At 36.2% G+C, this 72,089-nt stretch overlaps 1 long non-coding RNA gene across 2 annotated transcripts; it reads right to left on the reverse strand.

Annotated features, from left to right (window-relative positions):
• Positions 1 to 14,956: 14,956 nt before the first annotated feature.
• Positions 14,957 to 41,361, reverse strand: LOC126299160 (uncharacterized). 2 transcript variants are annotated; one of them, XR_007552735.1, is made up of 2 exons: positions 41,131 to 41,361; positions 14,957 to 16,432 (listed from the first exon to the last, which is right to left on the reverse strand). It is a non-coding gene; the product is annotated as an uncharacterized LOC126299160 (long non-coding RNA). The 2 variants fall into 2 exon arrangements; XR_007552736.1 differs by having other exon boundaries at positions 40,992 to 41,361.
• Positions 41,362 to 72,089: the final 30,728 nt, after the last annotated feature.

Genomic DNA, 72,089 nt, shown 5'->3' on the forward strand with positions numbered 1-72,089 from the left:
AAACAGAACAGACTGTTACTGATATTTGTAGAAAGTAACCCATCATACATTGTCTAATGCATGATAATGCTTACACAAGATGAATCCTACGATACCTTTAAATACCGTACCACACAAGGTTGAATCGCACCCACTCACCAACCCAACAGCACCTCTACTCACACTGGGCATACCCAGCAAAGGGCAGCATCCCACCCACTCCTCTCCCCCACCCAGGGGAAAAATAAAGTCTTCGTAAACTGAATTCACATCCTGCCCCACCAGATGGACATTAACAGTTCACAATCACTTTGAAGGAAACCAGAACACAATGGACTCCAACTAGAGGCAAATGTACCAAATTATTTGTTGTGAAAAAATCAGTTATTTTGTTCTTCGCTGTGAAATTAATGAGTAGCATCCGCCACTCCTCCCAGATTAGCTCCTGGGGCCATTTGAGCCTGTTTGCTTCCATGTTGGGAGCAATACGCCACAACAGACTGAAGAAGATAAGTTTTTAAGAGGACTTCTCAGTTATGACCATGCAAATACTGCCCACAAATAAAGTAAATTGTTTGGGCATGGTTCAAAGATATACACATCTCATTCAATGGCATCTCAGAAATGCCCAGTAGTCTGAGGTTGAGTGAAACTTTTTTTTTTGGGGGGGGGGGGGGGGGGGGGAGGGGAATGGGTAATAACGACATACCAAGCAGCTTCGTATGTAGAACGGCCTTCAAAACAGTTCCAATAGGATCCATGAGCACCTTGTTGAGGGTGCAAGTTACACATGATGGGACAGTGGGTTCTCTTAGCCAGTGAGACTTGTGTACTGAGAGTCACATTTAATCACCTATAAACAAAATGAAACTACATCCTCAGACAGCAGGAGCAGCGAACTGTTGAACAGACAATTTATCTCATGTTGTTGTAAACATCCCCAATCTTTTCCATATGTATTGAGATTCATCAAAACTTTACTATACTCCTCTCTCTGTGTCAATATCTGCGCCTTCCTACATGTGGTGAGCAGAGGTGCACATGTGGGATGGTTAGATACTGCACACCAATTTGAAGAAGTAGTTCTGAATTCTACTGCTGCCTACCTGTTGTTGTCCAGTACTTAACTGGTGAATGATCTGCCACACAGGTCTACTTACTCTTGTTACAATAAGTGATGGCTGATGCCAGCCATCACCAAAATGCTGCCCTCAGAGATTTAATTGTGGTGGTGGTGGTGGTGGTGGTGGTTTTTCCTGGATGGAGCTAGCTCACATTACCCTTTTGACAAATCAGTATGTGAAATGTTCAGTCCCAGTACATTCTTTGAGATGGCAAGTCACATGCATTGGGCATCCACTGTCTGGTGCTTGACAGTTATGCCTACAGCAACTACAAGGTCCTACAATATCGCAGTCACAAGACATGCTGATCTACTCGATACACTGTGGTGACTGTAGTACTTTCTTTCCGAAACAAAAGACATTACTGCCATTCAGCGATGGCAGCAACTGTGCACTGTTACTAGCATTAAAAAGATCAGACACATTAACGAGATTGATTTTTACATCATTTCTCTTCTGACAATACATGTTACAAATGTGTGTCCTCTACCCACTTAAGTTGCAGTTTGTGTCCAATACGCTGTTAACATGATATATACTTTGCTATTATTGTGTCACTGACTGATGGGTAGGTGGAAAGAAAATTTTATGTTCTCTGTTGTAAGCTTCCCCCAGAAGCCGTTTCCCAAAAGCCGTTTTCATGTTAACAAGCAAAAATTCTCCACTTCGTGTTATTAATCTTAACCTAACATGCATTCAACCCACTTTAACCAATAACCACAACACACAAAAACTACTGCAATATTGAGGTCATTGTGATTTTCATAGGTCTAAGGTGTGATACTGGTATGGCTACATTTCAGAATCAAAGAAAAATTAGTTCTCATATTGAAACAATGCTAGTGTAGCATAAACTGTGTTGCTGATCATTAAAACTGCAACACCATGAAGATGACATGCATTAAATCTCAAATGTATATGGAAAGTATCAGAAGCTCTGATATGAAAATGATTAGAACTTCAATGCAATCGCATAGATGTAATGCCATTTACATTTCGTATATAAGGAAAGATTATACAGCTAATTTCTTATTCCTGTAATGCACTTTGATGTTGTTTGTTTGTTAAAAGATTGGATTATGCCTTGTGTAAGAAGAAGAAATGTTTACAAGCACATTGTAACATTCAACAGCAGCAGGATCATTGCCTATTGAGACTACAGTTAATTGTTGGCAATATGTTTCTAACTTTAGTCGGAATCACACGACGGTCATGTCAATATGAAATTATTGGGTTGTGGAGGGCCATACTCTAGTACCACACAGCCATGTCAACTATGCGAGTCAGTCTTATATGCAGCATGACATGGTGAATATGATAATGAATTGAGCACAATGGACTATCAGCAGGGCAAACATTCCTGCAACTTCACTTGACACGGCAGCAGACACACGCCATGATTTGTGCACCCAAAGACAACAGTGGACCCAGGAGAAGCACTGTGCCCTCTTCAGGTGAATCACAGTTCTGCTACTACATCACAATGGGTGTATCTGTGTGTGGAAGTTGTGGGGAGAACCTACCCTGCCCGATTTCATTTTCCATCATCCTGGGGGCAGAACTGTTGTGTGATGGTCTGTGGTTCCACTGGGTACACACAATCACTTCTGGTTCACATATGTGGTAACTTGGGCAGCAGCCATAATATTACTGTCATGTTAAGGCTGGTGTATGTGCTAGATGTTCAAAGTGTGTCTGAAATTATGTTGCAACAAGATAATAGGTCGCATGCAAATGTAGCAAAATCTGATGTAGATGTAGCAGATTATCACAACAAAGTAAATCCCTTTGGCCTAGGCAAAAACTCTGAAAACTTTACAAAATTCTCAAAAGTTTCTTTTGAGGATGTAGAAAATGCTATTTTAACATTAAGAAACAAAAAATCTGCAGGTTGGGATAGAATACCCACCAAAGTTATTAAAGTGGTACACAATAGAATTGCAAACCCACTAGCTCAGATAATAAATCAATGTTTTGAAGAGGGCTGTTTCCCAGAGGTACTGAAATATGCTGAAGTCAAACCACTCTTCAAGAAGGGATCAAGAGAGATCATGGGAAATTATCGTCCTATCTCAATTCTCCCAGTCCTATCTAAAATATTTGAAAAACTTGCTGTTGCTCAAATCCAAAACTTCATTGCAAAATATTCTGTTATTCTAAACAATCAATTTGGTTTTCAGCAAGGGAAAACACCGTAGATGCAGTTAACAGTTTCATTGAGAAAATAAGTACGTCATTAGACAAGAGAAATAAGGTGGCAGGAATTTTCTGCGACCTCACAAAGGCATTCGATTCCGTAAACCACGCATTGCTTGTTTACAAACTTGAAAAGTATGGCATTGGCGGCAGTGCCCTACAATGGCTTAAATCCTACTTATCCAACAGAAAGCAAAGAGTTAGCATTTCTTCAAATGGCGCATATTATTTTTCTGACTGGAAAAAAATTACTCAGGGTGTTCCACAAGGCTCCATATTAGGCCCAGTCCTATTTCTCTTTTATGTTAATGACTTACCATTAAATATCAGCTCCCCATCAGTTCTGTTCGCAGATGATACTTCTGTCTTAGTTGAAGATCAGGATTCAGAAAAAATTCTCAAATCTGTGATCAGTACCCTCAGTACCTTAGAAACTTGGTTTCAGCTAAATGGGCTGAATCTAAACATATCTAAGACTCACGTGATGCAGTTCAAAACCAAACAGTCAAAATGTGAGCAAATTAAGATTGTACACAACAACCAAGTTATAGAAGAAGTTGACTCAGTCAAATTCTTAGGTCTAAAAGTAGATGAAAATTTGAGGTGGCAGGCACACATTGAATACCTTGCAAACAAATTGAGCAGCTTTGCATTTGCAATGCATATATTATCAACTGCAACGGACATTGACACGCGGAAAGTAGCATATACAAGCTACTTTGAATCCATTATTAGGTATGGTATTGTTTTTTGGGGTAACTCGACAAACATAGTGCGGATACTAAAAATACAGAAAAAATCATACGAAATATGTGCACTGCCAATCACAAAGAACCATGTCGACCATTATTTAGGAAACTCAAAATATTAACTCTGCCATCCTTATACATATATGAGATTATTATATTTTTGTACTCCAGACGCGACTTATTTGAGAGAAACCATTTTGTCCATTCACATGATACCAGAAACAAAGAAAATTTTATGCTCCCCACCCACCGCCTCAGACTGTTTGCCCAGGGACCTCAATACATGGGAATGAAAATTTTTAATAAATTAAAAGGGAACAAGTTGATGCAGATGAATTTAGGTTCACTTAAAAGAAAGCTATATGAGGTACTGACAATGAAGTGTTATTACTCAGTGGATGAATTCATGCAGGACAATCTGGAAATTTGAGCTGGGTACAATGTGTTACATGTTCCAAGAAATATCCTTATAGTGTTGTTATTTATTATAGTGCTATCATTAATTAATGTAAAAATCATTGTAATTGTTTTATAAATTTTTGACATGTCTCCTGTACGCAAACCAAATGGATTGCAAATGTACGTCATGAGATGAATAAAACACAATTCACAATTCACATGCTGACTATGCTGTGGTGACCTACTTCAATACAGAGGCAACAGTTGCCCCACTCAGCATGTTCTCCACATTTCTAATCCATTTACAGCACCTGATCTTTGATTGCTCAGAAAGTGGCACGCTACCACTTGCCAGTCACTATGACTGATTAACTCTGGCATAGAGTTAAAGCACATTGCAGTGATACACTTGAATCTATCATCCAAGCCCTGCCTGACTTTATGCCATGCCAGGTTGAGAGTCAACATTGCTGCCAGAGGTGGCAGCTCTGTGTACTAAATTTTGCATACTATATCTACTATCAAATCATCCACATGTTTTAATTATGTATACACACAAGAGAAAAATAGTAATTTTTTATCCTACCTGATGCTGCAATTTTAATAGACAGCTATGTATTTTTAATGAATTTTGGTACATTATTCACAATATAGAACTTCCAAAGCAGAAATCTGTCAATTTCTGAAAATTTGTCCAGCATGAATCATAAACTACATAATTAGATGGTTGTATGAGATACCATTTCCTCTATACAATAGTTTTAAAATTAGATAGATTACATTAAATCCTCTGCATTTTATCCCTAAAATAATGACTGACTACATGTACCAGTTGAGAGTATGTAGGAAAAACTGTTGGCAATATAATATATCATAACCAATCTTTTATATCTACCTTTCTAACATTACAGTAACATCTACGAGGATGAATCACTACTCACCAAATAGAAAAGGAAACAAAGCTCACATACATACAGTAAGAACAACTTCACAAGTTTCTGAACAAACAAGAGCCTCATTCATGACCCCGTACACCTTGTCATCCTTCAAAAGTGGCTGTGTACTGCTTTGTCTTGCTTTTACTGAGAGAATCAGCATCTATTCTCAGATGGGTAATTATATTCCACCATGGACTCCCCTTAAAGCAATTTTCTCACATCACTTTCATGACTGCTTAAAATATCCACAAGGAGTGCCTAACCACAAAGAGTATGTTTTCGTCACTGTGTGAAGTGTAATTTCTAGTGTGTTTTGTTCATGTGCCTGTCTGCCGGCGCTTTCCCGCTTGGTAAGTCTTGGAATCTTTGTTTTTAATAAATTTATAAAGAAATATTGTTACACCAGTAATGAAAATACAAGCTTCAGCTTTAGTGCACACAGCTTTGGTCTAAGCACTTTTTCCAATAGTGCCGTATGCATTATTTTATGATATTTAAGATATTAGCACTGGGCCAGTGGCAGTGGTACTTTTCATACTACTATCAAATATTGAATCCAGGGCTATTAAAAAGCTGAACAGTGCTCACGTCTTCACTTATTATCAGTACCCATTTTTAAGTACTTTTTACTACTGAACCATAAATGTTTCACCAGCACATATAGCTCATGTCAGACAGCACTGTTAAGACCTATGTTTCAATAGGCTTACATTCCAAAGGTTATATATGCAACCAGCAAAATCACAAACAGTAAAGTCACAAAAAATGAACTTAAAAATAATAAAAAAGCAGATGGGAAAGGGTGGATAGGAGGAAGAAACAGTGGTTCACATACAGAAATACCACTTCACAAAAGTGTATGAAGTGCACAGACATTTATGGCACTTTGCAAGGCCCAATAGAGTACTTCTTGTTATAGTACAACACTAAGACAGTTAGAATGTATTATTGATTTGACAACCCTAATATAAACCTGACATCTTTTAACATAGGGGTGGAGTACATTTTTCTGCCATTTCCAATAAGCTATAGATATACCTTTAAGTTTGCCCAATTAGCAGATGTTTGACAATCATTGACAATCATTGCATCTTTTCAAAGTACAGAAATGCACGGTAATACTTGTCACTCAGTTCTCAAGACATTCCTGTACCACAAATGTTTCACACAGGAAAAAATAGTTTATATATTTCCATTAGAAAGCAGTTTTGAATATTATGAGTAACTTTTCACAGGTATGCAATATAAACATATTTACTCCCCCAATTTCACCAGCAGCATGAGAAAGATGTATACAGCATAATGTATGCAGTAACTGAACTATATGAAGACAGTTCTGTAAAATGCATTGTGCTCCAAATAATTATGCAGGAAAAACACATACTGAACTGAAGGTTTTTAATCTTAAGAAATGCTAAAGTCATATAAGACGATACTTAAAAAGTTAGTCAATGCGAGTTAAAACATACGCATTTATCTCAGAAGCTGGATGAAGTATGTGAAACCCCTTTGAATTTCACACACAGTAAAAATTATAATGAAACTTTATGTTCTTCATGTTTCTTTATTGAGCAAAATACATTCATGTTAACTTTTATCTCATGTGAACACTTACTTCACCTTGTTACCAAGAAAGAAAAGAGAAAAAAATTACTTGTGATATACTACTCTGAAATACAGTTACATTTCACAGTTTTAAGGTATTACCTTGCATGTAGCAGTAGTAAGAAAAATCATCAATCCTTAAAAAGCTAATAAGCTTCAACTAAAATTAACAGAATATACCTCTTGTTATTGTTCAAAATTCCAAATACAGTAACTTCCATTTGTTGTAATATGGAACTTTTATGTTTACATTTCCAATACACAGTCCTGTTATATATACAACAGTCATTAAATGACTTCAACTACTTTTTTACCTATGACTGGTGCAGTGACTGCACAATGTAATACAGTTTTGCCATTCTCGAAAAACAAAATACTGGACCAGAGCAATTTACATGTAACAATGACTGATTCAACATTTTATAAATGACACCTCTGTAAAAATAGAACCCATCACAAGTCTGTCCTTGGGATACAAAACCATGGGCAATATTTCCCAACATCACAAGTGCAAGCAACTTTGTACAAGTCTAGTTTTTACCACATGTACCTTTTTTAAAAATAGAGAACTTCATTACGAGTATGAAGTTTTACCTACTGTGGAGACATATGTTTTGGCTGCATCTAATTCCTAATATTTGTTATCCTGTAATAATGACATTCAGAAAGCCTCAGTTTGAATCAGGAATTTCAATGAGTTTGGTCAATGCCACTGTAGTCTCATTTTAAAAAAGAAAATTCTCAAATTGTCTAATAATAAATACTTTTGACAATTAACTCTTCAGCTATCATTTACCACCTCATGATATAGTTACAGAAAATCTGTGGTGATCGATGTAAGGTTTCATGTGTACTACTTCCCAAATATATCCTAGCTCTGTTGTAATCTTTGAATGGCTTTTTGGACACATTTTAATCTACATCTACATGACTATCCTGCAATTCACACTTAAGTGCCTGGCAAAGGTCTGATTCATTTTATTACAGCAGTCATTTTTCCTTATGTAGGTAGGGGGAGTCAACAAAAATATTTTCACATTCAGAGAAGAACACTGGGAGATTGAAATTACATGAAAAGATCTCAGTGCAATGAAAAATATCTTTTTTATAATGTTTGCTACCCTACCTCATGACCTCCTTTGGACTTTTTCCAATGTCCTCCATCAATCTGATCTAGAAAAGGTAAAATACCACACAGCAATATTCCATAGAGCATCTTGAGTAGACTTATTGCATCTTTTAAGTGTGCTGACAATAATATACAATCTCTGGTTTGCCTTCAGCATAAAATTTTGTACGAGATCATGCCAATTTAAGTTTTTCACAAATGTAATCCCTAGGTATTTAATTGAATTGACAGCCTTTAGATTTGTGTGAGTTATCGTACCCTATATGTAAAGGATTCCTTTTAGTATTTATATGGATGACCTCACACTTTTCACTATTTAGCGTGAATTGCCAATTTTCACATCCAAGTGATACCTTTTCTAAATCATTTTACGATTGTTATTTATCTTCTAACAACTTACTGGACAGTAAATGACAGTATCATCCACAAACGATCTGAGAGGGATGTTCAGATTGTCTCCTGAATTGTGTGGATTAGGAACAGCAGAGGGAGTATAACACTTCTTTGAGAAATGCCAGATATCACTTTTGTTTTACTTTATCACTTTCTGTCTGTTAGCTGTGATCTGACAGTAACTCAGAAATCTAGTCTGATAACAGACAGTACTCCATAGGCACACAATTTGCCTAGAAGCTGATCATGAGATATGGTATCAAAAGCCTTTTGGGAAACCTAAAAATATGGAATTAATTTCAAATTCGCTGCCAATACCACCCATTACCTCATGAAAAAGAGCTAGTTGTGTTTCAGAACAATATTTTTGACTCCATGCTGTGTATCAACAGGTAATTTTCCTCGAAAATAATTCATAATACTCCAACACAGTTTAAGTTCCAACAGTCCTACTACAAATCAGCATCAGTGATATGGTTCTGTAATTCATCTGATTACTTCTACTGCCTTTCTTAAGTATTGTTGTGACCTGTACAACTTTCCAGTCTTTAGCTATGAATATTCTGTCAAGAGAGAGGCTGTATATGATTGTTAAGCAGGGAGCAATTCTATCAGCACACACTGAAAGGAACGTGACAGGTATCCAATCTGAACCAGTTGCCTTGCTTTTTATGCTTTTGTTTTCCTTCTATTTTCGACGGAGGCCTTGTTGGCCAAAAGCTCACTTTCTTACATCTTTTTGTTGTGCCTATTTGCAACTCAGCATCTCCACTACATGGTTAGTAGTAATTATCCTTTTCACAATATTGTTTCTTCTAAGATACTCATGTTGGCAATAGTTCTCAACTCGAATTCTAAAATACGTACTTCATCATCCTTGACTAACAAACTCCGGAAAACCATGTTTAGTAGCTTTGCATCAGTGGCACTGTCACAATAACTTCACTACTGTCAGCCAGTGAAAGTATTGATGTGCCAGCCTTGCTGCTGAAGTAATTCACATATGGTCAGAATCTCTATAGATTTCCTGCTAGACTTCCAGACAGTTTCTTTGTGTAAACTATTAAAAGCATCATGCATTAAGTTAATGCTAAATTTTGAACTTCTGTAAAACTTCACCACTCTTGGAGATTTTGCACTCTTATATTTTGCATTTTTTTCGGCACTTCTGCAACAGTGTTCTGATCTGCTTTGTGTACCATGGAGAGGGTGGGGGACAGTTCTGTCTCAAATATATACCAATCTCTCCATTGTCTATACTACTATGAATTAAAGCCACACCTGGTCTACACTTTCGTAGGCATTTTGGAAGGAATGATGAAGTCTCTTAAGAAAGCAACAACCAAATTTACAATTATTAATTTATTACAGTTGTCAAGTGTACCCTCTACCCATAAAAATTCACAGGAATTACCTACTTCAATTTCTCTACAAGATAGACTACTTCTAACAGCAACAAACATACCACCACCAACCGTATTTTAACTAGTCTTTCTGAACACCGTTAGGTTCTTTGTACACATTTTGGCTGCACTGATCTCCAGCTTTAGCCAGCAGTACCTATAATTATTTGTGCTTCAGTGATTTCTATGGGCACCTCGAACTCTGGTTCTGTCCCAACACAGCTGCGACAGTTTACTACTATAATACCTATAGTTCATAGGTCAACTGTCATCCTGCTTTTGACCTGCACCCTGTGCTCCTCATGGCATCCAGAAGGACTTGTTCCACAGTTTGGACGACGACTCATGGTACACACACACACTGGATTTCTTTGGGTTCCATGTCCCTGCTGAGAGGCAGTGATAAATGTGTTTGGATTTATTCCTTTCATAATTAAAAATTATTGTTTAATAACTGCATTATTGCCTCATTCTGCTCCATGTTACATTATTATCAGGAAAGTTGGTCATTAAACCAATTGTTCCAATGTATACTTACATTTAGGGATTTTTTCAATGCGTGAAGGGCTACGCTCAGCTGAAGTTGATAAAACATAACATTCATCTAATTGTTGGTTATTATGCAGATTTCATATGTAACTGATTAAAGATATAGCAATAATGGTATTGAAATAACAGGTGATCATCCAGAGGTCGGCAGTTATTCTGTTCAGAGGTCAGTGAGACAAATTATGTGGGTGTAACTGAGGGCACCGAGAATTAGTTATAGGAAACCTTGCATTAGTTTAATGTTATTTGAAATCATGAATAAGGTTCATTGGAAGTCGCTAAGTGTTCTCTTTTTTAAATACTAGATCAAAAATATTACGCGTATTTACGTGCCGTCAGTCAAACTGCTTTAATAAAAAAACCATGGTTGTTAACTGTATTACTTGTCTTACTGGGTTAAACTTAACATAAAAGTAGACGTCTCAGTGAGTAGACAGAGTATTTTAAATGCTTAACACGCGAAATACCTTTTTGTGGTTGGCTTGCAAGCTCTGGAAAGAGCACTAGAATGCGCCAGTACAGAGTATCCCAGCAAGTGGACAAACCGACATCTGTGCGTAGAAACATGCACAACAAGAACGCTGACGGCTGCGGCATGCACGCTGTGACCCGGAAGTTAGTCATGTGCAGGAGCACCACATGCGTGCAGAGTTTCTGGCTGGCCCTGGTCTATAATATTCCCTGTCATTTTCAAAAGTAACATGATACCAACTCATGGTATCACTCTCACACCATTGCAGTTCAGATTTGTCCATAACAATTTAAGATAACAGCAACAACTGAAGCTAAATTATGTAATACCCAGAATCTAGGGTATCATCATGTCTTCACAGATTTATAGGAACCCACACATAATCAACAGTCACCAAGCAACAATTTTAATACTATTTTTCCTAAATATGACTCCATAGTTCAATCAATCTTCCATCTCCCTGGGCAGTAAACCAAATATGCACTCAGAACAGTAACAAACAAGTAAAATATTTACATGCAGGTCAGAAGGCCATAATGTTAAGCAAATGTTATTGCATAATGTAGCATAGATGAAGAGGATAGATAATTTTAATGTGCCCAGTAATAATGATATTGCACTAATACAAGCCTCCATACAATCCTAATCTACAATACAATGTTACTTTAAGTACTTTTACTTAACAGCTGGGGGACCAACATAGCAGATGAACAGTGAATGCAGTATGTGCCCTCAACATCACAGAGTGCCATTCATGACCCCTCACCGCCTCCTTTGTTACTGGCACCACTGAAATAATTTGCAGTGACAGTGAAGTTTCAAAGCAGGAACTGCTGACAATCTATTCAGCACAACCATTGGTAATCTGTAGCAAGCTAACACACACTCCCACAGTGCATATGCTAATCCACAAACAGGTTTGCTTCAAGTAAATTTCAGAATAATTTTTGAACATAGTGTAATTATGAGCCAATGCAGTAATTTTTTCCTTCAAAATATATCTGGGTTGCTGCTAATCACGTCTCCAACCACCCGATGGCTAAGCAACCTTTGTGCAGCTTAGCATAAATGATTTAACAGCTCTACTGTTGAGAATGCAATGAATTCACTCATGATCCTAATCAAACGAAAGCCCAAGCCGGTTGACTGCAATAAGGTTGTTACAGCAGTGGAACACTTAAAATTGAGCAGATATACAAGATGTAACATAAAATACCTTTCTTTCATTGGATGAATACTCAGTGTAACAGCTGACTACACAATAAGGTGACAAAAATCATGTGATACCACCTAATATCGGGTCAGACCTCATTTTGCCCAGTGTAATGCAGGAACTATGTGACAAGTTGTAAGTCCCCCAAAAGATGAACTGGGCCACACTCCCCTACAGCAATCCATAAGTGTGAAAGTGTTGCCATTGCAGGATATTGTGCATGAATTGACATCTCTATTATGTTCCATAAATGTTTGATGGGATTTATGTTCAGTGGTCTGAGTGGCCAAATCATTTGCTCAAACTACTCAGAACGTTCTTCAAACCAATTGCAAGCAATTGTTGCCTTGTAGCATGGTGCTTTGTTATCCATACAGATGAAAGCCATGAATGGCTGCAAATGGTCTCCAATTATCCAAACAACCATTTCCAGTCAATGATCAGTTCAGTGGACCAGAGGACCAGTCCATTACATATCCTGCACACTCCATTATGGAGCCATCACCAGCTTGCACAGTACCTTATTGATGACTTGGGTCCATGGCCTTGTAGGGTCTGCATCACACTCAAACCCTACCATCAGATCTTAACCAAATGAAATCAGGACTCATCTGACCATACCACAACTTTCATCTAGGGTTCAACTGATATAGCCACAAGAGGCACTGCAGGTGATGTCATGCTGTTAGCACAGAACTCTCATACGTTGTCTGCTGTCATAGGCCACTAATGCCAAATTTCACTGCATTGTCCTAAAGGGTACATTTGTCATAGGTTCCACATTGATTTCTGTGGTTATTTCACACAGTGTGTCTGTTAGCACTGAAAACTCTACGCAAACACCATTGCCCCTTATGGGTAAGTGAAGGCTGTCAGTCACTATGTTGCCTGTAGTGGGAGGTACTGCTTCAAATTTGGTATTTTTTGACACTCTTGACACTGTGGATCTTTTAATATTGAATTCTCTAACGATTTCTGAATTAGGATGTCCCAGGCCTCTATCTTCAACTACCACTCCATGTTCAAAGTCTTAATTCCCATGTGTGGACATAATCACTTCGGAAACCACTTCACTGACTCACGTAATTGCAAATGACAGCTGGAGCAATCCAGTGCCCTTTTATATGTTGTGTACGCGATACTATCGCAAATTATTTATGTGCATATCAGTATCCCATGACTTGTCACCTCGGTGTGTGTGTAATGCAACCCAAGTTGCAACGTAATGTATTTGAAACGTCAAATTATTTTGTTCATGCTCTGAGGATATATTACTATCTATTGTTTCCTCGACTTATGGCTTCTAGTTCAATGGTAATTCTTTTCCCTTTAATGAAAAATGAATCATTTAAATACTCTGAATTAAAATAATTACTGTATATAGTAAATGTAAATTCTGGGCCTCGAGATTAAAAATATCAACTCTAGAAGTGTGTTTTTTAAGGCTATATGCCTTTTAAGGCTATATGCCTTTTAAGGCTATATGCCTTTTAAGGCTATATGCCTTTTAAGGCTATATGCCTTTTAAGGCTATATGCCTTTTAAGGCTATATGCCTTTTAAGGCTATATGCCTTTTAAGGCTATATGCCTTTTAAGGCTATATGCCTTTTAAGGCTATATGCCTTTTAAGGCTATATGCCTTTTAAGGCTATATGCCTTTTAAGGCTATATGCCTTTTAAGGCTATATGCCTTTTAAGGCTATATGCCTTTTAAGGCTATATGCCTTTTAAGGCTATATGCCTTTTAAGGCTATATGCCTTTTAAGGCTATATGCCTTTTAAGGCTATATGCCTTTTAAGGCTATATGCCTTTTAAGGCTATATGCCTTTTAAGGCTATATGCCTTTTAAGGCTATATGCCTTTTAAGGCTATATGCCTTTTAAGGCTATATGCCTTTTAAGGCTATATGTTCATCAATTCATCCAACTGAATGGTTTAAACAAAGTATTGAATTGTTTCCAACCTGGTTTTTCTCTTACCTAAATCTAACTGGGCTGTTTCAAAAATCAGGTACATCTGTAACTAGTCCCTGCAACTTGGGCATAGTAATCAGTGCTGATTGGGCACACACACAATTGGAGCTTTCCCTGCAAAAGCAAACTACCACAGGTTTATTGTAACTGGTCGCTGGTATTATGAAAATGGACACTGAGGTGGTAGTCGTCATCTCCCAATTACTCTCGGGGCAAGGCAATGGCAAACCACCTCCATTAGGACCTTGCCTGCAGCATGCAGAACAAGATCCTTCCATCAGCTCTCGTCCCATTGCACGTAAATTGGGGGTAATTAGATGAATGAAAGTAGTGTTCGTGAGCAATGGTTACATCCATTTCACATTCAGTGTGTGCACTACCTGAAAACACGATTATCCACTTAGAGGACAGTTTATGCAATGTCTGGGTCAGTGTCAAACACAACCTATGTTTCCATCCTGTGTGCTGTTTGCAGTTCCAGCAACGTTTGAGAGAGATTTTTAACATCCACAATTTGCATTTTAATCCGCATGCCACATTTACTGATGCTCATCAGCAAGGTTCTACCTGAATGTGTGGGCAGGTGTTGGTTAGTGGTTAATTGGTCTACATCTCCCACCTAGCCATTAAACGGCATGCATTATTACAATCTCCTCAGTAGAGCACTGTCACAGTTGTTTGACAATGTGCCACTCACTATATAACAGCACATGTGGTTCCAGCATGATGGGGTGCCAGCACATTTCAGTCATCCTGTGCATCAAGTCTTGAAGTTACTGTTTCCAGGTAAGTGGATTGGAAGATTTAGTCCTGTACCATAGCCTACTCTATCTACTGATTTGAACCCTCTGCACTTTGTGTGGGGAGAAATGTTCAATCTCATTTTCAAAACACCTGATGAATCAGCAGAGGAGCTGGTTGCCAAGATACTAGCAGTAACAGGAGAAATGAAGGCCACTTCTTTGGACTATGTTATACAGAACATAACCTGCTGGCATTACCTTTGTTTACAAGTCAACTGAAATAATTATCGTATGTTAATGTTGTTGTCTCTTGGCAATGAAGAATTAAAAATTGTGTTACTTTTCTGTAAGTAAGATTTGTGTTCTTAAGATGGTGCCTCTCAGGGAAACACAAGAAGTGTTTTACATGTCCCATGCAACCTCTCAGAGTTTGTAGTTTAATTTTCACCCAGAGAAAATTGTCTGTACTAGTTTTTAAAAATAAAGGAAAAGTATCTACTGCACAATTATTGCCAGCAGAAATTCTAGCAAAGTAGTTTACAAACATGAAATGAAAAACATGTTTAAGAGTGAAAATATCTGTTCTTAACAACCTTATTTTTTCTTTCATACAATAGATCACTCAGTTACTAAACTTAATAGTATGGAAAGATACATATATACCAAGCAACTGGCATGACCACAATTTTGCATGATTGAGAGAATTGTATCCTGTTTGTGGGTTTTAAGTATTAGAAAAATAAAAAATACACCACAGCATTACTAGATTTTATTACTTTGACTAATTATGACATGAAAATATGCATTTTTGTGTCTTTAATACATACAATCTGACCTGTTCATCTGCGAACTATGGCTACGAACTACGCTGAAACATGTATTCACTTACTTTATACTGGTAAATATGTGCAAACAAATATGGATTTTAGGAATACTAAGTATAATGAAGTATAACAATTTTTGAAAAGAAGTGGTCTATAACATTTCTAATCTATTCCCTTCCTTTGATTTTTGTCTTTTTCAACTTTATGTTGTCACCATAGCTAAATTAAAAAACACTGTCAGTTTTAACAACAAAATTAAAAATGTTATCAATTCATTAGCTTCCTCTGTGTTTTCCTCACAACAATATAATTTTGCTGTGTGTGTGTGTGTGTGTGTGTGTGTGTGTGTGTGTGTGTGTGTGTGTGTGTAAAATCAGTTTAAGGAGACTTACAGGTAAGGACAATTTTAAGAAATGACAGTTATACAACTACCACACAGTACACTCATAAAAAAGATGACAACCAGACTACTCAGTTAATACGCTACTGCTATCTTGAATCTGTCGAACTTCCACATTCTAAATAATGGTCCTGCTTATGGAAAATAAAAAATGCTACTTGCTGCAGTATCTTCATTTATGGACTGCACCAGATGAGTCAACCTGATTGTGGCAAACTAGATGTACCTTGCAGTATAAACTTGTAAATTCGTCCTTTGGGCAGTAGATAGTATTCACTACTGCTCAGAAAGACGAGCTTACAACTTTACACTTCCACCAGGAGTGTCTTCTATATCCATTCCTGAAACAAACCAGATCAAAAGTTTTCCATTACTTGACAAAAGTTCATAATTTGCTAGAAATGTGTTACAATATGTTCTCTAATACTAAGTACAATTCATTACTCACAAATTTATCATGTTTTTAATTATTTGTTCATGCCACATTCATTTCATCAGAGAGAGAGAGAGAGAGAGAGAGAGAGAGAGAGAGAGAGAGAGAGAGAGAGAGAGAGAGGAGAGAATGACAACACTATCTTCCCTCGAATTGGCATATTTTTTATACAATATTATGTTGCTATACCCAAATATCTGATTCAATGGAAGATATTCCATTTCCAAATGTCCTATGCTTACCTAATTAACAGAATAACTATTTTTTACGTGATTAATCATTTACCTACAATCTGAGAACATCTTCAATATGTATATTAACAAAAATTAATATCTCCAATCAACATAGTAACTTTTCTTACTGTGCTCTTTTACTTTCCCATAAGCTAGTACAGCTACAACTGTTTAACAACTTTGTTCTAACAATGTGATGGAATAGAACTACCACAGGTTAAATACCACTACACTTAATATACCGATACTCTTTATTTCATGTCAATAAAAGTTTGTAAGACATGTTTGTTATGAAGTGACAAAGTAACTATTAAAAGCAAATTATAAACAACTGACTACCTGTGTACAAGCTTAGGCTGTTCTACACTTGAGGGGTTTATTCCATTGTCGATTTTAAAGTTGCTGCACCCAAAAATGGAGAAATTGCTTTTACATCAAACAATATATCTGCAGATACATATAAAGCAGTTTTACTTTTATACCGCAGCCTTGTTCCAATCTATCAATTTGACCATAATCACATCCTCAAATTTCTCAATATGAAACGATTTCAATATCAAGTATCTATACGTGTCTACTACATTTCTCCTTTCTTAGGGGGATCTAATTATTCCACTGCTTATTCCATAGTCCTGCATGTTTTGAAAATCTTTGTTTTGCCACTTTGTGATGATAACATAGGCCAAAACCAAATCACAATACACAATTGCTTAAAAAGTCAATAAGTGAAAAATATAACTAATGTTCTCTACAGTCATCATATTTTTGTGTGGTTCCCCTCAGTTTGAACAGCACATTTTTAGAATACTAGTGCAAATTTTACCACCACAGATTAACTTTGCTATAGTAACCACTAGCACGTATCTCCAACCACTGAGCCTACTGATATGGAAGTTTTTCCTGTGGTTACTGTGATTTGAAATGTCTAAATTACATTGCCACTAATACTACCAAAAATCCTGGAAACTCCTTAACAGATTTCTAACAGTTTTTAAAATATTGTTCATGAAATGTGTGACATTTACTTTATGTAGTACAAATCATGTCTGGTCGAAGACAAAAAGTGACAGATACTCAACCCCATTAGATGCCACACACAATTATTTTAATGCCCATGGTAGCAAGGTATTCAAAAAACTGACTGACAAAAGTGACTCATGCCCATGAATAAAAACTGAAATAAATTTGTCTGGCCATGGTCTCTATAGCAATAGTTCAACAAATTTAAGTATTTTAGATCAATCTATGCAACTATTAAATAGGCACATACATTTGCTTTACCAAATGCATTTTATTTTACTGGACAAACATCTGCAGCGTGAAATCAAGTTTTTTACACTTTTGGTTTTGTTGATTTAAAATCAGCCCCTTGCACAAGCTAAGTGTGGTTCTTTGACTTACTGCATTTTCATCTGTTTTGATCTGGAAGTGTCATCTGCATGCAAATTTGGCATGCTAGTCCTGTCTTTGGCACTGGCATTTTTGGCCTAGTTTCATTTTCACTTGCTTTGCCTCCTATTTCCTGATTGGACACAACTAAACAATGTGCCACTATTGCACATGTATGTTTTTACACTTCCCTGAAGAAATCTGTATCTATGTAACTTCATGTGTTTAGTGTTGCCAACATTCTTACATTTAATGTTCATTTTATCTTAATGTTCTCATTACTTACATCAATACAACTTTAACTATATGAATGTGAAAAGACAGCTTGGAAATTACTGATCTACACAGAGAGGAGGAGGAAGAGTGTTGAAAGGTGAGTACAAGGTGGGGAGGAGGAGAAAGATTTGTATAGTGTTTAATTCCAATTTTTATATGACCATTAGGTACACGTTGACACTGTTTGTGCAATGTGTGTATGGTAATTTTCTTGACAAGAGAAGTTTGTTTTAATGATTTCAATTATGCATTATTCTTTTTTCATTTGCTTGGCCTATGATATTTTAGTAAAATGTCATCTGCAAACATCAGATGGCATGTACTGTATTTTCAAATCCTGATGTGTTCTTTACATCTTATGTCAAAGTTTCTACCAGGCATTACAATGTAAATTTTGCCAAAAATCCTAGCAACTGAAATTTTAGATACAGGGCTGTTGGTATCTGTCTGGTGGATAACTTGTGTTGCATTGAATGCTTGTACCCTGCTCGTTGAATATACCGCCTATTTTGTAGGTGGGTTTATTCTGAGAAGCCGTTGTTGACCATTTAATTGGAATTGTGCTGCTGGTATTATTTTTGTCATATTTTAAACATCTTTATTCCTTTTCCCTATTCTGATCAACCATTGCTTAACTCTCCCTCTGAAGCTCAACATCTGGTTCTTTCAATTTACTCAGGGTCCATTTCCTTAATTGCCTACCTTTCTGCAATTTCTCCAGTTTTAATCAGCATTCAAAGATGAATGGGTGGCTTTGAGAGCTGATATAGAGAAGGCAGGTGAAAAGACTGGTACAACTCTTTGGATATCACACAAACTGATTTTAATTGATGAAAAAAATATAAAAATGCAGAAAATTAAGCAGGAAAAAAGGGAAAACAACTGTCTGAAAAATGAGTGACAGGAAAAACAAAATAACTAGGAGACAACTATGGCTATACAAGCATATTTCACTAGGGGAAAAAGAGACATACCACCTACAGAAAAAACAAAAAGCCTTTGGGGCAAGAAGAGAAATGGTTCTATGAATATCAAGAGCTTGGATAGAAAACCAGTATTAAGCAAAGAATGGAAAACAAAGGTGGAAGGAGTATATAGAGGATCTGTACAAGGAAGACAAATTTGAAAGCAATATTATAGAAACAGAATAGGAATATGATTATGATGATGATGATATGGGAGATACAGTACAATGAGAAGAATTCAACAGAGCACTGAAGTAACTAAGTCTAAACAAGGCTCCTTCAGTAGACATTCCATCAGAACTACTGATAGCCTTGTGAGAGCCAGCCACAATAGGCAAAATAGCCTCAGACTTCAAGAAGAATGTAATAACTCCGAAGTAAGCTGGTGCTGACAGGCATGAATATTACCAACTATTAGTTTCTTGAGTAATAAGAAAACATATCAGAAAATTTTATTGAAGAGCTTACAATTACCTGTCTAATTCAGAATACACACTGCACTCAACCCTCAGTGTGGTGCCAAATGCTGATGGACAGTGTCCACCCATGTGGCCACATTACATCCCACGTTGTACCAAAGATCTACAAGCACATGTTGCTGTACTGCTTTTGCAAGCATAATATTTATTGTAGTGCAAGTTTCTGTGAAAAATATCTGTAACAAACCTCTAACACAAAATGCAGTACCAGCTGTGTAACTACTGTTCACACAGCATGTGACAAAGAGCACTAGAGTACATCATCACACTTAAAATTTACATATAAAGAAAGAATGCCACTTAAGCCTGCAGTACCTTTTTGGCATGTTAGCATGCAGGCCACCATCATTGCAGATACACAGTGGTTCAGGGTTTCAGGTGTATGAGGCTATCTTGGAACCATATTTCAGCTGACAAACTGGCAGTCACCTTCAAGTGAACTGTACCCTATAGATTACTTTTAAACACTACTACATTTACACACAAAAAAATGGTGTGGTGCTACACACACACACACACACACACACACACACACTTTTTGCTGCATGAACACACTCCTGTCAAATTCAGTTCCCTCTGTTGAATACTGCTCCCACTGAGGTGCACACCCATGTACTGCATACATGCCCCTCTGTCAAATTGTAGGTTGACAGAGTTAAAAATCTACTGGTTGAACTAATAAACTCTTCTAGTGACAGAAGTCACTTTAGGTGTAAAATTTTGTCTTTGTGAAGAAATTATCACTAGACATGGTATTAGGAGTAAAATTTTGTCTTTTTGGACAAGTTAAAGAATTCACACACTTTATCCAGCTGACAGTTGCCATTATGATTAATAAAATCTCCAGCCAAACTTAATTCCACAGATTCTTCAGTAACCAAATTCCAAAAGGGCATCATCTTCATGATTTTAGTGGTAGAATACTCCAAAGAATGTCCCATTGATATACAATACTCAGCTATGGCTGACTTACAGGTTTGGTAAAGGCGAGTGTGGCGATCATGTTCCAACACATTTCATTTTATCCTTGTGTGTAGTCTGGCAAATACTGACACTTTGCAATACTGACACAATTAATCCTTTAGTGAGACGAGAAGAACACGGGTCTTTCTTTGCAGGTGGCTGCAACATTACTTTACTGTAATGGCTTTTCAGGATTCCACCTAGCTTACAGAAACATTGACCATATATGGGAGGAACACCCTGAACTTTAACATTATTCTCTTTCTCTTGCAACTGGTTATGTTTAATCTTTGTTAAAACTATACTAACATAATGAGAAAAACATTAATTTTCTTTGAACACTGATTGTAGGTGTTCAAATTCTTTGTAACCCTGTCTTCATTAGATTCAAGATGTGCCTAGTGCATCAGTGCGAGAAGGATGCCCACAGTCTGTGAGGGGTGTTGACAGATCTCTGTAACTAAAAATCTATATATATGTGGTCTGAAGTAAACTGAATGCTTAAATGACCCATTCACTTTCCAACTAAAACATCTAAAAACAATAGACACCCACCTATTTCCATTTTCATCATAAATTTAATATTCTTACAGTTTAAATTCCGAAGTCCTAAAAATCATGCTATTCTTCTTCTCCATGGGGTTCCATTAACACAGTGCTATTCTCATATCACGAGAAGACTTTTAGCTTAAGTCCTGACGACTTTCAGATCAGATTCAACAGTTCTTGAACTTGCATCCACCAAGACAGTATTCTTCACTTGTGTTATGAAGAGGGTGTGTATATATATGAATTGCTTCTTAGCAGTACATCCATTGCAGCTGGCATTTATAGCCTAAAACTGAGACATCTTGCACTTGCAATCTGGGGAAATCAACTTAAGAGTGCTGAGTGCTGATATTACAAGATAATGCACAACCAGCCTCTGCTGATTTGACAGAAGCAGTTTTTCCAGGAGCTTGGTTCACAGATCGTTTTTCATTGGATTTATTCTCCTCCAATGTTCAACTATCTTTATTGAATGACTATCAAGAACACTCATTTGTGGATGTAAAAGTGCTTCAAACTGGGATTCACAATATCATTAACTCCAAACCAGTATATTTTTACAGGTATGGAATCTAAACAATATCTGGGTGGTGTCAGACTGTTGTGGATAATATGATACAGTACCGTTGACTAACTTCTCTTATTTTTATCTGTTGTGTAAAATTAGCTGATGAACATCACTACAAAAATATGCTCTGTACTAATGCAAGTTACAACTTAACAATACCCCTATGCTAAATAAATTCTATTTTAATAGAACACAAAATCTCAGCAATATGAGCCCAACCAAAATTTCATGACTGAATAGTGGTAAGATGTTATACATATATCCTTAACTCTAAACATTCTGTCTCTACGCGCAAAACCTAGGTAATATTTAAATATTATTTCAATACTAATACTGAAGTATGCAAATCCCCTACAGGGACTACAAGTCTACAAAACCATGGTAAGTTATTCAATGCAAAGCCCTGATTGATAAAATATGTATTAATGGGAAAAAGATGAGTGGAAGCAGAAAAATGCATTCATTACTAGTGTACAATTCTGTTAAGTTCTTCACTTTCAAAGTTACACGGTACTGAAATCAAAGACATAAGAAGACTAGTGATGAGTTTTCTTACAATATCTTATTACATTTCAATTTGGCTGCATGAAGCTCAGTCACAGAAGTGGTATAAAACTAACCAAGTGGAACGGATAGCTAAGGCAGCCTCAAAAGACAATGTTACCCTGAGATAGTGAACCCCTGCTTCAGAGAAGCACTCTACTGCCATAGGAACATCTAAGACAATTCACACTTTAAAATGTTAGGTTAGCTGTAGATTTTTAATGTAATTACCTTTTTGGATGGAAAAACAAAAAATTACAAACTAAATGTCACATTAGGTAAGAATCATTCAGTATATTTAATCTAAAATCACGCAGTCCTCATTTTCAGTAGCTGCCATAATTTTATCATCTTTCCTGTCTCAAAGATAGTGCAAAGTATATTTTACATGATGCAATTCATATTTTTAAAGGCTTCACCAGTAGTTACATTGTAAACATTATTAAACAAACACTTTTTATTCTTTAACAATAATATAGGGAAAGACATATTGCCACGTATCACTAAGGAGAAATGTCAAGTTGCAGGCCGACACGATTAAGACGTACTAACAAAGTTTTCAGCCACAGCCTTCATCAGTAAAAGACATTCATACCATTCACATACACAAGCACATTTCATGCACACAATACTGTCAACACCAGCACCTCAGGTCGGAATGCAACTATCTCATGGGATGCAAGCAGCAATCTGGACAGAGTGGGGAAGAGAAGGGGAAGGGGAAAGTAGTGTAAAGGTAGGGGAGAGAGACAAATGCTGTCTGGTGGAGCTGGCAGGGACTAGACTGCCAACAAGCACAGCATCTGGAGGTTGTGGGGCAGGGAAGTGAGGAAAAAAAGGATCAAAAAGTGGAGGAGTGGGGAAAGACAGGCATATGTATTGGCAGAGGGCTGCAAATAAACATGGTGACAGATAAGAATGCAGAGGAAACTAGTGGGTGGAGGATGTGGTGACAGTATGTTACCACATGTTGAAGCTGGGATAATTACAGGAGTAGAGAATGTGTTAAGGATAACTCCTATCTGTAGAGCTCAAAAAAGCTAGTGGTGGGTGGAAGGATCCAGATGGCCTGCGCAGATGGGAATTACAAAACATTCTCTACTCCCATAATTATCCCAGCTTCAACGTACGGTAACAGTTTCCCCACATCCTCCACCCAATCGTTTTGCCACCATTCTGATCTCCCACACAATGTTTATTTACAGCCCTCTACAAACACATCTGTCCATCTTTCCCCACTGCTCCCCTTTTTGCTCCTTTCCCCCCCCCCCCCCCCTCCCTGCCCCACAACCATCTGACACTGTGCCTGTTGGCAGTCTAGTCCCTGCACAGTCCACCAGACAGTGTATCTGTCTCCCCTCCTGTACACTACTATACCTTCCCCTTCTCCATCCCTCCAGATTGCTGTTTGCATCCCACACGTTAGTTGCAGTCCGGCCCAAGATGTTGGAGTCAGCAGTCTTGCGTGCATAAGATGTCCTTGCTTGTGTGTGTTTTACTGATTAAGGCTGTGTCCAAAAGCTTAGCATCATATAAGTGCCTTAGTTGTGAGACTGCAACTTAACGTGTCTAGGTCACAGTAAGTAGCAATCTGTCTTTTCTTACAATGTTGATAATCCCACCTGTAGTTTCCACAGTGACTTTCTATTCTTTATTATACACTTGAAAACGATTTTTACAACTCTCATTCGCAATACTTCCAAACCAAAAGAACAAAAAAGTCAACATAGCACCAATTAAAAAACAAGAATACCCACAGAAAAATTTCAAAACATACGAATAACAAAGTTTCAAATCAAGAACATTAACACAATGCTGACAGTAATATTCTGAATATATCATTAAATTGTCATTCAGTTTATAATAATCAAAATATTGAAAAATCATCTCATTATGAGTACAATTTAACCACTGCTGGCGTTTTACCAAGAGGAGCAAAAAGCTTTTGATGAATGAACTCATCCAATCTACAACACACTTAAGAGATAATCCAAAATGAAATAAGAGGTTCATCAAGCAGAGCACAGGACAGATTTTCTATCCAGCACCACATAATTGGCATGGTTTGGTCGTAATTTAGTTCTTAATCGTTCAATGCCCTTATATCAAAACACGCATATGCCAAGTATCAATGTGTAATTATTACACTAGACTTCTATGGTAAGTAGTACTCTACTTCCGATTGTGTATCACTGTCACCAACACTAATTTTAAGGTGACAAAAGAACCAGTTCCGAACTACACTTACTGTTTTATTCATTGCCACATGAATTTTGTCAAGTGTTGGGTCAAATTAATTATAAATGAATGCACACATCTGCAAAGCTCTTCACTGTTACAGGAGATTATCTCCGTCCTTGCTCATTTAAATTATTACTAGAATAGAAGTAGGACTCTTTCTGCTAAAGGGCTTAATGACAACAAGGCCTTAAATAATAAAATAAAAATTTGAGTTTTGAATGGCTTTTAAAACATTGTACTTTGATTGTATGTTCTGATATACAGTGCTGAAATGGTCTGAGACTATGTAGATCCTACTAACCCACAATACAAAACTACCACCAGGGGTCACTGATAATGGAATTAAACACCAGACAATTCCTTCCAGCACGTGGAAAGCATTAACACCTATGTACCCCACACAACAGGCCCCTTACATGCTACGTGATTGTCACTGTATGCCCTATGCTTACACATTCCTGCAGACAATTTAATTTCTTCTCCAGCAGATTGTGAGCTCAATAAAATGGAGGTATTAAACAAGAGTTGCAGTCTATCACTATCTGTAGCTACAGTTTGACTGGGATTTTGCTGCAATCATGGGACTTGGCACTACAGCCACCTATACTTTAGTAACACTGTTATAGTGAGTTCTGGCCGAAGCTCATAAGTCTAATTCTAACTGCAACATAACATTTTGCACGACTTTATGGGAGAGTGTTACATCAGGTCTAAGATAGGTCACCCCATCACTAATGGCTGTAAACAAATCTAAACATCCAATCTGCTTACCAACCTCATCTCAACTCAAGATTCACTGAACCCCACCTCTTGCTCCACTGTGAAGAGGAATCACACCTCCAGTACTAATTTAAAACTGATCAGGACAAACAACTAGTCTCTCAATGAGCTTCAATAAGCTCATAAATACGTTACATTGTATGTCACAAGAACTCAAACTTGGTAACTGTTTCCAATATCAATTCAGAGGTTTACCCCAAACATAAGGAATAACCTGTTTTTCCAACCTTTGCATTCCTCAGACATGAGAACACCATTTCCATGTTCAATTAATACACTGGAGGCAGGAGTTTAAACAACATTAAACCAATCCAGACTACTGAAGACAATGAAGTTGTGGCCCTCTGGCATCTGCAGCAAAAATTACTCATGCAATAGCTCGGTAATGTGCTCTGACGTGAACTGCTACTTCGTCACTATCACAAATCATCAGGAATGATTTAACATTAGAAGCTCCCTGTTATCAGCATTTGCTGACTATTCTGCTACTTCTCTTAGGATAAAGTGAATGGTTAACAAACACAGATGTTCAGTCAAGCAAATGTCAAATTTCCGTATTACAGCTCATACATTAAAAAAAATAGTGGAAATAAGTGAAAAGCTATGAGTAAATGACTAAACCATAATAATTCATTAAATTTGTCTCATTACAGTTGAAGGCTGATGATTATCAAAAGTTTGTTTTCCAGTCTACATAACTACAGTACGAACTTTGACGTGTAATATTTCATTACTGAATTTTGCATAGGTCTTTTGAATGGCATTAGAGAGGAGAAAACACAGATTAAATATATCACTTTTCCAACATCATTTGAACCTACTGTTACACTTGCATTCATATTGAGAAACAAGTAATTTAGAAAACAAAGTACTGAGGTGCCAATGACTAAAATTCTCTTATTACTGTAGTGGTAGCTAATGAAGACAAAAGCTGACCAACACAAAGAAAGAAATGTGAGCAATTTTAATTTATGCCTAAAATCACCTCCTTGGAGTTAAAAAAATCTGTGTTGTCATCTACTACATAAGAATAGTTACAATATTTCATCCAAATTACAAGAACATATGTAATGAATTTAACAGGATAATTGAACATCACTCTCAGTGGTAAGCTGATGATTACAGAGATGCCATGCATCTGATGTGATGCTACCCCCTCACTATTCCACCACAAAGAAATTAATAGCTCTCCACCCAAATGCCACTGCAAAATCAAATGGAGGCAGCTCGGCAAGCCCAATAATTACTGAATTACCACTGGGAGGCAAGGAGTGCCAACAGGTCTGATAAATGAGGGTAAATATACTCATACAACCACAGCCATCACATCAAAGGCACAGGCACAAGTGTAAGTGCAAGCACATGTTTAGTCCAACATGTTTCAGTGTAACCACAAGAAGCTGATCGATGATGGCCAGCATGCTACCTCCTTGCTGATAAGATGCAGCCAACCTAATGCCTACCACAGTTGTGGTAGGCCATTGCCACCCATTGGATCACCGTGGATGAAAATGCTGGTATACGGCCAGCCCTCCTACATTACGAGTCACAGCAAATTATCTGCAAGCTGCCACATCCACACAGCCTCCTGCCTGACTAGCTTCTGCTGTGGTCTTGTTCAACCCATCATAGATGACTAGGGCCTAGTCCTCATGACAACCAGCATCCAGGGCCACAGTTGGCAGTCTTCACCCAACCGTGTGAAAATCTGCCTCAGAGTGCTGAGGTGGGAATCTCACTGTACTACGGGATGTTTGGTAGCATTAGAAGCAGATGATACTGCCTGTTCTTTTCATTATTATAGACTGGATAACACAAAGGTGATGACCTTTCAGTTTACTAGTATCTTACTAAATGCTCGAGTTTTACACGTTAAAATAATTTTTTAAAATCTACACCTGTAAAAATCTACAGGTCTGGTATTAAAGACAGGTCAAGCCAAGTTTGAAGTCCATTTTCTCTCGAAGGATTTTCTTGATAAGTCATTTAATAAGGAGTGAGAAAGGGTCATATCAGCTGTATGCATGTAGGTGTTATCATGCAATAGCAGCACTTATTGCAGTCTTCTTGGTCAATTTTCTTAGTGTGTCATCTCCAAGTGTTTCAGTAGTTGGCAACATCAGCAACAGAGTTGTAGGGAGCTGTTTGTAGTTGCTGATTGGCCTTTGTTTCAAGACATTTTTGTTTGAGCCAAGTCAATTTCTTTCTATGAAGATAAGATGAAACACACTATATCTTAATACTATTATTAATACTGAATAGGAATGCATGATTAATCCACTGCTAACATTCAAGCCGAAACAAAGATATTTCCACCAACTTAATTTTACTGCTTTGAATTAAAGCATGTAGTTCCACTACACCTGAATTTTGAACCTTGACCTTTTAATGACTGTCACACAAAGGTTTAATGTTCGAAGTTCATATTTCGCAAATACCCATATTGAAGTCTGACAGCAGACAAATTTCAAATACATTTTAAAAACACTCAAAAGATCATACATTTAGGACAAGTAAAAATACACAGCTTGGAAGAGGGGGTGAGGACTAGATTGATGTGGAGATGGGGATGGTGAGTGAACAATGGTATGTAACTCATGAGCCAAGCTACAATCCAGAAGACCATCTCAAACTGACAAAATTTCAGGGCAATAGCAACATATGTCTACATACCGGGAAGCGTGCACACACTGCTCGTCCGCCGAAACAAACTTTAACATGAGAGGACGGTAAGAAACACCACTTAGCTAATAAATAACAAACAAATTACAAATATCCCATGTACAGAAGACACTGCTTTGTTTTGATGTAGAGAGCACTTATGGCAGTATTTCATTAAGACCATAAAACAGACACTCAGCTGTCTCAATAACACACAAATAACTATTTAATAAAAGAAAAAATATTTTAGTGCTTTAAGACTATCTCCTTGGAAACAAAAAACACAAAATCACTACAACAATAAATAACTTCAAAACCCTCTCTTCCTCCAGTGACAGCAGATGTACAACAAGCATTCATTAACAGAATATTTTTTTTAGATAAATTGAACATCTAAGCTAGTAGCAGAGTTGATAACACTACACACAAAAATACATAAATGTTTAGTCATAGACATTTAAACAAAACATTTGTTTAACAGTAGTAGAATATTTTGTCGCATGTTAGGTCAGAAAATGTGTACCAGTGAAAGACTGACACTAAAGACAGGAACAGCTGACAAATATGCACAGAAATGTCACTTCTGGATGTGTGGAGCAAATAGATGAAATTGCAGAAAGTTATAGCCATACTTCGACAGTTCATTACACAACTTCTTTCTAGATTCACAACCGAACCGGGACTGTAAATGTGTTTCATCCTGGCCCCAGCTATTTCAACTGAAGGAAAAAGAATTGTGTATGAAGGAATTAGATTCCAAACACCAAGTGAAATTGAAATATTCTAATTGTGTTGCCCTCACTGAAAAATATGGGTAAAGTTGAGAACTGTTGCAAACAGTGGAAAATGAAGAAACTTGAGGTTTTCATTTACACAGACCTAAATACAGGATTTTTTCCCCCGACTGTCAATTCAAAGGAACAAAATGTGAGATTACTGTAAACAGAGATATTTGGGCATTTTTTCCATAACTTTTGATTAATGAGGAACCATATCATGAGCTTCAGCCAAAGGCACAGAAACGCAGCACAATTTATACTTATCTTTAAGGACTGCAGTGCAGCAGAGATTAGTTACCAATATGATACCATGCTAGCAGACCAATGACACCGTTAACATGGCAGAGATATGAGTGAAGAAATTACTAATGGTGATTAATGGCTGAAGTCGCTAACAGCAGTAAATTATCAAAATAAATTCTAATAAACTAATGGGATTTCTACAGACATTCAAGAATTTGTAATACGATCATTTTTGTTTGTAACTGTCACCAAAACACATTGCAACCTGAAAACATCAGATCATATTGGCAATATATGGGATTTAATCATGGGCATAAATATAACTATGGAATGAGCAATGTATATAAAAAAAATTGTCATGACTTATTTGTTGGCCTCATCAACTCTCAATCAAACTATCTACCTTCTAATCCAATAATGTGCCTATGCTCTGTATCAGTCAGGCACCACAAACTCTTGCAAAGAAGTCTAGCATACAATGCAACACAAAACACTGTTTTCCTTAATGGAGCATCATCTCTATCACACCAATATAGATCTAATAAATATGATCTAAGCCAGCCTCCATTAGAAATTAATGACATGTTATAAGTAACATCTGATAGGTAAAACTGGCATACACATACAAAACCATTCCAGAAACTGGCTACATAACACGACACTACACTTGTGGTGTTTACTGGAGTTGAGCAGTACACCCATTAACATTTTATCCATGCCACTGTCAATTTCAGTGAGTAACTTCACAAATTGATGAAAGGAGAAAATATAAAAATGCAGTAAATGAAGCAGGCAAAAAGGAATACAAAAGTCTCAAAAATGAAAACAGGAAGTGCAACATGGCTAAGCAGGGATCTCTAGAGGACAAATGTAAGGATGTAGAAGCTTATCTCGCTAGGGTTAAGATACACACTGCCTACAGGAAAATTAAAGAGACTTTTGGAGAGAAGAGAACCACTTGTATGAATATCGAGAGCTCAGATGGCAACCCAGTTTTAACCAAAGAAGGGAAGGCAGAAAGGTGGAAGGAGTATATAGAGGGTTTATACAAGGGCGATGTACTTGAGGACAATATTATGGAAATTGAAGAGGATGTAGATGAAGACGAAATGGGAGATACGATACTGCGTGAAGAGTTTGACAGAGCACTGAAAGACCCGAGTCGAAACAAGGCCCTGGGAGTAGACAACATTCCATTAGAACCACTGATGGCCTTGGGAGAGCCAGTCATGACAAAACTCTAGCAGCTGGCGAGCAAGATGTATGAGACAGGCAAAATACCCTCAGACTTCAAGAAGAATATAATAATTCCAATCCCAAAGAAAGCAGGTGCTGACAGATGTGAAAATTACCCAACTATCAGTTTGATAAGTCACAGCTGCAAAATACTAATGCGAATTCTTTACCGACGAATGGAAAAACTGGTAGAAGCCGACCTCGGGGAAGATCAGTTTGGATTCCGTAGAAATGTTGGAACACGTGAGGCAATACTGACCTTATGACTTATCTTAGAAGAAAGATAAAGAAAAGGCAAACCTACATTTCTAGCATTTGTAGACTTTGAGAAAGATTTTGACAATGTTGACTGGAATACTCTCTTTCAAATTCTGAAGGTGGCAGGGGTAAAATACAGGGAGCGAAAGGCTATTTATAATTTGTACAGAAACCAGATGGCAGTTATAAGAGTTGAGCGGTATGAAAGGGAAGCAGTGGTTGGGAAGGGAGTGAGACAGGGTTGTAGCCTATCCCCGATGTTATTCAATCTGTATATTGAGCAAGCAGTGAAGGAAACGAAAGAAAAATACGGAGTTGGTATTAAAGTCCATGGAGAAGAAATTAAAATGTTGAGGTTCGCCAATGACATTGTAATTCTGTCAGACACAGCAAAGGACTTGGAAGAGCAGTTGAACGGAATGGACAGTGTCTTGAAAGGAGGATATAAGATGAACTCCAAGAAAAGCAAAACGAGGATAATGGAATGTAGTCAAATTAAATCGGGTGATGCTGAGGGAATTAGATTAGGAAATGAGACACTTAAAGTAGTAAAGGAGTTTTGCTATTTAGGGAGTAAAATAACTGATGATGGTCGAAGTAGAGATGATATAAAATGTAGACTGGCAATGGCAAGGAAAGCGTTTCTGAAGAAGATAAATTTGTTAACACAGAGTATAGATTTAATAGTCAGGACGTCGTTTCTGAAAGTATTTGTACGGAGTGTAGCCATGTATGGAAGTGAAACATGGACAATAACTAGTTTGGACAAGAGAATAGAAGCTTTCGAAATGTGGTGCTACAGAAGAATGCTGAAGATAAGGTGGATAGAACACGTAACTAAAGAGGAGGTATTGAGTAGGATTGGGGGAGAAGAGAAGTTTGTGGCATAACTTGACTAGAAGAAGGGATCAGTTGGTAAGACATGTTTTGAGGCATCAAGGCATCACAAATTTAGTATTGGAGGGCAGCATAGAGGGTAAAAATCAGAGGGAGACCAAGAGATGAATACACTAAGCAGATTCAGAAGGATGTAGGTTGCAATAGGTACTGGGAGATGATGAAGCTTGCACAGGATAGAGTAGCATGGAGAGCTGCACCAAACCAGTCTCAGGACTGAAGACCACAACAAGAACAACAACTTCACAAAAGCTTAAATCTCTTCTGAGTGCGGTTATACGCAACGCATGGAATGATTCTTTCAACAACATAATTACAACAGGGATACCTAATTCAATATTTGTTCAAAATTATTCTCTCTACACAGATGACAATCAAGTTACAATTAATAAAGACTGCCAAGGGCCCAAGTATCTCAGCAGTTTGACATGACAAGATCCCAATGCTCAAAACATTATGAGAAATATAAACAGGTACAACCGATCAAGGAAGTCAAAGTAAGTGTTAAAATCTGGCAAAAAAGAGCATGTAGTGAACAGTGAGGAAAGATGGAACTTGAGTAAAAAAAGAGGAAATGGAGTAAGGTCAATATTAGAGTTATTTATTCTTATGAAGTTCAATACAACAGTAAGATTTTTTATATAGAAGGCTCATTTTCTCATAAATCTTCGAAATAATTCAATTTAACTTTCAAACATATATTACTTGCTCTTACACTTTCTAAATTTTTATTTTAACTTTTTCTGGACAACTGAATTTTAATATAAAATACTGAATAATGGCGTGATTAACAATTGAGTAGTTTAAATTTTATTTCACGTTATTAATCTACTAGTAAAGACCAACTGGAATGGAAAGAATTGAGAACATATTACCATGTCCAAAGCATACTGGAATATGAGTAACTGCAGAGGATGAGTTAATGTTTGGGCAATGGATGAACATCAATGCATACCTCCACAGTAGCATCAATCACCAGCAATGGTATCATATAGAAATAATGTAGGAAGATATTCAACTTGCATACCGTGAGGTGGGTGTAAAGTTCAGTTCAGTTCAGTTGGATGACAATGCCTACCTCTGTTGGTGATATGTAAATTATCAGAGGAAAATGAATCACAATAACCATACAATCTGTACTTTTGTACATCTACTCGTAGTTCATAGCCCACGCAAAAGTCCCTAACCTAACACAAGTTTTTTTAGATTTAATTTTGGCAATGTAATCCGATCTGCACTACTACTCAATTCAGGGATTTGTGTGTTAATCTCTAATAATATTTGTGGAATACTTCATCAGTAGTTGGAGGAACTTAGACATATTAAAAGCCTTAATACATAGTGTTATGTAGTGAAGTTCTTAATCATCTTTAATAGTGTGCACACTGTCAATGGAAGTAAGACAGCTGGAATACTAATAAGCTATAAAAGTAATTTTTTAACATGACAATTTTGCAAATTGCACTCTTGAATTTCCCAAAGAATCTCTTGCATGTTTAGAACAAGTTCCAGATATGCAAGAGGTACCTTTACATCAGTTTGAGAGACTTGGACAGAGCATAACACTCATGTATGAAACATATGAGAAACTACTTTATGTTCAATATACAAAAACTAGAAAATATGGGAATTTTATTATTAGTAAGACATTGAAGTTACAGCAATTTTTGTATCCTCTGGAGATATTATACAGTAACTCCATATTCTGTGCCATATCTCTAGAATATTATTGTCATCTGAAACTGTTTCTATGATGAAAATGTAAAATGAGCAAGGTGTGGAGATCATGGAATCAACCCACAGCCATCCCTTCTAAAATATCCAAGTTAACTGTTACAAAAGGGGTTGAGGCACACTTCTGTAGGATATCCCACATCTCCATCAACATTCAGCTGTTCACTTGACTTTCAGATCCATCACAGAGCCAACACATGCAACAAATCCACAAGTAACACATGCATTGAAGCATTTAGTACGGCATCACCAGATTGCAAATTCTAACCCAGACCTTCAGCTGCACTACAAATCAGTATGTCATCACAATCTACAATGCAAAAACTAATACAGAAGAGAAGAAATATTGGCCCTGTTCTGTTTGTACAAATTTGAAGTAATGCACCACACAATTACTATGCAGGAGACAAAGCTGATGTGTACCAATAGATTCAGTTGACCAAGATTTTTGTTTGTTCATGTAAGAATATTTTGGATGCTGGTTTATTGCTCCATAATACAGTAGTACATGTATACAGCAACTCTAGGAAGCATATTTGATGAGAAAAGAGCTGTGAAGTATTGTGTGAGTACATGTAGAAGGAGGAGGTTGGAATATCAGCAATATTGCTACTCACTGTGAAGATGGCCCACTGAGTTGCAGACAACCATATCAGAAAGACTGTTACACACAGTAATGCTTTCAGCCAAAACCTTCAGCAAAGGGAAAGTGCACGCACACACATGCACGCACACATTCCCACAGGCAAACACACCACAAGCACATGTGACTGCTACCACTGGCAGATCCAACCGGAGCTCCAGTCAGAGCTGCTGGTACTAGTGGTGACATGTGCATTAAGTGTGCTTGCTTGTGTGAGCACCTCTGACCCATGACAGCAAAATGGCACGCATAAACCACTCATCGAAGTCTAGTGTGTTTACCAAGTGGCAGGGGAACACACATATAAAGGCACAGAAATGTTTAAGCTTTCTGAAGCAGTGGCTTCTTCTGGCAGAAGGGTTGTAGGGCAAGTAAAGGACTGGTGTGAATTTGAAGAGTTCAGAAAAATCACTCAGAACCCTGGGCTGGTTGAGACTTTCCATATGGGATGACAAGGAAAGACTGCACCCAACAAAATTTGAAAACCTGAGATCTTAAAGGCGGAAGACAAGGCAATGAACAATACAGAGATTACCGAGAGAACCTCATGCATGAGTAAATAAGAGTGGAAAGCGAAGTATACTGTATGTGATAGAGGTAGGTGGGTGGGGCATAGATACTCCAAAAATAAAAGATATAGGAAACTGAAAGGGAGGGATGGAGGAGGGAATTTCTTTTTAGTTTTTCTGTATCTTATTTTCTGACCTGTCTATCCCCCCCACCCCCACCAACTCAACAATATACAATAAACTCAGCTTTCTATGCTTATTAACTCGTGGATGTTGTTTTGTCGGTAATCTATATTGTGCATTGCCCTATCTTCCACCATTAAGCTCCAAGATTTTCAAATCTCATTTGGTGCAGCCTGTAACAATCCGTCTTTCTTTCCCATCCCATCTTATAAGCCACCACTAACCCCCAGGGTTCTGGACAACTTTTGCAATCTCTCCCCATTTCCAAAACCTCACCATTCCTTTTCACTCCTCTTACTTCGTCTTCAACCCTTCTGCCAGAAGAAGGAACCACTGGCTCTGATGCCTTGAAAATTTCTGTACTTTTATATGTGTGTTCTCCTGCTGCCACTTTATGAGTAGATGTTTTTATCTACCCAATTACATTATAAAACAACTACTTACATTCTCATAGCATTATGTTCACTGGATTCACCATCTCTCAACTTTTTCAACCTAATTTGGACCATTTCCCACATTACAGATCAATTTGTCGGCATAATTAATATTCCTCTTTCGTTGGCTGTCAATTCACTACCAAACTGTCTCTCCATCATAACTTAGACATCACACTATGCTACAGATCAGTCTGTATCCACAATCCAACTGACTCAAAATTTTGCACCACACAATACTTGTGATATTTAAGAATTGAACTCTTGCAGATAGACAAAAGTTATAGTTTGGGTGTTTTGAGGCACCATCTCATTTCTTATGCTTTGCATTTCATAAGTGATGACGGTTTTGTCAAGAAAGTTCATTAAAAATGCCTCTAGATTAATTTAAATGTTCCACAATCATGAATATGACACTTTGTAAAGGTGTGAAATGTGCCAGTTTAACAGAAGTCGTCTTTGTGTGACAATTTTTAATTACTGTAAAATTACTAATTTATATTTAAAATTCATCTACTGAGTAGAAGCAGCCGTAACTCAGAAATGCTTTTAATTTGCTTTCAAATTCTAGCTGACTGCCAGAGTTTTGATACTATTTGGTAAGTGACCAAGGACTTGTTTGGCAGTGTAATCCACCCCTTTCTGTTCCAAAGTTAGATTTAACCCAGAATAGCGAAGATTAGTCTTTCTCCTAGTGTAGCTACGCACATTACCACTGCTTCTGAAGTGGAGTGGGTTATTACACAGACACGACTTTTTTTTTTCCACACAGGTGTGTACCACATGTGACAAATTCTGTGTGCAGTCAAGTGTGGCAACAAGATTTAACAGTTCTGTGACTAGGATGCTTTAAGGATGTGAAAAATGGGCAGTAAATTATGAACGCTACCTCCAGTGTCAACACACAGAAGGCTACCTTAAAATAAATTGGTCAAATATGCAGGTCTTGGTTTAAGACCAATAGCTACAAAAGCTTTTGCTTTGTTAACTTATCACATAATCCCAAGTCTTTTAGGCCCATACTATTTCAATGAACAGTAAAGGATAAAAACTATAGTTATCAGCAGTGCAGCTATCTGAATATCAAGCTACCAGTGCTAAATAAACATAGCTGTCCAATGTAATGAAGGAAGAAGCATAATGTTTTAAGAAGTACCATTTCTATTAATTTCATTATATGGTAAGTTCATCATAGTGTGCTATCAAAGTGGCTCATAAATCTCATCATACCAAATTTTGACTATACTTTATTGCCTTTTAACTACTGAAAGAATAACTTTTTGAAGTTGATACTTTAGCTATCTGCAACCTGTCAAAGCTCTGCAAGTGGCGCCCAGATTGCTCAAATAATAACTGAGTTATCTGAGATCATCTTGGCTGATCAGGAATAGTTTTTATTTTGGAGACAGACCAGTTTAGTGTCAACAATGGAGATTGGTAACCTGCTTCAACAATCAGTCTGAAGCACACTTTTGTAGGGAAGAGTGTTCAGATGTGTGTGCCTTTTTAAATGATGTAAGGCGTGTTGTCATTACTGGATAAACATCTTTTTTCGGTAAGTAAAAATTATTTCAATGTACGGGATGACTCTTTGGAAATGTTTATCAAGTTATTTAATTTTGTTCTGTTGTATTCTCAAGGAAGTTCCTATTGCCTATGATTGTTTAATATTTTTCAGCTGGAAATATACACTACTACTTTTTCTAATACTGAAACAAAAGGCAACTGGGAGCATAAATTTAATAGTGTAATCGATATCAACGAGGTTTCAGTACCATATGTCATTGGCCTTGCAGATAATTCTGCATGTCATCTGAAAAACACACACACACACACACACACACACACACACACACACACAACACTTCATTCCAACCAAAGAATTTTAGGTAGAGCTACAGGAATTAATAAACCAAATAAGTGAGAAAGGTCTTACTGAAAATGCACAAGCAATGCTTGTGGACAAATATGACTTTCTATGGAGATCTTGTTGTAATCCTTTTGATGCAAAGAACCATTCTGTTAAAAAGGATTAATAATTTTCAATGTGGAAACAGCAAAACAATTGCAACCTGTGACTAAGAGCAATGTGAAACTTGGTCAGAACATCTATCCAACAGGCAGAAAATTTTTAGCAAAGAAAGCAGAAAAATCAGTCTACTTCAAACCAGTTAGAAGATGAAGCATATCCAGAAGTATCAATCGATTTAAGTCTAACTGCTAAAATTTCAGAGAGTATCAAAAAGGGGTGTGAAAGGTTATGCAAAACGAAAAATAAGCGAAACTCGAGAAGCAATTAAGAACATTGCTGCTGCTGGAGGATTCACCCCAAAAGATCTTCAAACACCTAGTACAAGCAAGACATGTCCTGATTGTGAAGATTATAAGCAGCTAATTAAAGAATTGAAAGAAGTTGCAATTGTCAAGGCAGCATGAAAAATTGCAAATATTGACATTAGTACCACAAAGCTGGACAATAAAAGGGAATGCAAGAAACTTATGTTCCAGAGAGGATGGTCAAAGCAGCTAGGAAGTTATAGGCAGAAAATGGTGCATTAGCTCTGCCAAAGAACAAGTGTGGCAAGACTATTCCAGGTGCTGCAAAAGAAAGAGTGGTAACATTTTTTCAGAATGAAGAATTTAGCCAAATTTGTCCAGGTAAAAAGAAGACTGTCAATTAGAATAGAAAGGAAGAAAATTTTGATGCAAAAATACCTTCTGAATAATTTGAAAGAAATGTTTGCTGCATATTTACTTCAACATGGGCCTGAAATTGGATTTTCCAAATTTTACGAATTGAGACCAAAATGGTGCATCGCTGTGGGTGCTGCATGAACCCACTCAGTCTGTGTTAGCACTACACCAAAATGTGAAATTGATGCTTTCAAGCACTCCAATTAGCTAAAAAAGATTATAAGAGTCCGATTACTAAAACAGTGTATGATTTGGAATCCAAAGACTGCATGCTTCATAACTGAAATCTGTCTGGGAAAAGAACTACTGGAACAGTTTTTAGAAAGTAGTTTTGAAGACAGTGATCCAGATGATACCATTGAGTTCAAACAGTGGGTGCACACAGATATACATTATAAACCAAGCAGATGACCACCAATGATTTTATTGAGGAACTGATTTCAAAAATTGACAAACTTTCCACTCGTCATTATCTTGCATAGCACCAGAGCAAGCACGTAAAATGCATAAAAGAAAGCTGTAAGTCAACTGATCATATTAATGGACTATGCTGAAAATTATTCCTTCATTGTCCAGGATGCAGCTCAAGGTTTTCACTGGTATAACAGCAAAGAAACTTTATACCCATTTGTTGTGTACTTCAGAAATAACCTGGACATCAGCATCAGCTACTGGATAATAAGCAACAGCCTGGAGCACGATTCAATTGCTGTACATGCTTTTATAGTGAAATTAATAAAAGATCTAAAGTGTCTCCTTGGAAAAACCACACACATTTATTACTTCAAGGATGTGTCAGCAGCACTGAACAAAAACTTCAAAAATTTTCTGAATCTCTGCCACCATCAAAATGACTGGAATCTTAGCTGAAAGGAACTTTTTCACTAAAAGCCATAGAAAAAAAACCATGTAATGGAATTGGAGGAACTGTAAAGCACCTGGCAGCAAGATCAAGCCTTTAAAGATCAACTGAGGACCAGATTTTGACACCATCTGATTTGTTTAAATGCTATACAAATAATATCAGAGGAAACCAATTCATTTTTGTTTCAAAAGAAGAAATTGAAACATTAAAAACTGAGCACACAGCAAGGTCCAAAAATGGCTGCACAATATCAGGAACAAGAGAGAATCCCCATTTTGTGTCATTAAATGAAAAGTAATTTTGTATTAGAGGAGTGTCCAATGATACAAATTTTTTGTGGCAAAGTCAATCAACAGTTTAATTCAGAAATATTACAGCCTTACAACTGGGCCAATGCATTGCCTGTATATATATGATGGAAAAATGGTGGATTGGTAATGTGTTTGAAGTTTCAGAAGAAGAAAATGTTTTACTCAGTTTAATGCACCCCAATGGACCTGCACATTCATTCTATTGGCCAGTTAGACAGGATGCTTGTTGGATTCCAAACCAACACATTAATTCTGTCATTCCAGGTCCATCAGCAACAAGAATAGGCCAACATTATAGCTTGTTAGAGTCAACTGTAATTACCATTAGTAACACATTTCAGCAAATGAATAAGAACTGAAATACTTGGTTTGGGAACCATAAAGAGTAAGACTGGTACATGTATTTTTTAATGTAATATGAATGTAGGCCTAAGTTTATTTGGGACAAGATTCATGAGCCACTTTGATAGCACACTATGATGAATTTACCATTGTTAGACCTTTTGTACAGTAACTAAGCTATTGTACCCAAGAAGTTGAACAGGATCACAAAGTTTCAGCAAGACAAGTCTTTTAGACCCTGAACAATGGTAAAACACGGTTGATCATTTCAGTCACAATGTAGTTAAAAAAAAAAAAAAAAAAAAAAAAAAAGCCTTTATGAAAAGGTGGCCAGTGGCCCCACCATATACTACTTATGAAGCTGTAATTTGGCAGTACTTAGCGTAAGGTCTATATGCACATATTTTAAAAATTTCATTAGAATTGGAGATGGTCAAGTGGGGGGCTTGTCTAAATTTAGGCCACTTGGCATGAAATGACTTTACTATAATGGTTATCATACAATTTTGGAGACTTAAGACTTTGAACATATCAGGATAATTACTAGTCATGTAAGTTTAAAACTAATATGAAATAAGAATTTCCTTTACAGTCAGTCATCAACAAAATGCATTTTTCCGATGGATACAATCGCTGTTAAAGAATGTAGCCTATATTGACTAACTTGTGCATATTATACGTATTATACAGGATTAAGACTTTCACAACCCTGATTGCTCTTCCAGGAAAGGAGGGAGATAAGTTGAATTTGCTGATGCAATCTGCTGGGCAATTAAACAGCTATTAGGTATACATCATACAACAGATTATACAGCTTTGTATGTCGCCCCACACTCTTATTGCAAAGATCACTAAATGATGAGTGCAGCAAACACTTACATATCTTAGTTTACACAACAGCCTTTCCATTTCTTTTTAACTAGTAACACAGTAAACTGTTAGTGGACTTCCTCAGAAGCAACACTGACCTCCCACACTATCGTTTCTATCACAAAAAATGGAATGGTTTGGAAGATACTTTTAAAAAGACAGTTATGGCTAATACTCTGTAATGGATACCAACGAAGTACACTATACATAAACATTTTTAATTGATACGATAATAATCTATAGTAACAACACTGGACAGGAGCAAGCACATCAAACAAATATCAAGTATTTTTCCATTACATACACTTTCATTGTCAACATTCCCAATGTAAATTTCTAGGACACTAACAGCAACAAAGAACATTCCTGTTCACATCTGTCGCAGGACATAAACATTATATTCTGGTTATTTTGACTGAACATTTATCTGGTCAATATTCGTTACACTACCTTTGCGACAAATGCTAGAATACGTAATGTCAACTGCGCGAGGAAATAAAAATTCACTTCATTACCGAAAACAGCACGCGCTTTAACAAATACAGATATGTGTCACCACTTCTATTCACTATCTTACGGTCAAAAAATCTCAAATTAATTTTGTTATTTCTAGGAAGGACTAACACGAATCTTACAATGTACTTGAATTTAACTGTAAGCGGCATAAACACTGAGTTAAAGACAACGTTTTTCCATTCACGAATATTACAATTAAGCTGCCAGACACTTTCAAAGGCATTAAGAACAGCAGATGAAAGAAAGTTTCGATTTTGATACCTAGTGCGACAAAGAAGCAAAAGTTTTTTTTTTTTTTTAACTTACCTGTCTAATACCATCACTAACTTCCATTTGTGATAAAAGTGACCAACACAAAACCAATGGGATAACAGGATTCGCTTAATTGACTACCTTCGGCAACAGCTGTCATCGAAACTAAACAAATAACAATACTAGCAATTACCTTATCTGCCTTTTGTGACATTCGCTCACTGATCATTGATTTCTCCAAAGCGTAATCTGTCAAAGATCTTCCACCACATTTTTCATTTGTTTCGTTTTGCGATATGTACGCCAGCGCACACATACGTTTGTGAAAATTGTGCAGTGCAGTGCTTACAGCTGTAATCTAACATATTTTCTAACATTTCGCACCTGCTTTTGTTTTTCAGTTATCTGTAGCATATGTTGGCGCAGATCCAATGATAAATCCACGAATAACATCAAAATGAAAGGTTATTGTCGATCTAGTACAGTTGACATCGACCTTTTTGGTGGATAGACGAACGGCGGTAAATCGAAATGCCCGCAATCGCCACTGAAGTAGACTCCCTTAATTTTAGTTCCTAAATTTTTATGGCTGCTGGCAAGCTATTATTTGTTTCTGAATATATACTATTAACGCCTTTCTAGACCACAGCAAGTGCCTTTAAATCTTTATGCAGATTACCGACACATTCATTTGTATTAGAGATTCACTGAACGGAAAAGTTTTTTTGTGCAAGTGACGTCTTCTTTGTAGCAAATTTCATTAAGGAATAAATACATTGGAAAACAGTGATTAGTGTACCTAGTTCCCGGAAGTTCTTGAGACACATAATACGCTTTTGGACTCGGTTAATTTTAGCAGTTCTTGTTGCTTATCCTGTGTGATGTTACGGATTGAAATAAGAATGTACGCTACCTTTTTTACTCTTACAGGGTATTCAGAGTCTTGGAAAACGGCGAAAACACAGTGATATTTTTTGTTCTGAAAACTTGAGCGAAACTCAGGGAATTTTTGAATTCTGCCAAAAAAATCCTCGTAAAGACATGGTACTTGATTTGATATCGGGCAGAGGCATTTGCTTGCCTTCTGTTTGGTTCGATGCACTGCTACGCTCAACGTTAATCCACAGCTCGGTGCTGTGCGAGAGCAATCTACCGTCCTTTTGTTTCCCCTCTCCTCAAAAGAAAATGAGAGAAAGAAGAAAATTAGTAAAGCTGAGAGCGCTACAAAGTATGAAAACAAAATTCATCAAGAATGCCGAGGAAGAGATTTCAAAGATTGAAGAAGTCGTTCTATCGCCAAAAACTAACTGCTTGTGACTTAACTTAATGTTCATATCATTATCGTTTAGTTCAAATTCTATTTGAATTTTATTCTTAGATCTCTTTGTAAAAAGTATATTTTTTACGTACTAAAATAGACAATGCTCTTTGTTTTTATGTCTGTGTGTTCCAAACAGTTGGTTGTACCTGATGTAAATGTTTATTACTGATGTTGTACTTCCTTCACAACTTAGTCTCATTCTTATTTTTGTTTTGTGTTCAAAGTACGTTATGCACTTAATTCTGTTGTCAGATACTGGTATGTTTATTTTTTGGTTAAGATAAACCATGTCCATTCTAAGAGTTTTAATTCAGAGTGTAGCCCCCACTACATTGCTATACTTTGAAAAAATTGTAGAGTTTGTCAAAAATCTAACATAATTGCTTAAGAACTAAGCATAATACTACTCTGGAAAAATCAAAAATTGCCTGGAAAATTTGAAAAATTAGTTTTTTTTTTGTTTCTGGGAATTTCTGGACACTGTTTTACATCACATTTTTCTGAGAACAACTGAAAAACAAATAAAGTTTATTTTAGTGCTTCGGCAGTTGCATGGTACAATCGTCCCAACTGTGTGTTTTATCAAGAATTCAACATTGTCAACCTCTTCTCTGACTGACATTGTACTTTAGACACGTGTATGAGGATAACTCTTACAAGCTCTGAACTGCATTTAATGCATCTCTTCAAAGTTTAGTGAGAAAGAATTTGTTAGGAGCCATTCTATAGCTATACTGACTGGTACATGATGTGGGACTTGATTGCTGTTTTTATTTCATCTGCAAACGAAAAATCTTGATATCTGGTAATGTTGATGATGAAAGGCAAGGATCCTAAGTTGGATCCTTGTGGGACACTTAACATAATTATTTTCAGTTTGAAGGAAGGAAGATTGAGTTTTAACATCCTGTCGACATCGAGGTCATTAGGTACAGAGCACAAATTCATATTGTGTCAAGGATGGTGAAGGAAATCAGCTTCACCCTTTCAAAGCATCCAACCTAGCATTTCCCTGAATCGATTTAGGGAAATCATGAAAAACCTAAATCTGGATGTCTGGATGAAGATTTGGACCATTAACTTCAAGAATTGGAGTCCACTACGTTGACCATTGCTCCACTTCCCCCACTAGGTTCCAGTTGGATGACTGATAGTTTAATGTATGACTCTTTCACATTGACACCCATACAATTTGATCAATTATGTGGCTTCTGTTCTCACACAGTAACATTCTAATTTACTTAAAAGGATATTATGATTTACGCAGACAGCCACTATTGATAGATCACAGGATATATCAAGAGCCTGAAATATATTTTTTACTGAATGCCTACAATCTTGTTGTACATGTAAAACAGTCTTCTGAATATTGGAACACTTTGGAAATTTAAACTGTACCTTTGAAAATATATTATTTGTAGTGTGGTCCAAATTGCTGTTGTTTTAATCAGGGCAATGTTTTGAATACCTATGCCATCTGAATTTATTATGGTGCAAATAACACTCTCCTCATGCCTGTCAGCAAAAGGAACTTTACCAGAGTGCAACACTATACAGTGCCATTGGGGGATGTTATTTGCTCCATGATAAACACAACTGTGTTTTTTTCGGGTTGTGATGAATATATAAGGAGCAGTCAAAATAAAAGGTCAATTTCCATGTATGGAGTTTATTACTGGAGAGAGCTATATATAATGACCGTGATTGTTGAGGCATTTATCGCACTCTGGCATGGAATGAAGACTGCCCTGGAAGAAGAACTCCTTGGGTTGAGTATGAAATCACTCTGTCACAACTTGTTGCACATCCTCAGCTAATCGACAGTGGTGCCCCAAAGGTGTTTCTTGTGTGGCCCAAAAACGTGGAAATCACAGGGTCTCAAGTCAGGCCTATACAGGGGGTGGTCTAGCAGTTCCCACTTCCACGAAACCAAAAGATCCTTTGTTTTTTTGGCAACATGAGGCCAGGCATTGTCATGCAATAAGATAACGCTCATTGTGAGATTATTATGGTGCTTATTCTTGATTGTTAGCCTCAGCCAATAGCAAGTATTACAGTATTTGTTGACGCTTATCGTTTCTCCTTTGGAGATTAACTCTATTTGCAGAGGCCACTGCTCATCGAAGGTCACTATGACCTTAACAGTTGATGTTGTGGAATAGATTTTCTTTGGTTTAGGCGATCCTGCATGTTCCCTCAGCATACTCACATGTTTGGATTCCAGATGAAACAGTGAGCATGTGGATTCATCTCTAGCAATCATCCTGGAAAGGAAATCATCGCCCTTCTTCTGATATCGCATCAAATGGTTCAGTGACATTCCCATTCTGTTGTTTCACTGTATCTTGGACAAACATTTGGTGACACTCTGACCACAAACCTTCTGGTAGCCAAGCTTATTGATCATAGTCGCATGCACACTGTCATGGGACACCTTTATTCGAGCACTAATGACATCCAAGTTGAATCAGTGTGAATGCAATTGTCAATGGCAGGAACTGTCTCATCAGGGGTACAATTCGTCACCTGCCTGGGTCTGGCATCATCTATCATTTCTCCACTCAGGGACGGGGTGTTGTGTTGTGCTTATGATCATTTTATCCTCATCACTGGAGCGCAAGTCGCCAAATATGGTGTCGAATGAAATAAGACTTGCACTTGCCAGTCTAACTTCCCCGAATAGGGGCCTCCCGGCCAACGATGCCATACACTCATTTCCATTTTTCCCTGCCACAACGAAAACGTTGACACCACTTACGCATTGTTTTGTCTGAAACACACTTTACACCATACACACTCTGTGTTCTCCTGTGTATTTCTGCAGGATGGACACCTTCCGCACAAAGAAAGCATATCACACTCCACTGTTCTTCCTTGGTAATGTTCGTCACTGGCATTATCCATTGGCGTGTCACATGGCGCCACATCTTACCTGGTGGAGAGAAAGGGGTAGAGATAAGTAACCAACCTCTGCTGATGTGTCACAGTTCACCCATGCACAACAAATGTAACATTATTATGGCCTGCACATAGGTGGATATTAACAGCATACAGGACCAACCTCACCTTCAACCTGTTGTCCAGATATCTGCAATTGGACCTTTTCATTTGACTGAACCTTCTATGTTACTGGATTTAGTGCTGGATGGCTTTAACTCGTTTTTTGCTTATAAACCAGCAAGACATCTCACTTTCAAGATTGATGAAGGCGTGATAGGAAAGATAGTACAGTTTCAGTAGTAAGGAATTAATTTTTACAAACACTTTAAATTTTTCGCTTATCCGCAACCCAGTCCACATGAATGCATAACTTAACATATTTATAAACAACATAGCTTCGACGTTAACATACCCTGCAGTAAAGAAAAAGCATAACCTCCATTTTACACTGAGGTGAATGTTAATGTTTTGAATGTTATGATTACTTCATGCATAGACCATGTTGGTCTTTTATTATTATTATTACTGCTCTAGCATAATACTATGTAACCTCAATTCTTTAAAAAAATTAAAAATATAAGAAGATAACATGTAGCCTTCATGAGACATATTTTGTAGAGATAATATCATAAATGTGTCTTTAGTATGTAAGTGGGTTATATTTTCAATTACAGTACAAGACGCAATTGACAGAAAACCACTTGTTTGTATGAAAACAGGTAATTCCGTTCTTTAAGTAAAATCGATGGCCTGGCCACAATTCCTTAATGATTTTTGTACCCTCTTGAGCTAAAAACCGTATGTACTACTGATTTTACCTGCAAGAGCTGGAATAGTACAGAGTGCTCGGCAGTGACCAAATTTCGAAAGCGACTGAAGAATTTCACTCCACCTTTCTCAAAGGTCTTGCACTCAGAAACATTCTCAAACTGAAGAATACACCTTTTCTGGAGTAATTGGACTTTATAAACCATGGCAGTCTTGGTATGAATGGCTGCATACCTGCATAGTTTACATCCCTTGATTTTTGACTTTCGTTCGTTTCTTCCTGCCACAAGAGAATTACTGGTCATTTTACTTCCATTAGTTAGCCTCTGTATAGAAGTTTATTGTCCATAGGCCTTCCCCTGCTAATTTCATCGTTCGTTAATTCATATACTTTGTCATTATATTGACTGCTGGAATGAGATTTAATTCAAACAAATCTTACAATGTGAACATTCGTTTTTGCTTGATAGTAGTAACCTACCAGGTCAAGGGTGTATCCACAAGTTCTTTTGTTCCAAATTCGGTAGCTAATACACCTCAGAACACTTTGCGTGTCAGTGGCTATTACTGCCTTGAGGATTTTGAGAGTGCTTGCTTATTGTGCCATCTGGTAAAATAATGAAGGTTTCAGTGAAAAATGGAAGCATCGCCTGGTAGTTGAAACTTCCTCTTTTCCACAGTTCGTGGACAGAAGAAAGCGCATCTCGTAAGTGGTTCTGTATCCATTTTTGAGCCATCTGTATAAATTTGATCACATCCTGCCCATTTCTCTGCCATAGTTGAGAACTGCTCACAGCCTTTTCTGTTGCTGGAACAAACAACATAGATTAGAGGAATAAACTGAGAAGAGCTGTGATAGTTATATAGGAACATTGAAAGGACTTCAAATCATTCAATTTTAGTTTGTAGGTATTTTCAATGCACGTGTCATTTGTAGAGAAGAAACTGTGTTTTGTTCAGATTTCTATTATTTCCGATTTGAGAGAGTTAGTTAACTAGTTAGTTAGTTAGTTACATGTTCCATAGATCATTTGAACGGTTCTTTTATCCAAATGATGTGGAAAACGTCGATTAGTGGGATATCTATCTTTGTTGAGTGTTAACATTAATGAACACATTATTTTAGTCCTTCGCATGCAGTTACACTAAAAAACTGTTTTTTTTTTTGCAGGCTACCAATTTTTAAGTAGAAATTCATCCTTGGAATAGAAGGAGCTGATTGTGAGAAACGACTTTAGGTTAGATTTAAGACTTAGTTTGCTACCGGTCAGACATTTTATATTATTGGGCAAATGTCCGCCCCTGGTAGCTCAGTGGTCAGCGCGACAGACTGTCAATCCAAAAGGCCCGGGTTCGATTCCCGGCTGGGTCGGTGATTTTCTCTGCTCAGGGACTGGGTGTTGTGTTGTCCTAATCATCTTCATTTCATCCCCATCGACGCGCAAGTCGCCGAAGTGGCGTCAAATCGAAAGATTTGCACCAGGCGAGCGGTCTACCCGACGGGAGGCCCTCGTCACATGACATTTCATTTCATTGGGCAAATGATCACAATTTTTTGTTGCAAATGACAGCTTTACTAATGGGTAACAAAGGTCATTTTTTCCACTAGTGTTGTATGTGTGAGCGTCACTATTGGTGTCAAATTGAGATGGATTACTTACGACAAATTTCATTAATGAATTTATAAGTTGTGATAATTCAGTGAAAATGCTTAACTATTTGATGAGGTAACCACATGTCAACCACAGGTGGACGCCTCCTATTATTCTTACTCCTCACTTTTGTGCAGTCACTACTTTCTCTATAAGTAATGAGTTACCCCAGAAAATTATTCCGTAAGATTCTACTGAGTGGAAATACCAAACACGTGTCAGAAGGCTGACTTGTTTGTTTCCAAGACTGTCTATTACATGAAGGGCAACAGTAGCTCAACTTAATTTTTTGAGCAGGCTGTAATTTGCTTTTTCCATTACAAGATTTCATCAATATGTATACCGAAAAATTTGGAGTATTCTATCCTATTTACTGATTTCTGCTCATTTGCTACATCAGTTGTTAGTACAACTCTGTTTGTTGTACAGAACTGAATATAGTGTGTCTTCTCAAAATCAAGAAACAATCCATTTTTTACAGAACCACTTAACAATTCTTTGAAAACCTTCACTAACAATCTCTTCTGTTGTGAAACTTTCTGGCAGATTAAAACTGTGTGCCCGAGCGAGACTCGAACTCGGGACCTTTGCCTTTCGCGGGCACACAGTTTTAATCTGCCAGGAAGTTTCATATCAGCGCACACTCCGCTACAGAGTGAAAATCTCATTCTGGAAACATCCCCCAGGCTGTGGCTAAGCCATGTCTCCGCAATATCCTTTCTTTTAGGAGTGCTAGTTATGCAAGGTTCGCAGGAGAGCTTCTATAAAGTTTGGAAGGTAGGAGACGAGGTACTGGCAGAAGTAAAGCTGTGAGTACCGGGCGTGAGTCGTGCTTCGGTAGCTCAGATGGTACAGCACTTGCCCGCGAAAGGCAAAGGTTCCGAATTCGAGTGTCAGTCAGGCACACAGTTTTATTTGAAGTTTCATATCAGCGCACACTCCGCTGCAGAGTGAAAATCTCATTCTGGAATCTCTTCTGTTATTCTCCTTCTAATAGGACCTGATGAATATTAAGTGGAAAATCATTTACATACTTAAGAAATAAGAGTGGAACGAAAACTGAACCTTGGAGTACTTTGCAATTTCTCTCCCATCACAAAAATTTTCTCTCCTTTCAGCATTGTTTGAATTATTCAGTACAACATTTTGCTGTCTGTTTGTCAAGTATGATTCAGACAAATTGTGTGGTAAGGGAGTATACGATATGGGACTTACCATGAGCTTTTCTTTAGCCCTTGGCCATGGTAGGTTACAGTGTCAATTTAAAAGACCTGCTGGTTCAAACCGTTGCCTAATTTGTAAGTGGGTAATGAATGCCCTTTAGCATTAGCTATGGGAGCGCTGGTGCAGCCCGGCAAGTGGGCAGTGAGTCGAACGGATCTTTTGTAGTGGTGTGTGCAGAGAGCCTTTGACACACTGTTGTCCTTGAAAGTTGCTTTGCATGATTTCTTTTGATCGATATTTTCTGCAGAATTCTGTAGTTAGGGATCGTTGATTCTCTCGATTAGCTTCATGCCATCAGTGATTGAAAGATCAAAGCTCTTGTGTTTTTCTGCTTTTGCTAGCTGTTGCTAAGAGAATATGAGCAGGGACTAGAATCTATCACTCTTGGTGATGTGTTGTTGTGCTTGCATACTTTTCCTTGAGAGGAATTCGTTTGATGTTTTTTAAGCTGTGGTTATAGCCGCTCTAGTTGTTCTTTAAATATTTATGAAATATTTATGTAGTTTTGAAGTGTTGAGCTGGTTAACATGGCTCCTATTATGACTAGTGTACTGATGACACGCCATTGTCATTTTAATGTGTAGAAGTTTGTCATCGGTAGTAGGGGCCTTAGATAATTGTGAATTGTGGCTGAGCTAATGCCCAATATATCTTATGTTGGTTAAAGTGGCTCACTTGCTGTATTTAGTTACTGGTCTCCACATGAGGTTGTACTTCAGCCTATATGAAGTGAGTGTGGTCACTTTTCTAAACATGTTGTGAGACATGTACAACCTTAAGCCTTACAGAAAGCTAATTAGCGTGTGGCTTATTGCCCTAGCTGGTTGTTGGTTCTGGTCTCTGATATGAGTGTTGTAATCAGTGATTACTGAAGAATTGCGAAAGGGATAAACCTCAGCCCCCCACTCAAGTATTGCTCTTGGGATCAAGCAGGGGTTTGAAGTGGTACACTGCAAAGTGAGGTTATAGCATTTTGAGGTTTATGCCTTGATGCTACAATCGAAATCGACAGAGTTATTGATGTAGTCGATTTGGAGTGTGTAGTTTTTCAAGTTAGTCAAATTTACAAGGTGGAACTAAGATGGATCTTTGACCCTAGTTACCTTCAGAAGAAGGAGTTGATGTATGAGATTACAATTAGAGGGGCTAAAACCCAGGAAACCCTCTTGGAGTTGTTGAAGCAGATGAAGGAATAAGAGATCTGCACTTTCTGTTACAGATAAAGCATTAGAAGAGCTTGATATTTGTCAGGATTTTTAGGTTATTGCTGTTCCATCTGCAGGTCAAATTCGTAAGCTAGGTGTGAAGCTGGAACATTAGAGGAACCAAATTAAGGACTTGTTGTTAGTGAGCAACACCACATCTAATAGATCACCGTTAATGGAATTACAAGAGGGGTGTTTTTATGATGTCCTTGTGGTTGGCTAGTTTTAAATCGAAACCGAGAGAAGAGGAGATTTCAGTAGGTAAAATAGTAGGGGATTCTCGGCTTGGTCACCTTAGTAAGCTGTCGAATTCTCTTCAATCTTTTTACAGCAAACAGACGAGTTTTCAGGAAGTTCGAGTCCACAGGTTTTTTTAAGTTTTTGCACTTTTTGGATGAAATGGAAGAGCAGGGTGGAGCCTTTAGCGTTAGACAAGTAGATTTGCTACAACCAGTTGCCATGAAGTTTAAGGGCAGCTAGCTGGGAAAAGTGCAGGATGCCATTACTGAGGGAGAAACCTTGCACGGATTTCATAAGAGGACATGCAAGGAATCCATACCAATCAGGACGTTGCATTAGCTCATTAATTCGCATTATGGGGGCGAGCAAGATTTTCAAGAGCAGTTTATTTGCTATGCAGATAGAGTTAAACGGAGTACGAGAGTTTTGTGCCTAGAAATTAATCAACCGGAAGTCGTACGACATATTCCTGAGGATATGACGCCGGAGGACCGACAGAGAACGGTGTTTCGTGAAAAGCCCTAAGATTTTGTGACCGTGAGGGATATGGTCAGTCACATGCAGGGGGCTTCTTATGTCGATAAGTGAAGGAAAGAGAAAGAAATGACGGAAGCCAAACCATGTGAGAATACTATGTATGCATCTAAAGGTCACTGAAGGAGTTTTGCTACTGGCCACCTAGCCCGGCGCTGTCCTGTAGGTCGAGGCAGGGGAGAAGAACAGTGATAGCTGAGAGCTTCATCTTGCGTAGCCACTCTGGGAAAACTGCAGTTTGGGTTAGCTATAACCATGAAATGGAGGCAGTCTAAACTATTTCCATATGTATGCTATTATGATATTAATGAGCCACTTTGTGGGTTGATGGATTCTGGCAACTTCATAACAATGCTGGAGCAGAGTCAGTTAGTAGGAGTAGTAGTTGTTGCCAGCAGGGAAAAACTGAGCAGCAGGGGGGCGTTAAACTCTCGAAATTACCTTATGTGTTACCAGTATTTTTATTTGCTAAGCTAGGAGAGGGGGCGGCTCAAGCACTGTTGTAGTTTGTAGGGAACTTAATAAAAAGGTAATTCTCAGATCTATTCTGCTTCATGATCTCCATTTGTGTTTTGCCTGGTTCAAGGGTGCAATGGTGTTTACAATACCTGATTTGAAACAGACTTATAAACAAGTCCACTTTTGCATAAAGATTCTAGGAAAGTCACTGCATTAATTAGAGACCAGAATTTATTTCCCTTTATAAGGCAGCGATTTGGTTTAGTCACTGGAGCAGTGGTCTTGTCACAACTCATGGAGTCCATTTTTTCAGATATTAAGTTTGAGTTTGTATTCCACTATCTTGATGAACTGGTTGTGTATAGTGGGACTATGGAGGAACATTATAATAATCTTAATCAAGTCTTTGATAGGTTACATCATTTTGGGTTTACTGTTAGTCCAGATAAGGCTAAGTTTGCAGGAAGACTGATTCAGTTTTTGAGTCACGTAGTCTGTGCAAAGGGAGTAATCATTGATCCAGTGAGAGTGCAAGCAGTTCTTAATTGTCACAGGCCTACAGGTGCCAAAGCCATTGTCAGCTTTATTGGCATGGCAAATTTTTTTAGGAAATTTGTTCCTCAATTTTCCCAAAGGAAAGTGTAGCTGAATCACTTAGCTTAGCCAAAAGGGGTAAGTTTCAATGGAGTCCATCACAAGACGCTGCCTCCAGACATTGGAAGGCGCGTTAGTTTATGCTCTACTTTCAGTATTACCCAATTTTGAAAAAAATTATTGTACGAACGAATGCCAGCGTATCTGGCCTAGGAGCTGTGCTATTGCAGAAAGGAGATAAAGGTAAACGACTGGTTGTGTACACAGCAAGGGAATTACCTGATGCAGAGTGGAAATATTCCATTTATATACTGGAGGCCTTTGTGGTTCCTTTCACTCTGGAAAAGATTCGTTATTATTCTCAACATAAAACATTTCAGCTCGAGACTGATAACCAGACATTGAGCTGGGTCCTGGGCAGGCCTCGTAAGACTACCAAATAATGCAATGGCCTATTCAAATACATGCATTTAGGTTTGAGATTGTGCGGCACTGAAAATCGAGTTGTTGATGGTCTTAGTAGACTGGTTAACTAGTAAAATACTATCGAATAGAATATTCTACTATGCAACCCTTCTTGTCCTGAGCAAGTTAATTTAATTTTAATGCACTTTGTATCATAGTGTAAAGGTTTTATACAGCATCAAGACCAAGGTTTAGTTATTAAGGTCATTGAAGATTGACTATATAGAGCGAAGTTGTTGCCTCTAGGTTCAGTGAAAGAACAGGTGGTGTGCTGCACACAGAAAACTGATGGACAGACTGAAGTAGAGGTACCAACAGAGCTAATTTCGTACATAGTTTAATATTTTCATACAGTGGTTGGACATATTGGTTATCTACAAACACAGGAAAAAAATTTACAGGAAATTTATTTGGAAAGGTATGGTTAGCGACATTAAGGATAGAGTACAAAATTGTCAAATTTGTGCTGTGATTCAGTTTCCTAGCATCGACACCAGTAGAGGCTCCTCTTAAAAAATTATATGTAGGCTTTGTAGGACCATTGCCAGAACTCACAACGGCTGTAAGTATATTTTGGTCTTTTACTGCTTTTGGGCCCAGTAATGCTATTGTTCACAACAGTGCAACTTACTCTTGCACCCATTTTTTCAGAAATTTTCGTTTTGATTTGGGAATTAACCAGATCAAACCCAGTAAATGCCGAGAGCTTTGACCAGAACCTTTGAGCAGTGATGATTGCTTATCATCAGGATATTCAAAGTAAGTGGGATCAATCACTGTACAGGCTCATGTTTGCCATTAACACAGCCAGGTATCAAGCCCATAAAGCACATAAGCCAATTCCTGCTCAATTGATTTTTACCTTTACAGTTAACTAACCCCTCAGTAATCTTTGGGGCATAGATGATTTGTTGCCTGATCATATTATTGAAAACACTGCACAGCCGGGAAGGCACCTAAGGCTAACACCCATAGAATGCATCAACAGCAAGCTAAGAAGTACACTGTTGGGCTTCAAGTAAATCCATATTGTGTGGAAGACATGATGTTCGTTATGAATTATCAGGCAATGAGTAGAGATGTCGGCACCATCACAAAGAAGTTGCTAACCAAGTTCAAGAGATCATTTCACATTACCAGGTTAATGACACCTGTCACCCTTCAATTGGTTGGAGTAAAGGAATGTAATTTCTTTCCCTATATTGTTATTTCATCCCCCTCGCGCCACATGGGCAGTAGGTGGGTGTTAGCACTACAAAACCGTGCTCTTCAGCCAAGATCATTCTTAAAAATATAATAAAGATAACAAAAAGTTTGGGGACAGTTTCTCGTTTTTAAATTGAAAAGATTAAAAGTGGACAGCTAAATGGATGAAAAATACATAAAATTTAAAAATACACAATTGCAGCATGGTAAGAGTCTTCTACGAAAACAGCACTGGAGCACTGCTCTTACAGCTGAAATCTAAAGTATCTTCACTGGGTGAGAAGTATTTTGGGAGGAGAGAATGTTCACAGGGTTGATGGATGTAGGTGACGTGATAGGGGTTTGTTAGGCGGAAAAACTATGGAGATGATAGATAGGAGTTCAGGTGGCTAGTGGGAATATGTACAGTGGAAAACACAGAGGGACAGAGGGGAAAGAGTAGTGTGAAGTGGGGACAGGGTTGTGGTTGCAAAGGGGAAGCGATGGAGATGGATGGAGAGGAGAGAGGAGCACTGAAATAGAGTGGGACTGGTCAGGAAAAGTTAAAGTTGGTAGGAAGGATATATATCAGGGCAGATCTCATTGCCCAGGAGAGAGAGTTAGTTGAACTTCCGTTGGGGTAGGATTTGAATAGTGTATAGGTGTAGGGATGGAGGGGTGTGTTTGTAAAAGCATGGCAGCGTGCCAGGGTTGGTGGTCAGAGGGGAGATAATGTGGTTATTGGAATCTAGTTTGTGGATACTACAGGAGATGTAGATGTGTTTGACATGGTCGAGGAAGGGGCGGGAATGTGATGAAATGAGAAATGTTTCATGTCATGGAAGGTAAACAGATGCGGAAAGTTAGGTGGAATGCATGGTGTTCTAGGATTTGTAGGGACTTATAAAACTTTGAAGGGGTGGAGATCCATGCAACATTTTCATAGCAGAGGACAGGTCAGAACAGGGTTTTGTAGGTGTGGAGAATATTGGAGGAGGGGTGTCATCTCCAAGTTTTGGCCTATTAGTAGTTTTAGTCTGTTGTGGGCTTTCTATTGGACATCGAGTAGGTGAAGTTTCCACTTTAGTTACCAGTCGAGGGTTAGTCCAAGATACTTTAGTGTGTTAGTTAACTGGATAGGACGGTCGCAAAAGGTAAGGAAGATGTCATGGAGATGTAAGGTGCGGATTGTGCGCCCTATAATTACTGTCTGGGTTTTGGAGTGGCCATTGGTTACACCAGGAGGTAAAGGTGGTGTAATTATTGCCCATATATCAGAGCTGAAAATGGGCGCGGCAGGTGAAAGTACCAAAATCAATCAAGTTGAGAGTCCATGAGTATTATGTGATTTGTGTCCCCACAAATAGCAAGGGATAGTTTGTGCCATCTGATATTTACTGTAAGTTTTTCTCGCCTTCAGAGGGATTTATAAAACTCTTGCCTACTGGGTAAGTGGGCAATGAATGCCCTTTAGCATCAGCCAGAGGAGCGCTGAGAGTAGCCCAGCGAGCAGACAGTGAGTAGGATGGAACCTATAAACTGGTGTGTGTGGTGGACCGCCAACATGTTGTTGTCTTTGAGAGCTGCTACAAGTGACTTTGTTGTTTGATGTCCTTGTGGTAGATGTCTTTTGTAGAATTGTGTACTTACAGATTGCTGTTGTTAAAGGAATATGAGTAGAGACTAAGAATTTATCCCTCTTGGTGATATGTTGTGCTAGCATACTTCCCCTTGATAGGATGATACATCATTGTCATTTTACGGTGTACAAGTCTATCGGCGTGAATATAATTAATGAAAAGCAAGTTTGTTTTCTGTGTAAGCATGTCTGTTGAAGGAACTTTCCTTTATTTGGGAGTATTTCATTAAATTACTTGTTAGTAAATAGTAATAGCGTGACGTTGCGCCTGGTTGTATGACAGCACATCCGGGATTGAGTGGGATTAGTTCACTAAATTTGTCGAATATGTCATTAGGGATTGCTGTCCACTTTTACTGTTTTAGCAATACGATATGAGATGGAACGAGCATGTGAGTACTGTAGTAGAGAAGACGAATGGTCGACTTTGGTTTATTGGGAGAATTTTAGGAAACGAGATGCATATAGGACTCTGGCACGACCTGCTCAAGTCTTTGGGATCCATACCAGGTCAGATGGAAGGAAGACATCAAACCAGTTCAGAGGTGGGATGCTAGATTTGTTGCCAGTAGTTTCGAACAACACTTTTAAGTGTTACAGAGGTGCTTGAGGAACTCAAATGGGAATTCCTGGAAAGAAGGCCACGTTCTTTACAAGAAACACTACTGAGAAATTTAAAGAACCGGCATTGGAAGCTGACTGTTGAACGATTCTTTTGAAACCAACACACATTACACGTAAGGACCACGAAGACACAATACAAGAAATTAGGGCTCATATGGAAGCATATAGACAGTCGTTTTTCACTCGTTTTTCATGGTGCCCTCCGCCAAACATCGTACGGTGGCTTGAGGAGTATCTATGTAGAGGTAGATTTAGCTGCTACGAGATCTCGGTAGAGTGGTACAAATGTATTTTGTAGCTTCAGTTCTGCATAGGCTTGTGATGTGTTGTTGAAACACGTTTTATCTTACTGGAGTTCTGCATAAGATACAGTATGACATTTGATTGTATATTTAAGAGCAAATATTGTTATAGTTGGAACCTTGTAGTCCTGAAGCGGATCAAGTGCGAGCATTCATTGATGATGTACTTGATGGATGGTCAATTGATTCTAATGGTGGAGATGAAAAAGATGCTGTTATTGCCAGTGATGATGACACATAAGGGCAAGAAGTAGATGAAAACAGTCGAGATGAGGCCAGCGAGTTATTATCTGGGAAAAGAGGAAGGGATTAAATGGGGAACAGAAACGAGTCTAAGGAGAAATTAGATAAGGATTCAAAAAAATGTTTTTTGCCTAATTATTGTGTTGTGGTAGTGTCTATACATACAACATATTTTTTTTATTGTAACCTTAGTTATTTAAATACAATAGCTTTGGACATGAAACATCAATTTCAGTATTGTGTGACTCAATACTTGTAACTGTTGTGTGACAAAAAAATAATAAATGAAATTCTCTTTTGTTATTGTCACTATACATTAATAATATAAAACCCATGGTAATAACAACCTATAGTTAATTAAACCACTAATTTTAGTGTTAAAATACTCAAAGTATATAAAAAAACTACACTCACATACTACTAACATGAGAATTCTAGGTCACACCAATGCTGGATCAAGTATTGTGAAAGGGATAAACTTCACTTCAGTCTCTTTTCATTCAAGGAAACAAAAAAATGTTGCATTGGGCGACATTGCTCGACTATTTGGGGCTGAGGAACAGGGGTCAAACTATTTTTGGTCAACAACTGTCACACAGACAGGGTTATGTGAGCATGAACATTGTCATGACAGAAAAACCAGTCACCCAACTGCCACATATCGGGCCACTTCCACTGCACACTGTTGCACACTCTTTTCAGACCTTCCAGGTAGAAAGCCTGGTTAACTGTATGGCCCTGTGGAACAAACCCTGAATGGACAACTCCTCTCACATCGAAATAGAGATCAAAATTGTTTTAAGGTTTAATTTTAGCTGTCATACTTTGTTCGGGCAGGGCGAACTTGAAGTCTTCCATTGGCTTGATTGTTCCTTTGATTCAGAATCGTAAGAATAGCATCACGTTTCGTCACCTGTAGTAATTTTTGAAAAAAAGTTTTGATCATTTCGGGACCGTTCTTTCAAAACACAGCATTTTCCTGTGACCTGGTTTTTGTTCAGCAGTCAGCAGTCTTGGCACGAATTTGGCAGCCACCCTTTCCATTCCCAAACTTTTTGTCTCAATTCGCTGCACTGAACTCGAAGCCATTCCATAAAGTTCCGCAATTTCTCCAGTGGTCCGTTGTCGATCTTCATTGTTGATTCCACGAATGTTTTCTACGTTGTCATGTGTTCAGGCGACGGAAGGACGACCAGAACGATGTTTGTCATCAGCTGCCATTTCACCATTTGTCAAACTGGGAAATCACTCAAACATTTGAGTTTTCCCCAGAGCATCGCCCTTGTATGACGTTTCTAACATTTCAAGAGCTTCTGCTTCACTTCTTCCGAGGAAACAGCAGAATTACACCATCACATGTTGTTCACGAAAGTCAGCCATCGCAAAAACGACAATCACACAAAAGAGCTGTGACGAGCAAGCTAGGACTAAAAGTGAGTTTCTGAATGGTCGAATGTATAGGGAAGGCGATGGTAGCTTGAGGTGTTTTTGTGAAAAGCAATTGAGGAAATTAGTACACTTAGACAAACCTTTTGATGAACTGATACAAATAGATGCCTTAAAAAGGAGATTACCGAAAATATTAGAGTGGAAGTTGATTTATGGACCAGATGACTCTGTAGATCAGTTCTTGAGGTATGTAGATAAGTTGGATAGAGCCTTTGAGAGAAATGAGAGGTTAAGTAATGGCAGATTTGGCAATCAACCATCTAGGGGGTGGAATCAGAGAAGGAATCAAGGTAGGACTGACAATGAAAATCAGAATAATAATAAAGGTTACAATAGAAGTGATAATAGATGGATTAACCACAGACATAGAAATGGAAACACAGGATATGACAACAGGGAGGGACCTGGGAAAAATAATAACAGACAAGAGGATAATCACCACTCAAGACCAGGCAATTTAAACCAACAGGTGCCTGATTGGGAGGCTGTCAGTTTGGGGCGAGAAATAAGTACCGAAGTCAGGCTAAACATCACTGTCCTAGAGACATCGAAAATAGTTAGAGAAGACAGAGTAATCGAAGATATGGGAGTGGAAATGACATAACTAATGTGAGACGAGCACATAAGATTAGCAAATTACAGTTTGACAGCAAATTCTAGAAAAGTATGAATGAAAGTGCGTAAGATAGAAGTATTAGTATCTGTAGAGACGGTGAAGAAGTTCCGTTAGAGGAGTAAACTATTTCAAGTCTATATAATCAGTGTCGCAAAGAAGCTTGCGAAGAAAATATTGGTTCTGATGATAATCTTGATGAGTTTGGATTAAGTAAATTAATGGAGGTAGAATCTATCACTATTAAGCACTTCAGTGATGACACTTGTACTGGTGCACATGTTAAAATTTCTGATGATCATTGTAAAGATGTTGTAGAAGTGTATTGGAGATGATAGCATGTGTGACGATGTTGACAGTGAAAGTGACAGTAGTAATGATGAATGGGAGGAAGAATTATATGGCATGGTGTATATGGAGTTTAAAGAAGATTTAATTAATGGTGAAGAAGGTGATGTTAGTAGCATTTGTGAAGAATATGAGAAGCAGATTGTACCAATGGAAACTGGGAAGGTAACATCAGAACATGTGGACAGACATTATGATTTAAATGTGATGTAGAAACTTTATGGGATACTTACAAGGGTTATAGTGACAGCGACAGAGTAAAAAGCGTCATCAAGATTATTTGTGAAGAATTTCATTCGAACTGGGTAGGTAGAACCAATCAGAAGGCTTACAATGACATCAACTCTGGGAAAAGTAGACAGTGTGTAAAAGAGGGACATGACATCAAGCAATCATCTGATGTAGCTCTAAGTAAAATTCAAACAAGTAAGAGGTTGAGGATGATTTGTTGCATGAAGATGAAGAAAGCAGAAGTAAAAAGTTTTTGGGTTTCCATTATATATGTATAAAAGTTCAAATTACGAAGGAGTTTGCCTATTAGACACGGGTAGTCCTGTTTGTGCCACTTCTGCAAAATTTAGAGTCCAGATGATACACAGTGCTGACTTTGAAGAATATCCTGTTATTGGAATCAAAATTAAGGGAGCAACTGGTAGGCACAGCAAAGTTGTGAACAGGCAAGCCTTAATATCTTTCACCATTAATGATGTACAGTATAACCAAGGATGTTTTGTAGTACCTGACCTCAATGAATATATTTTGCCCAGAATGAATTCGACACAAGGAGTAAATGAGGATTTTGACTGGAATAACAAAATGTTAAGGGATACCAACCCAAAGACAGATGTAACACATGTGACTGTACTAATCATCCAAAATTTCCTAGAGAACAATTTTCAAATTAGAAAAGTAATTTGTGCAAAGAAAAACACTGATGTTAATGATGAAGACAATCGAGAAGAATGCAGTGAGGACAAGTATGCTGAATTAGTGGCCACCAAACTAAAAGAAGCTGGAAGTCTAGCTAAAGAACAGACAGTTCAATTAGGTAGTTTTTTGTGGGAATACAAAGATGTGTTTAGTGGGAAAGCTGGGAAAGTAAAAACTATGAATGTAGACTTAAACTAAAACGTCACAAACCACTTTTTATCAAACATCAAGGAAAATTAAGATGATGTAAAAGCCCTCAGGAGGACACATGTTTGTGCAAAGTGCGTGGCGAGCACTAGGTCTCTGAGATATGTAGCATTCTATTTTTCTACTTTTCGTTTTCGGATTCTACATATTTACTCATCTTTAAACCTGTAATGAAGTTATCTCTTACTGAAAATACTATCCATTCTCTGTATTATAAGTTTTCTGTATGTAATATGACTATTGAGTGGCATTATTTAAGGAATAATTTGAAAATGTAACTGTGTACTAAATATGACCTTCCTGCAATAGTGATAGACCAGTTATTGTACCTATACTCTGTAGAGCATGTATTTAATTTGTGGATGCTTCTTTGAGAATTACATGCATGGTCATGATTTTATGAATTTGTTAATGAGATTAAATAAATGACAATGACAAAGATGTACTTGTCTTATTAAATGGACAAGTTGCACTGTGACAAAAGATATCTTGTGAAAAGTTTGTTATTACTAGATAGTGTGACTTTGTTTGATATGATAAAGAGTTAAATGAGGTCTGAGGGGGTCAAATATACTGTATAGTGGAATACACTGAAATACTAATAAAAAAGAAAGGATACATATATAATTCATTTTTGGTTCATTGACTTTAATCTGTATATAGCTAAATCATTATAGTTTAGAGATGCTTAATTTTATGTGATTTTGTTTGCATAAATACTAATAGTATAGGGTAATATGTGAATGCTTTTGGTATATTCATACCTGATGTGACCTTAATTGTAACCAAAATAAGTACTTTGAGTAATGAGTTCATACCTGTTCCTACATAGAGAACTGTATCCAAGATCCTAATCTGACCTGGAAGTGAAAATTATAAAATTGTGAACTAATAGTGGACTGTGCTATTGCAGCGTAGAGACTGCCACAAAAAGAGTGGTTGCAGACACAAGATGGACACTGCAAAAGGACTGATGATTGTGAGCTACCAATTCCTTAAGATGTGCAATGTGAACCAGTGACTGGAAAGACAGCTAAGAAAAGAAAACTTTTTGGTTTCTTTGGATTGCTTGCATGTATTTAGCATCCATTCATACATGTAATACTTGTAAGAGTGGCTGGAGGAGGGGGGGGATATATAAAGGTACAACCTCCCCCAGGACCCATATGTAATATCTGATACCACCTTTTCTATATGCATCCGGATAGTTATCAGAAAATTTGGTGCCTCCTAAGGCCTTGTATGTGTATCTATACATATATCATTCTGTCCTATTTGACAAGACCTTGATACTCATTGCGAAGGGAAGTGGAATGTTCTGGAAAGACGTGTCTTGTCGTAATTATCGGTGCGTTGTTCTCATTGATAAAATTATGTACATATCCTAAATTAAGTAACTAATCAAGAAATTGAAGTAATAAGTCCTTAGAAACAAATAACTAGAGACTGCAGAGATGTTAGCATGAAAAATCAATGCTTATATTTAACAAAATTGTAATCCAAAAATCCAGTAACCTTAGACCTCACTATATTGATAAACAGCTTAAAAGTTACTACCAAGCGATGCATTTTCATTTGTTATTTATTTTTATATCTTACTTTGTAGTTAATATTCTTTGTAATTACATTTCTAATTAACTCTCCAATTGCTTACATCTCACAGTTTTTAATTTAAAGAATTTGAGGTCTTATTTGTATGTTCTAAGTATTTAATCTGATAAAGCATGAGCTCTATACTACCATTACATGTAAATTACCAACTGCAAACGGTTATTAATTACATAACTAAAATTAATATGAGAGACATTATTCTAATTAAAGTTCAGAACGATTTTCATATGGAAAACTAAAGATACTACTATAAAAGATTGTCATTCAATATTCTATTTTATATCTTACGAAGCTGTAACATCAGTTTCTATACATTTTGTAAATTTTAATTGTAACATCAAAATTGTACAAAGTTAATAACGCTTTATTTTGGAAGTTATTGTTAAAACTCTAATAAAGTGATGCAGAGATTCTTTGAGTTAGTTGTACAGTTGTTGTTTTGTCAGTCAGTTTTGAAGTTACTCTTGGAAGTCAAAGCAATTAGTTGGGTCTGTCCGTGTTCTGTTTACAGGACGAGTGTGCAGTTTGGATGTAAATTAATGAGGATAAATTTTTGTGAATCATGAAAATTTCCCATTCATTCATCAATTGACCAGGTAAAAGAAACTTAAGGTAAGTAATATTCAACATGAATCGCTACAAGCTGATCACTCATCCAGTGGAGGAATTTGAATGCCACTGTCAGTTTTATGGAAGTCTTCAACATCATTCTGTATAAGAAACTTTGTCTATTTCATTTTTGAGGGAGTAGTATATTTAAGCCATTTCTGGAACAAAGAGCATATTTTTCTAAAAAAATTCCTGTTTTAAAACGCATAATTTTAATTTTACTGTATACCCTTTCAAAAAATTTATATATATAAACGAAAGAAATTTTCATTTAATTAAAAAAAAGCTAATAAATTTACTCAATTGAAATTTAACATTTCAGAAAATAAATTTATTTAGTTCAAAATTCGTAATTCATTCAAATTCAATAATATGAATTGGTTTATATTTATTTTGTTTTTAACCTCAATGTATAACATTTGACCCAGTACCTTTCTTCTAAATATTCTTCATCTTCTGAAAAGATTTTAGTATAGCAAACTGGAAGAGTAATTTTAAAATTTTCATCTAAAGGTAATAAAACCTATTGACTATACTTAGTTGCCAAAATTTTGGGTTTTGAAATATTGAAAGTCTTTTTCTGGGTACAGTAATTACTACTTTCTGAATAGTATCAAAAATTGGAGTATTTACAGGAAAATATATTTAATATGTTATTGGTCCTTCAGATTCAGCATTTAGTTTAAATGAAGAAATAATATTATTTTTTCTATGAAAATTATAGATAGATTTAACAAACATTCTATCAGCTAAATTAAAATTTGTGTTCATTAATTAGAATGGTATTATTTTTGGTAAATTACTACCAACAGTTTTTGATTTGGGTTCAGTGATATGATCAGTAAAACCTAAAATTTATCCAATACTATTTTCGTTATCCATAAATAATTTAACCTCACTTTCAAAAGTAAACTTTACAATTTTATCTACTTTAATGAATATATTTACTTTTATTGAATGAATAAATGTTTCCAAATTTTTCGAACTGTATTGACGAACAGGAATTTCTATTATTTCTTCACCACAGTATAGTTTATCATTTTCAGTGTAATATTCAGTGATAAAAAATGGAAGAAAAACCAAATAATCTAACATTTCTCTAAGTTTTCTTATTGGTTAATTATTTAGGGAACAGATGTTCTTTCACTCACAGAAGAAAATGGTTAATCTATTATTAATATAGTTTGTGTAAATATATCACTGATTGGGGATCGAAAACAAGAAATACAGGAAAGAAATAAAAAATAAACATGGTAAACTTTTACCTAATTCTACTGATGTTAAATAATGGGACCTAGCGGTTGTATAAAAGTGACATTAGTGATTGTTACTTACATTCTAAATCTGGAATGGTTGAATTGGAATAAAATTAACCATTTTTATGTTTATTCTTAACATTATATCAACCAAAATATCAATAATTTATGAAAATGTGTGAAATAAATTGAAGATAAAATTAATGAAAAAGCTACTGAATTTATTGAAAATAGTGTAGAAATTTTTTCCTTCGTTGATTGTTAAAATAATTTTGTATCTATATTTGACGATTTCATTCTTGAAAATCAGGATATAGTTGGAAGTAGACACAAAGTAATAAATTGTTTATTTTTAAGTGAAACATATTCAGAAGTACCTAAGCAGATAGTTAGAGATAATCTTAGTTTTTTAAATAGCTTCAGCAAAGATTCTGTTAATCACGAATTGGTTGGATGTGGTTTTAATTTCACGGTATCAAAGTTATGTGTAAGAAATGGTTGAATAATAATGTGTTTGGTTTCATTGCAATAGATATGAACAGACAAATTAGCAATGATAGATACAGAGAGAAGATTTAAAAGTCTTAAACGATGGACAAGATCAGTAAAAGTAAATATTGAATATAAACGTTGAATATAAACGGCCAAACCCGCCAGAGTAGCCAAGCGGTTTTAGGCGCTACAGTATCGAACCCCAAGACAGCTACAGTCACAGGTTAGAATCCTGTCTCAGGGATGGATGTATGTGTTGTCCTTAGGTTAGTTAGGTTTAATTAGTTCTAAGTTCTAGGGGACTGATGACCTCAGATGTTAAGTCCCATAGTGCTCAGAGCCATTTGAACCATTTGAATAAACGACCATCATAAATATTGTACATAAACATTAAATGTTAAAAAACACAGTTGATTATTGCTTTTTCTCATCAATAAATGTTTACAACATATGAACCAGAAGTAGCTAAGCACAGCTAGATGAAATAGACAACAATATAACAATTTGAAGAAGAATTTAAAAAATAGGAAAAACAACCAAGATTTGAATGTGAAAAATATAAAACCAGTTGTTGATACAATCGAAACACTTCAACAAGGAATCGAAGGATTAGGCAGTAATGTGTTAAAAGCGATTGAAGATAACAGAAGTTAAAAAACAACTAGTTCCTTATAATCAATATCATTTAGAAGAATGTAACGATATCTCATCAATTAAGTAATATGAAAGTTTACAACATGGTTATATGTTAAGTGAAGCACAAATACACAATCTACTGAATAATTATGAAGAATGAATTATAGATAGAAAAAGTTAAAAAATAATCATCGAATATTGAAAAACAAAAATAAGTGGAAGAAGGTTAGAATTTATCAAGAATAGTGAAAATAATGCACATGAATTACATAACATATAAGCATAATTTGACAACTCAGTACAATCAAATTTTTGACCCATATCGTCCATACTAATTTTTTTATTTAAAAGATTCAATAATTTATTAGTTCCTTCATCTGTTCTTTGTCCAGGTATATAATTATAACCTTCAAATTTTACAGATAATTTTCCAATATGTTTAAATGTACCAAGGCGTCTTAGTCCAAAAATGTGTAAAAGGGTTTCTTAACACGTTAATTAATATACTACCTTGAGAATTACATACTATGGGTTATTTTTACTGTGGTCCTCGAACTAGATTAGCAGAAAGATTATCTAGAGGCGCTAAGGGAATTAATCCATTAGAAACAGCTTGTAAAAAATTAGCCATTTTCGTAGAGATAGTAAATATTGGCAAAAAAACATGAAGCTGATATAGAACTTCACGTAACAGCAAAACAAAGAATGCCTTCTAACAGTCTTAATTCGGTGGAAAATTGGATGAAACTGCCATTTGTTCAATAATGTATGCTAAAACAAAATCAGGTATGAGTTTTCAAACTGAAGATGAAGGATGAAGGTTACAAATATTCTTGTTAACTTTAATCTATGTAAATGAATAATTTTAGTATTGATAATGATTTACTTCCAAATGGTAAAACAAAACAAAACCCAATTAGAGTTATCTTAAATAATGTAGAATTGAATAGTATTAATAATTTAAACTGATACTCAAGAAAGAAAGATAAGAAAACTGTTGGAAATTTCCATCGGACCTTGTGACCGAGCGGTTCTAGGCGTTCAGTCCAGAACCGCACTACCACTACAGTCGCAGGTACGAGTCCTGCTTCGGGTACGGATGTGTGTGATGACCTTAGGTTAGTTAGGTTTACGTAGTTCTAAGTTGTAGGTGACTGATGGCCTCAGTTGTTAACTCTATTAGTGTTTGGAGCAATTTTTTGGATATTTACTTATTACATTAGATATACCTGCTGTGAAAAAATATTCAACATTTAGTGAAAAAAAAGGAAAGTTTTAGAATAACAAAAATGCAGACAGATTTTTACCAATTGAAGCATAATCCGTAAGTGCTTCATTAGCTGGCAGTGCAACAGCCATCCAAAATTCAGTTCATAACAAAAAAATTTAAAGAATTGAAAGAACAAAAAAAGGATCATTTTCTAGAAATGGAAAATAAAGGAAAAAGACTGAAAGAAATAAAAGAAATACAGTTACATATCCAAAAAGTATGAAAACAATTTATCTACTTTTATATAGAACATTTTCGTGATGTATTCATGATTAACAAATTATCTAAAATTTGAAATGTAGAATAGTTAAATAGATACATCTGATCATGTTAGTACACACTGCATTTGGTTTTATAAATCAGAAAATATAAAATTTCTATTTGATTCATTCAGAGACATATTCCTGAACAAGTGATTAACTATTTGGGAAAAATCAAACAATATTATTACATTGAGATAGAAGAGAATTTTAACGAATGTATTTGCCATAATTTCTGTATATTACCCTTAAAATTACTATCAAATAATTTTTTGGAAATAAGTTATGTCCAAAGGACAGTGGAGAATTAGAAAAAGTCAAAGACTTTCAACTGTTAGAACCGAATATTAATGAGTAATTACCTAATGTTAGTAAGACGATAAACATGTTACAATCAATAAACAAATTTATTGTGTCATTATAATTTAAAAAATTTAAAAACTCAACTAAAAATTTGAATATTTTCAATCAGAAATTAAAAATATGACATATGCTGTTCAAGCATAAATTAATCCAAAGAGTAAAGAAAAAAATGAAACCTCATTAATGTCATTAGAAACAAAAAACAGAGACATTCAATCACTAGAACCGCAAATAAAGGAAGAATTAACATCATTAGGTCTATGACTAGGTTTAGCATGATAAAAAAATAAAACCTGCATTACAATAGTTAGAAACAAAATTTAAAGATATCCAAAGCTTTCAATCATCAGTAAACTGAAAAACATATAATTTGATAAAATGGTTTTAAAAGAACAATTAAATTATAGAAGCATAAGAAATGTAAAAGAACCAGTCAATCAAACAGACATTGTTAATGAACAATATTTGGAAAAAAGTTAACTAATCTAGTAATAGAAGCTGAATACAGGAGTTTTTAACACACCTTAATAATTAAACAAATAAAGAAGTATTAAGAAATATTATTATAAAACCTGAAGGGATTCAGATATAAAAAGTGGAAGATAATTTTGTTGGAAAAACATATTTTAGTGAAATGAATAATCAACTTTGTAGTGATAATTATAACACCATAACAAATTACTTTACAAAAAAGTTACTTTTCATAAGCAGATTTAACACCATTCATGAATCAAATAAGTCATCTTAAAAAAAATCTGGATTAAACAAGCAATCGAAGTTTCGTTAATAAAAAGAGATGTACAAGACGTTCACAACTGTGAGGAGTAGAATATTATTCTTAAAAAGTTTTTGTTACTGTAGGGAGCAGCTATTAGCTCTCATATTTTATTTGATCAGAGACTGTAGACTCTTATACCCCTGCTTGTGATTAGGGTGTAATGCAGTAAGATTGTACATAATGTGGATTTTCTTGTGGAGACATCTTTGTAATGAGTTCAGTTTGAATGGACTATGTCTTTAGCACATTCTAAGCTTGCCACCTTCTCATTACTGCCAATACAAATAATTCTATGATGACTATACCAATGGGACTGCAAGATTGTCCTGCTCTGGTCAGTGATACCAAATTCTTCTGATGTCAGTGCCAGTGGGACTGCTAAACTGTCTTGTTGTGCTTTTCTAATAAAATGTAAAATGTCAATGTCTGTGAGACTGCAAGATTTTCCCAGAATATACCTTCCATATGAAGTTATGCTTGTCAGTTAACTATGTCAGTTAACTACAAGTTTTACTGCTAAGAGGAGACCTTTTGTGCCATTTTGTTCACATGCATGTTGTAACCTATGGTGGCGATAATCACTTTCTTTGTACTTAGAACCCTACTATGTACAGTGCATATATTTATGCTATCACTCCTATTTTTCTCTCTGTACAAAGAGTCTACACATATAATGCTGTATGCATTACTGTGAGTGTACCCTAATATTCAACAAATTCTGTACTTGTAACAAACGTTAATGTCGAGCAGTAATTTGTACTTATTTCTATCACATATATGTTTATTATTACCTATGTATCTACCTATTGTATCTTTAAACTTCCGTAAAGTAAAATTTCCCAATCTCAGCAATGTCACTGACCACCTCATCTGAGAAAGTTTGGTCTGCGAGACTGCGGGATAACGATAGGAGTCATTTGAGTATTAACCGAATGTACAATAATGTCATATCTTTGTTCTCAAGCTCTTACAGGTAATCCAGCAGCGATGTTGTAGGCTGAATTGCAGGGTGAGGTTATCATCTTTGCTGTACACATAGGTGCAATAGCTGATACTGGTTAGCAGTGTTAAGGTGAGGAAGCAATTTTACTGTTATGTTTCACATGACAAGTTTCAATTTATCGATGCATTGCTGTGCCAGTTTTCACCTAGCTTTCTCTTACAAGTTTTAATTGATCATGATTTTTTTTTCAAAAGTAGTAAAGGAACAAAGTGTGTTCCAAAAATACTTCGATTTGCAACAAAGAGAGAACTCATTGCACCTCACGAGTGCCTCTGTGTAGATATAGTACCTATAATTTGCAGCTTTAGGATAGGAATGTGCAAAACAGAGCAGTACTGCAACACGTTACCCAGATTTGCGCAGAATAGAGATAGAGAGTTAATATTTTGAGGGGTTTTGTATTCAATCAGGGCCAACTTATTTTACTTAGAGGCAGTTAGATATTTATGTGCTGTGTATCAGTTTTAGATCTGTGATCCGTTTTGCAAAACTAATTGTCGTAGGTTTAATGTGAAAGTTCATTATTAAGGCAGTTTATACTGTTGAAATTCTTGCACTCAGATTATTCACTTTACCAGTATTAGAGGCTTGCCTCCTCAATATGACAACTCAGTTTTCTGTTACGATTCATTATTACTATTGCATAGCTCTTATCATCAAAATAGAGTATGTAGGTCATGTTTTTGTACTTCAAAGAGAACTTTCGCATTTACTTGAAATTTCGTGATTTTTTTCATTATTCTTGTATATTAACCCATCATATACAAAATACTTCTCGTCGAAAAATTATTTAAAGCAAAAAATATCGAAAATACTTCAATCGGAAAATCAGATAAAACAGTTTCAGATCATCTCTACTATTTCATCTCCTTTTCCTTAGATAATGTGGATAAGAAAATAGAAAAATTCAGTAAAACAACAAATAATTCTTTCTTTCCTCTCACTCATTTATTTCTTTAAAAATGTTACATAAAAATTATTTTTTCAATATGACTAGCTCTTCTCTTGTTTTGGATGCATTACAGATTTTTAACATTAAATGTGTTATAAAAGAAACAACAGAAGTGTTATGTGACAAATGAAATTGTCAAGTATCACAGTGTAAATCGATAATGATAATTATGATAAGGTAATTTTTTAAATTTTAGCGGTGTTATGAGTTTAAAAGATTTTTAGAGTGACTAGGAATATAAATTAGAAATCAGAGATAAAATAATTGAACTATTTTTAATTGCATCAAAAATATTAGACATGAATTTTATAGAAATTAAAACTTATTAAATGTATTTTTTCTAAATTCTCTCAACTAATAATTTGACAATGTGCCCTATTGTAATGTATCTTTTTCATGTTCCTAACCATATCTTTTATCATTAAGAGGACTTAATATTTCCTTATTAAACACAACAGAATAAATTACTTTTTCATTCCTGGAGATCGAATTGATAATTCTAAATTGCTCCATTTTATCAAAGAAACAAACTTATAGCTTATTTTATTATTACAACTGTCTTCTTAGCGCCTCTTGATTTTTTCAACAAAGTTAAAAAACTTTATAATCAACCAGTTTTGATCTTAACACACAAACTTCCTCCATTAAGTTTTCCACAACATTCATCTATTGTTTACCTGAATACTTTTTTTACTTAAGGAAAGTTGTCAATATTATGGTTTGGATATTCAGTAGCATCAGCTTTATCAAGCATCTTCTTCACACCTTCATAGTCATTTTCAGGTTGTCTGTTATAGTTATAAATGACAGTATATTGATACCAAACCCAAATTTAACCACATGTCGGTTTCGTAACTCCACAGTCAAACATCAATTCTTTAGATAAATCAAACATGATAATTCCAAAGTAAATCAGCTTGTTAAATGTGAGTTTGGTGTTACTCGTGTTTATTTTTACAAGATATTCAGTAAATGTCGTTTTCCTACAATGTTTTCAAATGTATTTTCATTTAAAAATTATTTTATTCTACCTCTATCTGATATTATTCCAAATATTGAGTTATTCAGGAGTCTGTAAAATTTTTGTCAAAATCATAGGCTCTACTCGTGAATTTTGTATTCTTATCTAAATTTAAGGTTTTTAGAATTTTTGTTTACTTCAGTCCTGGAGATAAATATTGCTTAAGTTTTATACAATGAACTGCGTACTTATGTTTGCCATTCAGTATAGTTAATAACTTTTCCTTTAGTCCCAGGCACCATTTTATTTTCAGGAACAACTGGTAAATCTTTATATCCATAATATAAAATTCTCAGGTATTCTATATCTGTTTCAAATATAATTTCATGTAATGAATTATTATCTATTTTCATCATATCAATATCTAAATTATTTTCCTCTCAAAATTCCTGTATAATGAACATTTATTCATCCAAGTTATATGCATCGAAATGTGTCAAATAACTTAACTTTTGATTTGCATCACAACATCTCAAATATTTCTTATTTCCTCTGAAATATCGCTTGTGAAATTGAAATATACTTTATGTAATACTTTTCCAACTATTGATATATTATAATCGTCTGATAATTGTATTTAACTTTTCTCATTTTTAACATCGCACCCCCAATTTAAACCTGATTCTCTAAAATACCGAGATGAACCTAAATCATAAGCACTTACTCAAGTTTTTCTAAAATTTTCTAGAACATCTGATAATAATAAAACGTCAATTTTAAGAAGTAGATCAGATACTCACCAAAGGGTATATCTTAAATTTTTCCCAAACTAATTTTGCATATTTATAAACTTGATTGCAAAAATTACATAAATTAAATTTGTTATATAAATGTTAATTTGGTAGCACATCTGATCCTTCAAAAGTAATCCCAGTATACATATTCATAAGGATAAACATGTTTTTTCATTGCTATACTTTCCAGATATTTAAAAAAAAAGATTTTCTAAAATTTATTGTTTGGTCTTTTCTCGAACTTGATTATAATTTAGCAAGTGAAGAAGCCATAAATTTAAATGTATCAGTAAATCTCATTTTCTAATTTTCTGTCTTTTTACCAAAAGTAAAATATGTCTATCTTAATTGCTAGGTACTTAATCTATTTCTTTTCATCATAACTGAGTTATCCTATAAACAAATGAGAAGTGTACGTTCAGATGTTTAGTAAATAAAGTAGTAAAAAATTGGAACATTGCAATAGTAAATTAAAGTTAGGACATCATCGATTTATGTAGTTTACAGCTAAATGATAAACATGACGAAATTTCATGTTCTTGTGATTTGTGAGATCACAAAATGTATATATCTTTTGTGAATAATGTCATCAACATAATGAAAATATTTTAGGTATAATATATTTTGGTTACTATTCTGATATTAATGGTTTCATTTCTTCAATTACAGAACACCAATCAGTAATTTCTTCAACTTCCTTCTTCATACATTCGATAAATATTTTATAGTAAGCTTGTCCTTTTTGTGCAATTAGATTTGTATAATGCTGAATGATTAATTTAATGTAATATCAACATCCACATTGTTCCTGTCTTTGATATATCTTTATACACAGCTTTTCTGGGGCCGACTGCAAATATTCATTTCTAAAAGTAAACATTCAAAGTCATTGTATATATTAAATGTAACTTCAATTCTATATTGATAATTTTGAAGACCTATACACGAATTTTCATCTGGTGTTTGAACTTTTAACGGCCATTAACTAAACAATGTGGTATGCGACTATTAAAATTCTGTTTAAAGTTAAACTGCAAAAATCACTAATCACATATGGATTTCACTTCAAAGCGTCATGTTAACTGATGTGAAACCTATCTTAAAAAACGTTTCATTTAACAAAATACGACTTATTTGGTCTTCAAAATATTATAGACCTTACTTATTTTCTTTTTAACAATTAGTTATATTCAGTGGATATACTTGATATGTTTCATCAAATGAA

The sequence above is a fragment of the Schistocerca gregaria genome, chromosome X (genome assembly GCF_023897955.1).
Source record: "Schistocerca gregaria isolate iqSchGreg1 chromosome X, iqSchGreg1.2, whole genome shotgun sequence".
Classification (NCBI taxonomy): Eukaryota; Metazoa; Arthropoda; class Insecta; order Orthoptera; family Acrididae; genus Schistocerca; species Schistocerca gregaria.